Source organism: Xenopus laevis, chromosome 1S (assembly GCF_017654675.1).
Source record: "Xenopus laevis strain J_2021 chromosome 1S, Xenopus_laevis_v10.1, whole genome shotgun sequence".
Taxonomy (NCBI): domain Eukaryota; kingdom Metazoa; phylum Chordata; class Amphibia; order Anura; family Pipidae; genus Xenopus; species Xenopus laevis.
The window spans coordinates 103,085,334-103,157,422 of record NC_054372.1 but is presented as its reverse complement, the minus strand read 5'-3'; the positions used below and the strand labels follow the sequence as shown (position 1 = coordinate 103,157,422).

The following is a 72,089-nucleotide window of genomic DNA, read 5'->3' as shown; positions in this document are numbered from 1 at the left end:
GTCAAGCTTTGCATTTCAGAGAACCTAAAAGCAATCTGAATCTGACACGAATTTTGCATGGCACAAAGTTTTAATACTTTTCAGTAGCTTTTACTGCCAAATTATATGAACTAGCTGGATGAAAAAAATGAAAGTGTGGAGACATTTGCAGCTTTAGTAAAGCTGCATTAAAAAACATGTTAAATGAGGTTGAATGAGAAAAAAAAGTTTTAAAAATGTGGTGTTTTCTTTCCAGTTGATTAATTACTACTTTTTTCAAAGTTGTTAATGCTAACAAAGTTGTTGACTATCAAGTGGAAGGAATATATATCTATTATATACTCCTACTTGCTCTTTTCCCCATTTCAGTGCCAGCTTAGAATGACAAGCCCAATGTAATCATAATAAACCTGCATAAGAAAAAACTTTTTGGAACAAAGTGTTAAGGAACAAAGAAAAGCCATTTGAAATGTTCCACTACAACCCTATACGGCTCATTTAGGGGAAGAGATGATGAAGCATTTGAATTTATTTGGACTCCTTTGAAACCTATGGAAGCTGCCAACTGTATGTCCTGTCGCCTGTCAGCTCTTATCCTGCCTTTCTAATTGGTGTGTGGAAGCTCCTCTTGTACAGGTATGGGATCCAGAAATCCATTATCCAGAAAGCTCCGAATTATGGAAAAGGCCATCTTCCATAGACTCCATTATAATCAAATAATCCAAATTTATAAACATGTATTCCTTGTTCTCTGTAATAATAAAACAGTACCTTGCACCTGACCCAAACTAATATATAATGAATCCTCATTGGAAGCACAACCAGCTTTTTGTGTATATTAAATGTTTACATGATTTTCTAGCAGACTTAAAGGAGAACTAAACTCCTTGCTTATGAAAAAACCCCTACCCTCCATAGTCCCTCCCACCCTGCACAGGTGTTAACATCTGCCTGTAATTACCCCTTGTTTCAGAGTCAATGCAGCAGTGCTCACAGGCACCATCTTCTGATGCTTCGTTAATCTTCGTGTCTTCTTCCGGGGGTTTGGTAATTTTCATCACTTTCGTTGCATGCACAACAGTAGAAGACTGCTCCAACTGTGCATGCACCAATACAGCGATACTTCACAAAGATTACTGAAGAGCTGAAGATGGCACCTGTGAGCTCTGCAATGAGGGGTAATTACAGGCTATTGGGCAGGTGTTAATACCTGTGAGGGGGGAAGCAGGGAGGGGACTATGGAGGGTAAGGGTTTTATTAACAAGGGGGTTTAGTTCTCCTTTAAGGTATGAAGATCCAAATTACGGAAAGATCCATTATTAGGTCCCAAGCATTCTGGATAACAAGTCCCATACCTGTATAAAAACTTGCTCTCCCTTCTGCTCCATCAATTTGCCGCAAGATTACTGTATATCCTTTATTATGTACTTACCTGCAATGGTAAAATTGGTGTTTGTTTCAGAAACACCACTATCGTTTATATAAATAAGATGCTACGTAGTTATGGGTCTAGCCAAGCTGAAAAGGGTGAACATTTACAGGTTACACAGCAGATAAGCTCTGTAGAATACAATGGGTTTAGCCCAGTCTGACCCTGTACTTCCAGGATATCCTTAGTTTGTAACAAGAAAAAAGAAAATAGCACTAAAATAGTCATTATTGACACTGGTCATATATATAAGTGACAGCATTTGCATTAAAAAGTAATTTTGCTATTTTGCAGTTATACAATATCACTCTCAAACTGTGGAGAAAGTATGAGACTTGTTCACGTCAGACACCATCTGTATAAAAGCACTATTTCTGTGGCATGATGCCTTCATATGGTCATGGAAGCATAAGCAGATTAGATGACTAAATATCCTAAATATGTTACAGTAGGGCATACATTATTCCCTCTATACGTGTGTGTCTGTCTGTGTATGTACTGGTTGTGGCTCCTTGTTATTTTATAATATTTTGCATAATGTAGCACATGATGGGTTAAAGGTTACTTTCTGGTGTACTGCTTCCACATGATGTATTTTATATCCATCTCCTAATTGTTCTCATACTTTTTCATTAATTGTCACTTGGTTCTTACTGAGTCTTATTATATAGGAACCTGATATCTCACTAATTGGGTGCCCTTGACACAGCTTGCATGGAGGTGGGCAATGTGATGGGTATAAAGAAAAGCAGATAGGAGTGGAGGTTGGGATTGAGAACTGTGTGGCAATCTCATCCGCACAGACAGTTATTTTATATGCGGGTTTCTGTTCTACGCTATCTAATAATGTAACCTCTTCTTAATAAGGATCAGTGTCATGCATGAACAATCCCCGGGAAAAAAAGACAACTGGGAGCAAAGTAAATCAGAGAAAAACAAGTTATTTATTTGTGGTGTTCAAATTTTCAGATCATTTGTTAGAGTTATATTGATAAATGTATATATTCAGTTAGAATGATGCATGCATTAAGTCAGTTCTAACAACACATATAACAGACATGTGAAATAACAGCACAATAAACAGTTTATGCATTTCACTAAATTCATCAACAGGAAGTCAAGAGGGACTCAATATGGTGAAAGAGCAACAATGGAGAGAATGTAAGGCTCACAATCATTAAAATCCTAATTATATGGCTGCTGGGGAATGATGCATTTTTCTCTTTAATGTGGGAATACAAATTAACTGAAATGTGTGCTCCCTTTATTAACTGACATTCCAACTTACCCTGCATCACTCTAAATCCCTATAAAACAAAATCTAAACATTTTACTGAATGCTGGCTCCAAAGAAAAACAAGAATATTTCCCAGTTGCCTGTGTTCAATCTGCACCTCATTGAAAAACTCAGTCCTAAACCTTGTGGAAGTTAGTCGATGGGTCAGCTGGTGAATGGCCAGTGAATATTTCTTCATGGTATTGTTGATGTGGGAGGGAATTTGTGTGGGAGACACAAAAAGGGAATATCACACTTGGGTGAATCTGAATTAATAAGTACATTGTTGCTGTTCCTTCTGCTGCTGCAAAATCACACACTGTAATTAGGGTTGCCACCTTTTCTGGAAAAAAAAATACCAGCCTTCCTATATATTTATCTTTTTCCCCTATTAATAACATTGGGATCAACCATTATTTTTACTGGACAGGTGGCAACCCTACCCATAGTGCTCATTCAGGAAGCACTTTTTCCCCCGGCTCTACTGATCGCTGAAGCAAGTGCTGGATCACAAATGTTAAGTGATGGCATTTTCAGCAAGGTAAGAAAATGTTGGAAATTATGAGGGATTGAAAGTAGCTGTGTTTTTGAGACAAATATATTGCCTTTATATTTAATACTTAAGTATTTCAGCACAAAAGTCTGGTGGGCCTTGCTCAGTGATTCTTGAAAATATGGGAATGACGCCAATTTTTGGCTTAAGTGAAAGCTATTACATAAAATAGGCTCAGGTTGCTTTCAAACACAGCCATTCCTCTGACATGTAGCGCAATATTTTTCACAAATGGCACTCTTTGTGCTCTCTGATAATAGAACTGTTTAGAGGAACTATTCAAAGCAATATCAGTAATCTATGTTTATTTTAATGGCAGATACAAGTACAAAGAAGGTAACAGTGAGGGAGACACGATGAGAAGGAGAGGAGTGTGTGGGGTAAACAGTTAGGTTTTCGAGAAAGATTGTCACAGGATAGAGAGTCTCCAACAGCTTTTAATTACCACAAGAAGCCGTGTGGCGGGGTGAATTAATGCAGTGAAACATCAGTGCCAAGGGGGCGGGTAATGAAATCTGTCAGATTATACTTATGCATATGTAATATAATTCTCAGTTGTGAATCATTGGGTGGAGTGTTATGAACTTTTAATCATTCATCAGCCCCACTGGGACCACCAGCAAGGCATTAGGAATATATGCCGTACATCTAGAGTATAGGGAGGCACAGGCAAGACAACAATCTCTGGGAAAATTATATATACAAACAAAACAACACACAAAAGGTCTGATGTGTACCTGAGAAAAGATAGATTTGTGTCTTACTAATAGAACAGGGTTAGATGTAGACACGTCTCTTAGAGCAGTGACACTGTAGTGTTTTATCCCTGAATCTTTTGTAGCTTTAGGTGTGGTTCCTGCTGACTATAATATGAAGCATTTTGCAGCAACTTTAGATGATATATTACTATGCAAATTCAAAATACAACAACTACAACTACCGTACACAACGAGTAGCAGATCCTAGATCCTTAACACTTTTGGGCTCTTCAAAACTGAACTACAGTTTCTATGTTCCTGCAAACCCTTTTCACTTGGGAGAGTACAGACCACTGAGCAAATGATTTCTGATTTAGGGATTTACTTTTTTTTAAAATTCATATCAATTCCAGCACCCAGTGGAGTGTGCAATTTCTCTAGCACATTCACATGTACATCTGAAGGCAATTTATCTGCCTCTGTTTATAGAGGAAATTTAAAAAGCCAGTCAGAAATGGTAGAATAACAAATGTGTGCAGAAAAGCAATAATGCTGTTCTACCTTTTTCTCTACTATTCCAGGATCTATATAGAGTAATAGATGTTTGTACAAATAAGTTTCAAGAAAGCTATCTTCTTTTTTTTATAAAACACCCAGATATATAACTCTACTCTTCCTTATTTGGTACTCAACTGTCTCTTTGTAAAATGCACTTCAACAATCGATTTGTGTGTGCTTAATAATATAGACAGTGAGAATGCTTTTATCTTTAAGATACACAGGTAAAGACAGAGCAGTCATGAATTGCAAAGCTAGGGCTATAGGTGATCTGTTTACCAACGCCTAAATCTCCAATTATCCAGCCTATAAATCCCTACCTCTCAGTTCCTTCCCCACCCATTATATGTCTATCTAGCTTAGTTCCTGGGTGTGCTCTCTGTTCTGCTTATCTATTCCTTACACCCATGCCTGTATCCTGATTTCGACTGAACTCTACCTGGACCAACCCCTTTGCCTGTTTGACTTCTCTAAGTTCTGGATCCTGACTGTTCTGCTGTTCTGGTTTTGACATTGCTTGTATCCTGCACTGATTTTGACTCGGCCTGCCTGACTCTCAATTCTTGTAAGTTGCCTCAGTCCTCATCCTACGATTTTGTTCTCTTGCTCGCCCAGAACTTTTGCCCTGGTCCTTTGACTTTAAGACCTGGTGGCATCCAGGTAGCAGAGGGCTCCACCGAGCCAAAGGTGGCTGTTATAGGCAGAAAGATGAGCTGCAACTGGGACCTTGGCAATTGTTGTGGGTTACGGATAGTGACACATAACTTTTAATTGACTTTAATGTAAAACCAAGCCTACAGATAACCCAGCTGATACATGGATGGGATCAATGTAGCCGAAGGTGACCTTTGTGTAAATTACATTAAAAAAAGAAGAGAGACATACTGTACAACTGTGTACTTTTGGGTTGTGGTACACTGGGCATTCTGATTGCTTCAGTGGTCTTGCAGTGGTCTGGCACCAGCAGTGTCTACTACAGGGATAGAGTTGCCAATGATTTTCCTTGTGCTATAGTCCTTAAGGTTTCCAAGAAAGATTGTTCTTTTCAATACACACGTGTAGAGCGGAATCGTCAGATATACAGGTAGAAACAATAGAATTCTACCTGTATCTGACAATCCAGATACAAAAACTGGATACAATTGGATACAAAATAATCCTATTTGGTTTATTTAATGCTTAACTGATTAATTTTCTTTGTAGTCTTAACATCAGGGAACAAAATTATGGAAAGATCACTTATACAGAACACCCCAACTCCTGAGCTTTCTGGATATAATTTACCATACTGTACCTGCACTTACAAAGAGTAGTAGAAAAAAAAAAAAAGATTTGTGTTTCTTATAGAGGATAGCACAGCAAGAAACAGATGCATATTTGTATGAGGCAAGATGCAGCTTGTTCTTATATAGCAAGCTCTGATGTATCAATATCCACACAGCAAGGGGCGAGAAGGGGTTATGCCAACAGATCAACAGGTAAGCACCTAGGAGATATAGTATGGTTAGCCAGGTAGGTAATGTCCATAACTGGCCTAAAATCAGGACTCTGGCCCCTCATTCATTATATATTATTATTCATTATGTATATAGTGCTGACATCATTCACAGCAGTCCCTTCCCCAGTTGAGCTTACAATCTAAGGTCATTTATATACACCATGGTCAGTTTTTTTCAGAAGACTATTAACCAGCCTGTATGATTTTGGAGCATGGAGAAAATCTACCCAGACTTTTCTTTTCTAAAGTTCAAAAAAGATCAAAGATGAACCTAATGACACCAGCAGCAGATTCATAATATTCTAAGTCCCTTCCCCATAAAACTTTTAAATGACAGAGATTTCTGCACTGGGGGATATATACAGAATAACTGCAGCTGAGAAATAGGTGTGTGGAGTATAGAGAGACAGCAGTGTAATCTGAACATGCAGAGAGAAAAATCCATTGTGGCACAATGTATTGCTGTGAATAATTTAGCACTGGTATTTTGTCAATTTTACCTGTAGCCTCTAATAGAAATTTGGGAGCTAACATCCACAAATAGCATTTTTAAAAGTAATGGAAACCATCCTTCCCTTATGATGAATTACCCAAGTGAGAAATAACTGTGCCTCTTTCCCAGACAGAAAGATACAGAGACGATATCTTATTATGCTTTGTCATCTTTGAATGTGAGGGTAATAGCAAATTTTAGTCCCTAGTCAGACATCCATCTACTCTCTGACTGATCCTCAATGACGTTTCTGTTCTCCATTGTCAATACCTAATGAATATTATGGTAATGTCTGCTTCCAAAGTCTGAGAATATGCAATAATCTATTGTAGGAGAACTGACATGGTAGCATGCATGATCGGTGTCCATATTGTCAAGACAATTCTGAACTATAACTCTCATTATAACTTTCACTTTTACAAGATGTAGTTCCAGTACTAAAAGCTAATAAACAAGGTAGTTGTTTCTCCAAGGAATTTTGTTATGGGTAATAAATACTCCAGTTTGGCATTAGATATATTTATTGTTGACAGAACAACACAATACAACAACACAAAAGTGCTCCCACTTTTTGCACTTTGCACCCTGCCTTGCACTTTAAAATTAACCCGTTGTCTTTCTTTTTCTTTATTGGTGGTGATTTGTGTACTGATTTATGATTCTGAGTTAGGATGTTTCGATTTTATACGGGACAGATGGATATAGGAAAACTCACCAAATGACTGAATCTAGCTTCCTGAGTTTTATGTTAGATTTCTGTGTTTGTTTCATCAATCCCATCTCCTTCTTCATTATGTCCTGGTATTCCAAAATAATCTACCTGAGATTATAAATTAAACATCCCTCGCAATACCTTATTCATGGCACAGTGGTATAGCCATTCTTTTGCATTTTAATTTATAATTTATATTCCTCACTAACTTGCATCCCTTCAGTCACAGACTTCCCCTGTTCCACAACCACATTTTCAATATACAGAGCAGAATATATCAGAGCAGATATCTCTATATGCTCTGAATTCTGGTTTAAAAGGTAAAAGTTAAAAGTACAACAGAAAGATTGCTCTTTCACTGTGCCACCAAAGTGCAAGTTTGGAGGTGCCCACTATTATACTGGAATTCTGGGAACAAAACATTGCACTGTTAAGGGTGATGTTTCCAATGATTTCCCCCTAAATCATGGGAGCCCTAATCATCTCTATCTGTTCCTCTCTTAAGGTGGTCATACACATAAAGATCTGCTTGACAAACGCGTGGATCTCTCCCCGATGTGCCCACATTGAGGTGGGCGATATCAGGCTGATCCGATTATGGGCCCAGGGCCCAACGATCTGATCATAATGTATGGAATACGGGCAGATTGCGTTCCAACGGGATTTTTAACCCTGCCCGATCAACATCTGGCCGACTGGCCAACTTTCGGCCACATATCAATCAGGGAAGCCTGTCGGACTCGGTCTGTCGGCCCATTTATGGCCAGCTTTAGTGATCATGCCTCCAGCCATTTTAGTTGGGAAAAATAGAAACGTCAAATGCAAAAAACATAGCAAACATTTACCATTTAAGATTAATGCCTCAAGCTATGTGTTGGTGTGAGTTGGAGGCTCAGCATAATAAAAGGCAAACGGCCATATATTTTTTATGTAGAATCTGGTAACACTTTACTGACAAGCAGTTCTTCACTGTTTCCTTCTTAAAGGATAACTAAACCCATCCAATACAAAAATTCTCTACCTACTACCTTAGGTAGTCCTTCCTCCCTGCATAGTTAGTTACCCCTGAAATTGCCCCGAAGAGTTTGCTCACATATCGATGCAGAGTAAGTGCAGTAGGGCTCATGGACGGCAACTTCCAGATCTCCGGTTTTCTTTCTTCCTTTCGGCAATTTCCGGCACTTTAGGTGCATGCGCAGTTGCTACGATCCAGAAGACTGTTCCAACTGCGCATACAACAATACGTCGCTCACTTACAGAGGATGGCTGAAGAAACGGAAGGTGGCACCCATGAGCTTCCCTGCGCTTACTATGCACCGTTATTTGAGCAAACTCTTAGGAGCAATTTCAGGAGAAACTAACTATGCAGGGGGGAATCAGGGAGGGGGACTACCCAGGGTAGCAGTTAGGGGATTTTCTTATTGGGGGGTTTAGTTCTCCTTTAAGGTAAAGCAATTATCTACCACCTGCCTAAATGAACATCTTACTTGTAACATCCATCAAGGGACACAACAGAAATAATGTGCCCCTTCCTTTGAAGCAAGCTTTGTATTGTATACTGCACATGTACAGTACATGCTTATGAATTAGTTGGTTTCCTCTGCATATGGGAGCCACGGCATAGTGGAAGTGATGTTCCAGAATTCCGGAGTACATCTGTGGGAGAGTCTAAGCACGTCTATGGTCACGGGAGTTTTTTCACAGGGCGATATACACAGCTGCCTGGTAATACACTCTGAAATGCAGTGCTGTTCTAGAAACACTGAATGGTATACTACAAACAGAATGAAAAATATTATTTTGTACAGCAGCAAGACTACAACTAGGTTTGTTGCTACCTAACACATGCACATGCCTCCCCCACCTTTAGTTTGCTTAAAGAGGTGAATTTATTCAGATTCAATGGTGCAGAATTTTCGGACAATAAAACAATTTAATTCATCCCCTGAAGTTAGCAGGAGCGGCTTTTTTGGCCTCACTTGGTAAAGTGTCATCTCAGGAAAGGTTTTCAGCTGCTAAATGGCAACGTGCAGAAGTAAAGCTTGAGCAAAAAAGTAATTCACATAATTTGTGAAAAAGCTTTTGCAACTCTGGGTAGTGTATTCTTTGGAACCAATCTGTTTCCTTTGGGCAAAACACAGAAATACAGATTCTAGACAATCAGTAAGAGCACCATACAAAGAGAAAGGGCAGGATCCATTATACAGATTACAGAAAAAAAGGGCCACATTCACTGGAGCCAAGAAACGACTCAGGGACAACAACGTAACATACGCTCTACCCAGCTAAACTAAGCTAAGGATACAATCTGAGCCACATGAAATAAACAATTGGCTAGACGAAAAAGGCCTAAAATAGGGGTACAACCCTCATGATAGATGCACCGGAGCACATTACCGTATTACAAGATCAGTAAGGGGTACTTATACCACAACCTCACATTCCTATAGCTGCAAGCGGCCCTTGAGGATATCCAGTATGGAGCCAGATCATGACTTTTCTCCTAGGGGATGGTTTTGATTGCCACCTCCACGAATATTAAGGTTAACAACAAGTTGAAAGAGTTAAAGGTTGTATCTCTAGTAAGATGATACCGGGTGGGAATGGGTTATCTTTGGGGTTTCTCTTTAACATGTTTAATTATGTTTTATTATTGTTTGTGATTGCCAACAGTATCTTCACTTCCATGTACTTGTATCTGAAGAGGATGTATGTGATGATGACAGGGACAGGGACAAGGACATCCTCCCATTCCCTTATACCCACCAACTGCCCAACTGCTACCACCAAGAATCACTATGGATGGGAAAGTTAGGCTGACTTCATGGAATGTAAGGGGGACCTAATGATAGCGTAAAAAGAACAATTATACTTAAATTGGACTTAATTCTGCTGCAAGACACTCATCTCACAGACAGCAAAATTATGTCTCTTAAAAAACCATGGATAGCACATCACTACCACTCACTATTTATCATATTCATCTGGCGTAGTCATCCTAATAAGAAAGGGAATCCCATTTATGTTTGAAGCACTGTAATCAGACCCGAAAGGTTGCTTTGTCTGTATTACTACACTGTATTCTAGCTCACTGTCCCATAACTATAGTACGTATTTACAACCCACCTCCCTTCAACTTAGACTTGCTACATCAAATTGCAGCTAAAGTTGCAAGCCCAGACCCTAGACCTATTATAATGGCAGGCAACTTGAATGCAGTACCAGATAATTGCATTGATTGTCACCCACCTGAATAAAGGCAGCCCTCAGGAGGACTTCAAGGGTGGACAGATGCCTTAGGCCTACCATACCTATGGAGATGGAGACACCCCAGAGAATTGCAATACTCTTGCTTTTACCCCAGCTAAATCAGCTATGTCCTGAATTGACCTAATATATTCCATAACTGATCTCCTGACCAAGGTAACAGAGGTTGAATTTCTCCCACGCCCCTACTCAGAACACACACCCATACAGGTCACATTGCAGTTGGGATGACCTAGTTCACAGAGACAGTGGAAATTGGGACGCTGATGGGTCACACTTGCAGAATTGCAGACAGAATTCCCCAATTATCACACAGAATTCTGGCTAACCAATACTACCAAAAGTAGTCCAAGCATGACCTGGGATGCATATAAACACACACACAAACACACACATACACACACATATATATATATATATATATATATATATATCACTAGAGGGGCATATATTTCGATTATCAAAGCATACAGAAAATAAACTAGGCACAACATAGGAAAAGAAGAAACAGAGACCATCCGAACGGAGAAAGCACATACCAACCGCCCTACAACCGACACAAATTCACCTAGAAACAACACAAAGAGACCTCAAGCAGATCTAGCAGGGTTTATTCCAAATCGATCCACATATACAAATATCAGATGTTTATGTCACAACCTGTAAATCAAACTAAGAGCGATTGGACACAGAAAATGCACTCAACACTGTTCAGTGGCCATACCTTTTTGAAGTGTTGACCAAATTTGGCTTTGGTAACAAATTAATTTCTTGGGTAAGACTAATCTATGACTCCCCCCAAGCCCTAGCTTGCCTTAGCAAATGGACACCTATCCACACATTTCTGACTCACTAGAGGTACTAGCCAGGGGTGCCCCCCTCTCTCCCCTGTTATTCGCTATGGCAGTTGAACCCCTAGCAGCTATAATCAGAAGCAATCCCCATATCAAAGAAATACAATTCAGCAATAGGGAGGAAAAGATTTCCCTCTATGCTGATGACACGTTGATCTACCTAACAGACACCAACCACTCCCTAGATCACGTATTAAAGATAGTGAAACAATTTGGGGAATACTCAGGATTATGTGTCAACTGGAATAAATCCAGTATTTTTCCAATCGACCCTAATCCTTGCCCTAGAGCGGATCTGCCCCTGAAATGGGTGACTGAATTGAAATATCTTGGTATGGTAATCTCATTAGATAAGACAAGCTATATAAGATTGAACCTGCAACTCATACTAGCAAATCTTAAGGCCAAAATTCCTACTGGGCAGCACTACTTCTATCTCTAGTCAGCTGAGTAAACCTAATAAAGATGATTTGTTTGTCGAAACGGTTATATGTGTTAGCCAATGCCCCAACTTATATAAGGCATAGGTGGTTCAGTGACATTCACAAACTGCTTCATAATCTACTGTGGCCCACCTCTAAACCAAGATTGGCAAGAGCAATAATGCAAGCTCCATGGAGTAAAAGAGGTTTGGCCCTACCTAATTTCAGGAACTACTATCTAGACGCACAATTAGCCAATCTGCAACAGTGGTGGCACGCCAATGTGGACAATTGAGCCATGACACTGGAAATGCACATTATAGGTTTGGAGGAGTGGCTTCAAACTTTACCATTCACTGGCCCCCGACCAGATAGCTTTGTCCCCGCAATGACCTTATCCACATACAAATGCTGGCAGATTGTGGCAAAAAAGCATATATAAATACAAACCAGTGGTCTCCAGCAATGCCACTTTGGAACAACAGATTGCTGGGGCAGTTTCTCCAGATCCCAGACTCGAGCATCTGGGCCGACAAAGGCATTACAGAGATTCGTCATATCCTTCATGGGAACACCCTCAAAACCTTTGACCAGCTAAAAAGCAATTACAATCTGCCAAATCACTACCTATTTCGGTATTTCCAACTGAAACATGCCTTTTCAGCACAATTTCCAGACCACACTGTACAACTCCGAGAACCTTGGATAGAGAAACTCCTTAAAGTAGAGGGACTATGCCACCTAACCTCTACAGTGGACTAATGGATTTGATACCAGACCCACTTGAAGGAGCCGAATCCCAGTGGACCCAGGACCTTGGAAAGATTGATCAGGACACCTGGTCTGACATACTTAGCCAAGTAAAAGATACCTCAATACCTGCCAAGGATTGACTCATACAAATAAAATTCATACAATTGCATATATTAAACTCCAGAAAGTCTGGCAATTTTTTTTTCCAAATATGATGGACACCTGCATCAGAGGTTGTCTGGAGGTACCTTTTTCCATATGTTCTGGCAATGTAATCAAATACAAAAATACTGGAAGGACAAGAGCACCCAATTAATACATGGTGAAAGATAAAAAAGAATCTTGATGAAGTTGCCCCATATAGGTAATAACACTCCCTACCCCAATTTGCCTCATAATGTTATGTCTGTTTTTCATATTTCAGTAACTGCATACTTATATTATGCAGATGCAATGCATGCATATTTCTTCCAAACAAATTCATAAGGGTGTGGAACCAGGGATCTAAATAGGGATCAGGTAGGGATAATTTCTATGGATTGCAGTGTATCATGGAACCAGTGATTAGGGTCAGATCAGGGTGGAACAATCGGTTATTGCAAATGAAACCAATTATATTTCTGGCTGGGTTTCAACCATAACACAGTAGAATTCATCTATAGTCAAAGTCTTATTAGGCACTGGCTCCCTCTCCTGGCTGAAATCATACACAGATACAACTTGTTCACAGATAAAAACACACATACAAAGACAATAATATTTCACATTCAGATGGAGGGAAAATATGGGGCACCCAGAACTGTCAGCCTGGCAGAGTGCGCAGTTGGGGGACCTATGCCACCGAAAAATTCCTGGGTATGTGACGTTATCTGATGTAACGGCAGTGTAACTGATATCACACGCAAAAGCACAAGTACTCCTGAAGCCAAAGAAACCACACATTGCTCCCGCTTATGTAATTGAAATGTACACGCGCACAGTGGATTTTCACCGAAATCATGGAAAATCATCAGAAGTTGTCAGAAATTGGGGCAATGTGTTGGAATACAGGAGACTGGGGGACAAACCGCTAATTCCGATTACTCCTGAGAAAACTGGGGTGGGGGGGTTGACAATTCTGGGCACCATGTTCATACAGTACGCCTCCATAACAAGGTGTACTCAATAATCTACTTCCCAGATTTTTGTTTCGCCACTGTTAAACTTCATTGCTTTTCTATACTACTTAAACAGGCAATAACTGGTCTTCTGCAGGTCAAAACCACCTAATTAACTTGTGTGCTCTTGCCTTAAAAGGTATAATTAACCCCCTAATACTGTAAAGAACATTATCATAAAGCTTCTGTAGTTCACAAAAAGGGTCAGTACTTTATTGAAGTAAATAAAACGTATGTAATTAATCATATGCCCCTGGGACCATAATGTCTCATTTACAATGGATTAGTTCCAACTAGGATTAAACTGAACAAAGCACAGGTATATTTAAGGGTCAGTATTCCATAGGAACAAAGGAGACATTTTTAAAAGCATTAACTTAATCAAATTAGAATATATCCTATTTGGAAGTATGATAAACATTCCATTACGATACCAGTAAATGTTCATCAGTGTGTGTGTTACAAATATAAAAGCCATTGTTGTAAGTTCCCTGCTATAGTTCCAAAGAAGCACAGTAATGTTACTCCCAATTTCACTCTAACTGGTACAGACAGCTGGGCCTTCTATTCACTGACCTGGGCACCCAGTAGGGGCCAGATCCAAAGTTATTGACCAGCATTCTTTCTGCCAATTCAGATACTCCTTGTGGTTCTGTCTTTAATTTTTCCAGAATTGCTAATCTATCGGTGCACTAGAATACAAAACATTCCTCATTCTGGGTTATTTGGTGGTGGTGTTTTAGATTCTTTGTCATACCCCAAATTTAAAATGTTTCTTCAAGATTTTCCAAAGCATAAGGGAGTCTGACTATTGTTTCTATGCAGACACTGGGCAAGGATGGGGGTGGGTGTGGAAACAAAATGGAAATGATTGACATAAGCCAAGTGAAAGGACAGGCCACATACACGCTGATCTAGATAAACTTGAGTGTGATATTTGGGACAAACATGATTACTTACACAAAAAAGTTTATAGGTGGCAAAATATAACATATGGTTCTAAAAGACCTGAGAGACCATATAGTACTATGAATCATTCAGTGGTGGATTAATCATTTGCAAGTTTTTAGAGGAACAGTCATAAAAAGAAGACACAAATGTAGAAATCAACACAAGAGAAGGATAAGGGAAAGAGGAACTAAGAGATTGTGGAAGATGGGCTTATTGCAAAGATGGCCCTCAAAGAAGATAGAACCAACAGAATGTACAACATGGGATCCAAGTACAGGAAGCAGATAAAGTCGATGGCCCCATTGGAATTAACCTTTCAACACATCAACTGACTCAAGTTCAAAATGAGGTTCTTATAAAGGGATTGTCATTCTTTCCAACTACACAAATCGATAAAACAGAAGTTATTATGAATCTCTTCCTTTTTGCACTTAAGCTGTTACTTAAAATATATGGGGAATGGTCCAAGATTGAAAACAGGTGGTGTGAGACCTAGAGAGCCTTTTACAAGGAAATGAGGGTATATCAATTAAAGATCTGGCATTAAGGCTGTGAGATTTTAAACCATGTTCAATCTTTACACCTCCATTTCAAGTCTGTTCTGCCGTACATATCTTTTTTAAAACAGTATGCCAGAGTATTGAAGAGTTGCAAGAGTCAGCCTTAGATTCTAATAAGCAGGGCCGGATTCCATGGCGCAGCACCCCGAGGCCGCTTTGTTCCGTCCCCGGGCCCACGCCGCACTGTCCTAGTGCCGAAAGGTTACTGGGTGCAACTTCTCCTCAGCGCATGTGTACGTGCGCTGTCAAGCACCGGAGCACTGGGGAACTGGTTGAATGGTCTAAAAGGCTGTAAACTTGTGGATATATTCCTTAGACCGCTTTTGGAAAGTATCCCCTCATATGTAAGGGACACTTCTGATGTCTTACTCAGGTTGAGTGATTTAACTGTTAATAAAGAAGTGAGGGAAACACTATAAAAAGGAGATGTGTGTGTGTGGAGAAAATAGGTGTGCAAGAGAGCGTGTCACAGGATAGAAAGTCTCCAGCAGCTTTTATTTACCACCACATGCCGTGTGCAGAGTGAATTAATGTAGTAATTCATCACATTGCCAAGGGGGCAGGTAACAAAGTCTGTAATATTAGAATCCTGCTTTATACTTCTGCATATATGTAATATAATTCTTAGTTGTGAATCACCGAGAAGAATGTGATGAACATTTAATCTTTCATCAGCACCACAGGGACCACAAGCAAGGCATCGGGAATATATGCTGTACATCTACATCAAAGGAAGAAATGAGCAAGACAACAAACACTGTGAAACTTATAAACAAACAAAACACACAAAAGGTCCATTGTACAACTGAGAAAAGGAGTAAAACTAGCTGTGTTTCCATTGAATAAAACAGGGTTAGAGGTAGACATGTATCTCACAGCAGTGACATTTTGTCCCTGAATCTTTTTGTGGCCCTAGCGGTGCCTTACGCAGTGTGCTTCCTGCTGTCTATAATATGAAGCATTTTGCAGCAATTCTACATAATATATTACAAAATACAATGTGGGCTACACACAAAACAAGTAGCAGAGTTAGAGTAACAGAGCATTGTGTACAAATAAGCTTACAGAAGACTATCTTATTTTTTATAACACACAGTGATACTGCTTTTATCTTCAGATACACAGGTAAAGAAAGTCACGATTGGTGAATCGGGAAGATGCAGCTACATACTTTTGCCATTAAAATAAACAGTATGTGTCTCAGGAATTCATGACTGCTGGCAGCTGTATTTTGACCATGGGTTTGAAAGTCTAGTTAATGTCATTCCATACATTTTTATCAGCTTAAATGTAAAACCAAGCCTACAGATAACCCAGTTGGTACATGGATGGAGTCAATAACTTACCCAGAACTACATGGACCTACTGATACAAATAGCTATCTCTCCAAATAATCCACGGACTGAAATTCAGCTATGTCTGAGTGTTTGTACAATATTGCATTCTGGAAAACTAGTCAGACAAGTGTGTCCAGTTATATACAAAAGGAGTAGACAAACCTTTGAGTCTGTGAGTATAAATAGAGGAGAAGAGGGAGTATATATACAGTATATATATATATATATATATATATATATATATATATATATATATATATACCGGTATATAAATATAACAAGGGAAAGTTGTGCTCACCACTATTTTTAAAACCATTAGGCGGGGGTGCAATGAGGCCGTGACCACAAAATACATATAGTCAAATACAAGAGTCCTCTGCACTCAACCCATTATCAATATATTTAAGACAGCGACATTTTGTGCATACTGCTACTAAAAAATGCCTTACCCTTTAAACAAAACAGGGATTGTTTGTCCATATATTGCAATATATTTAAGCTGGCCAACTACGTCAAAGTCATCCCATATCTGGCCAGTCCTATGCTCAATTTCATCTGATTCATTAAGAATTCTATTGCTTCATTATACATTTTACAAAGGGACTTGGTTTTACCTGCAACTTAACTTGCTGCTTTCAAAGTAAACCTCCATACTTGGCTGCCCTTTTATTAGACACCAGTGGGATCACGTGACTATAGCTGGGAAGGGTGGGAGCTACAACATGGAGCTGGTCACTGCTCCTGTATAAACTATAACAAACAAGGGAAAGTTGTGCTCACCACTATTTTTTAAAACCATTAGGCGGAGCAGTGACCAGCTCCATGTTGTAGCTCCCACCCTTCCCAGCTATAGTCACGTGATCCCACTGGTGTCTAATAAAAGGGCAGCCAAGTATGGAGGTTTACTTTGAAAGCAGCAAGTTAAGTTGCAGGTAAAACCAAGTCCCTTTGTAAAATGTATAATGAAGCAATAGAATTCTTAATGAATCAGATGAAATTGAGCATAGGACTGGCCAGATATGGGATGACTTTGACGTAGTTGGCCAGCTTAAATATATTGCAATAGTGATATTTAAAAGACAAGGAAAGTCTATGAAACATTTAGTCTTCTAATAAAAACCTTAACTTTAAGGCTGTCTATTCCATCCCACACTCCTTTGACTGCAATAATACAATAAAAAAGAAGAAATCGCTGACTTCTTGCAAATAACCCATAAGCCAGCAGGGGCTGAGAAAAACTAAGACTGGGCTTATGGGCATTAGAGCCTATCAGTGTGGAGGCATATGAACAGAAGGGAGCTTTAAGAACAGCAGCAAGAGCAGGATGGGAGCCAAGTATTAAGACCAGAGCAAGAGAGAGAGTGATGTTGCAGGCAATGGATTATCTTGGCGCATACACTGAGGCAGGTCATCAGTTATGTTATTTACGTCTTTCAGTTAAACATGATGGCACTGTTTAAATTTACTACTCAATCCAATACTGGACAGAACCAAGCCAACAGTAAGGAACACATTTTATTGTGTAAGCAATAACAAAAAACATACCAATTAAAACAACAGGAAATTATATAAGTAAGTACTGTATTTTCAATACACAAGTGCACAATACCAGATTTAAGGGGTTCTATAATATCAAGAGCAATTCTTATCACCTTTTGAAACCAATTAACTGGTTGCATTTACTGGTGACCTGTTTAAAACCTAGTGACCTGTTTAAAACCTAGCATTGGTTGCTATAGGTTACTGCTTCTGGGTAGCAACCTTTGTCCCCCTTTTTTTAAACAAATAGGGGGTTAAGATTATAAACTCTACTGGGGCAGGAACTGAAATGTGTCAATGTGTACACAGTACATATGATCAGGCATAGGTTTATTTGAATGCTATGACACACTGTAAACCTAAACCTATCATATTCCTTGCCAACTGAGTAGTAGAAGAAGCTGAGGGAAATATTGGTCACTAAAGGATATCTTGACTTATTTTGTGGTAAGAAACTTCATCAGAAATATTGTAACAAAGTACCACAGTATTCATCGTGGTACTTTAGGAGAATGAAATCTGTTTGGCCAAAAGATATGATGCCTGCTATCACATCAAGGTAGACTCTCCGATTAGGTCCCTAACCATTTTATTAGAGGTGTAAAATGGAAAGTAGTTGGGATATACTGATATATACAGTATATATAAATATATATATATATAGATGCAATTAGGAGCACTCACGGGTGTGGTGATAAAGAGATGTCTTTTATTGGAGTGTTACAAACTACCCCACATCAACGCGTTTCGGTTCTCTCTCTCTATATATATATATAGCCAAGTTTGGGAGTTTTACTTTGAAAGCAGCTAGTAAGTTGCAGGTAAAACTTAGTCCCTTTGTAAAATGTATAATGAAGCAATTGAATTCTTAATGAATCAGATGAAAATTAAGCATAGGACTGGCCAGATATGGGATGACTTTGACGTAGTTGGCCAGCTTAAATATATTGCAATATATGGACAAACAATCCCTGTGTTGTTTAAAGGGTAAGGCATTTTTCAGTAGCAGTATGCACTAAATGTCGCTGTCTTAAATATATTGATAATGGGTTGAGTGCAGAGAACTCTTGTATTTGTCTATATGTATTTTGTGGTCACACCCTCATTGCACCCCCGCCTAATGGTTTTAAAAACTAGTGGTGAGCACAACTTTGCCTTGTTTGTTATATATATATATATATATATATATATATATATATATATATATATATATATATAGATATATAGATATATAGATATATAGATCTTATATATAGAGGACACTGATCAGAATGAGAGCTGCTTGGTCCTGAGGAAGACATATAAGGGTGTATTAATTTACCAAAGCGCAGTGAGCACAGTGCAATCACTATATGTATTTTCTCTATAATGTGCCATTGTTCTCAGAATCCAGGTGTCCTTGTGGACGCCAAAGAGCAATTATATGGATGAAATTGCACATAGGCCTACAGCAACTTCATCTGATTAGCTAAAATGGACAGACTTTGGAAATATTCAGCGTAACAGAGCATGAGTTGCAACGAGATGCAAACAGTTCTGCTGAATATTCTCAAAGCCTGCCAAACATAATCATCTGTGTTCACTGGTGTCATCATGTAAGTGACATCTGCACCAGATTCTTTAGCTGCAAAGTATGTTGACTGTTTTTTGACTCCAGGAACCCTGGAGCCACCGCCTGGTCAGGATGTCACGGGAGCTCCGGATTCCCTTGCATCAATAGGTGCAGCAGCACTCGATTCAGAGTGAAATGCAGGAAGGACTCAGCAGCGCTGAGCACAACTAGAAGTGCAATTTGACCAAAGTACTTTTAATGAAAGTGATTTTAGACAACTGTCTGCAGGGAAACTAACTGTGCTGACCAACTTGCTCATAATAATGACAAATAGCTCTTATGCAACATTCCATTTAAAGGGATATTCTCAGGGCCTGAACTAGTATTGAGCACAGGCCTAGGGGGCAATGGTGCAGGCACATACAGGGGCGATCCTGGCTCCATTGCCACCTGAGGTAGCTTGCTGCAGCCGCCACTTCCCCCTCCCATGCTCATCTTTCTATTACAAAGGGGGGGGGGGTCTGGGGTAAACAATGCTTAGAAAACTGGATTCAGATTGGTTCAAAGGTACCAGGAGCCACATTTTGCTGCCAACTGGTAACTAGTGGCACAGGTACTGGGCCCCAGGGGCACATTCTTCTGCTGCCTTCTCTCACTCTGGTCCTGCACTGACAAGCAAGCAGTGGGTAAGTGGGGACAGTGGCAAACAGAACATGAATTTGGGGGGGGTTGATTGACAGGACCTTTGCCTTGGGCACTGTCATCACAATACAAAAAAAATACTGGTTCTTAAAAACAGTGTGGAATGTTGTGTAAACCAGTCTAGAATTTAGGGGAAAACATTTTTTATATACATTTGAAAATGATTTGAGTTTTCCCCCATCCTCTTTACACATACATTAAGTTTGGAACTAAAAATCTACTTTTACATTTAAATTACAGCCAATTAAAGGGGGGGGGGTGATGTATTGTGTGAAGACAGACATGAAATCTTATAAATGAATGAGAACTTGGACCTAATATTAAGCATGGAAATGAAATTATAAAAACAGATATTACAACAAAAAAAAGATGCCTTTCACATGGGCTTGCAAGGTAGTCAGGAGACAGGGGCCTAGCCCTGGAGTGCTCATTCAGTCCAATGCACTCAGTGTACCTCTGGTTTGATGCAACCACCTGCTGCAATATCCCATACAGACAGAAATAGAGAGACATTATTGCTCCTATATTATGTCTTAATATGCAGTTATTATAATAGTGAGGAAAAAGTACATGGGGTTAAAGTTTATTTTTATTTAATATAAAAACCTTTTCAAAAATGTTCAAAGAAAATAGGTCTGTCTATTCACTTGTTTGGCAAGAACATAAACATGAAATGCAATTCACAAAAACATGGCATTTTATTAAGAGCATAAATATTACTTTTAGATGGTAAAAAAAACTATTTTATATTTTTGCATTACAAAAGTATGCCAAGACAGATTTTTTGAAGACATTTCCAGGGCAACAAATGCTTTACCAAAATATTTGTTTGGACCTATATGCTGAAGTCTTTGTATGTACTTTTTTTTAATAAATACAAGAAATAGGACTATTACTCCAGCTGCCCAAATTGTTGTTGAATGTCCAGTATATCCTCAGGGATCACAATGAACCAACACTGACGACAGACAAAAACAAAGAGCACAAAGTTTAGTTCACATGAACAGATGTGTTTTCAGGTAATAGTTGTTCCAGTGAGCAATTGTGCTAAAGCACGATATCAATGGGAAAACACTGGCTGAAGGTCACGCTGTTGAACTGTTATAAAACAGCATCATATGCCACTGGTCTAATTTTACGGAAAAACAAGTGAAATCCACAGTAATGTAACTAGAGGTGGGCGGGCTGTTGCGCGACGTTCAGCTGGGCCCCCTCCATACGCGTTTTTTGCTAGTAATCATTGGCTCACTTGCTCCCGGGGAGTCCTGAAGGGGTGCGATTTGGCCAGGGCCCGGTAGTTCCGCCACTTGAAATCCAAAAAAAAAAAAGTTTTTAAAAAGGAATACCCTTCAACAATGAATGGGTCTCTTTATAACAATGCAAGGAGTGCAGCGCCTCAGTGATGCTAGTTAAGTAATAGTTGCTATTTATGGGTATAGTTTCCCTTTTACAAAGATATCTCTTTCAGCCTTCAGTGCAATCACAGATGTTTAATACTCCTGCTATACTTTGTTACTGATCAGCATCCATTTCAAAAAGCTCCAGTTGTATTTCCCCAGACCCATAAACAGCATGACAGGCAGTTATCTTTCTCTTGTACTTTCATACTTACTCCTCTAAACAGCACAGCCCTTCACCGGCCTTTCTTTTAACCCTAATTCAGTTTTTTGTCCTCCTCAGCAGAGTGATATGACTTCCTGAGGAAGAAGGCTGGGTTCTTCAGACAGCGGAATGCAAGGAACTGAAAGCCAAGAGTGTACAGGCTGTTCGATATCACAAACATCCACCAAGCATCATGAGGGACGCGATATGTGTAGGGGGTTCGGTGATAGAGAGAAGATCCCATGTGGGCAAACTGGGCCTGTGGAAAATACAGAAATTGTGTGCACAGAGTGCAGTTACGTATAAAACACAAACATGGATTCAAGTCAAAAAGTTGTTGAAAAAATTGACCAAGCATGTAGTGTCAATTTAATATTTCCTTACTTGTGCAATTGCCCCAGCATATATCAAAGTCCAGTCCAACATCCATGAGCATCCAGGATTTAACAAAGCATAGACAGACATACAAAGAAATGGAAGCACGTAGAACATACAGACCAGCATCTAGAAGCATAAAATAATGATCAGTGTGTGTTTGCAGAGATTAACTTTGTGTGTCCATAAGATTTCATAGGCAAAATGCCCTAGCTATTCATTTTAGAAAGGCAAACTCAACATATCAGCTACTCACTCTAAAGCATAAACTTTGCAGAACCAGATGCAGAAACAGTTTCAGTATCTGAAACAAGTTAAGAACAAACACCTATCGACTAGAGGCGGTTTTTATTCCCACTACTTAACACTGATGAAAATACCTATGATCAACGTTTCAGAAGGGGTAGTGTTCAGCCAAGAATCGGTAGGTTTGGACAAGCCAAGGAAAGCTTGGGTGGACTGGGGCCTGGCCTGAGCAGAACAGGTTTATGTTCTAGTAAGCAGGGCCCACTACCCAAGTGGCCAGTCAAAAACGGATAAGAAACCGGACCTGCAGCAGGAGGTTGTCTGCCAGCTAAGTAGAATGAGACCCAATAGGTTTTAAGGGCAGCCCTGACCTTTTATCAGGCCCATACTGGCAATATGTGATTTCTGGTAAATGCCAAAAGGGCTACTGCACTGTTTAATGGGCTGGTGGGGGTATTTTGCACCTCTGTGTACTTGAAAGTTAGGGCCTATTTTGAACCCCAGGCCTGGCCTTTATGCATGCAGACACTTGTAACCCTTATTAATGTTATTGGTGATGTCTTAGACTAATTAGCTTTGGCAATAGATGAGATATTGTAGACCATGCTGAAAAATACTGACCAAGTAACAAATCCATGGTACCCAAACAGCTATGATATATAACATGCGGCCACCTTTCATAACATTCCATCCTTTGGTATACTGACAAACTTAGCTAGCCAACAAAGGTTATGGCCATACATGGGCAGATTTAACCTGCAGTCTTCAGCAGTGTATCGCCCATATATCTATCAGTTTTAAAATTCCAGTTGGCAGGGACTACATCAGTGCGTTGATGTGGGCATCTCCCTACTGGTCTGCATAGATGCCCATTATGAACAGCATGTTGATGCGGTTGTTTTTTCCAACTGGCCTGTACATGTGTCAATTTGGCTACTTACATTCCCTACATTCCTTGTCAAAAAAGTAAATCTTACTGTGTACACTATTAAAAGTTAGTCAATAGAGCAACCGCCAGTGCAAAACTATCTATTCTATTCTATTTACCAGATTTAGGATTACTGTGGCAGTTGCCTGCAGGGAGCTGTCATCTTGTAACTATGTTAAACATCTTTGCAAGACCAAGACTACGCACATGCTCAGTGTGGTCTGGGTGTCTGTTGGGAGGTTAAGCTTAGGGATTGTCATAAATTTTCAAGTCAAATAATTTCTGCCATGAAGTTTCCTAGCAGTCAGAGCAAGTTAAACGAAGGGGGAATTTCACTGCGTACAGTCAGGTTTCTTATAAAAACAGTACACATTTTTAATCAAGTATATTGGAGATACATTTCAAAAATGGTATTTTATTTTTTTGCCTTTACATACCCTTTAAGAAGGCAGGAACACCTTTGATTTATCAAAAATTCCCCAAGTAAAAGTTGTTGAGATCCTATTGAGGTCAATGGGAGCTGTGTTGATTTTATTGGACTGCTTGGACTTTCAGAGGTTTTTATCCACTAGGAATTGTCTGAAAAACTAGAATTTTTAGAGGTTTTTAGAGGTATTCGTATTTTTTAGCACATTGTTCAGCGCTTTTTTTTTTTTGTTTGGATTTTTTATATTTGGATCTATTAATAAGTTCCATGACATTTGTGGTTTTAGGAAATTTGAGTATAGTCATGGTTTTGAAAACCTCTAAAATGAGAATAATGATTTTTAAGCAATATGCACCTGTCATTGACAGCACTTCCCATGCTGTCATCAATTCCCATTCACTGAGAATGGCTGGACCATTTCAAGCAATTTGTCACCTACCTACATAGCTACCAAACACCTGAAACTGTCCTATATGCCATTAACTTAAAGCACCTGGACAAATTCTGCTATTATTGTGATAAAATAAGAATTTCTGCAATAGCTCACTGAAACTCATAGTCCTCTGGCTATCGGCTGCCTGCCATTATGGCTCTAAAACACAGATCACAATCTCATGACCACAAATTAAATGTACAGTACAGATTTGGGACCAGTTATCCAAAATTCTCTGGACCTGGGGCTTTCCGCATAACTGATCTTTCCATGATTTGGATCTTTATACCTTAAGTCTATTAGAAAATTATGTAAACATTTAATAAACCCAATAGGTGGGTTTGCTTCAAATAAAGAATTATTATGTTAGTTTGGATCTTGTACAAGTTACTGTTTTACTATTACAGAGAAAAAGGAAATAATTTTTTGAATTATTTGGACAAAATGGAGTCGATGGTTTCCGGATAACCAATCCCATAGCTGTACCAGTACCTGAACATAAAGAACTAACCTGAACCTTAGGATATGCTACTGGATCTTTCAAGTATGGCTCATACTGGTAGATGTATGTAAAGCAAGAGTCAGAAGGGCAATCCAGGACCAGCTGGGGACACAAGAGAGGAAAATTATTAAAACAGGACAAGAGTTGATACCACTGCTGTCCTCAATATTTACAATTATTACTATACAAGAGTAAAAAACACAGACCTGTGGAAAAGACAATTGTATATTTATATGTACCAGTTAATGGAAAACAGCATATAAAAATTGGCAAGAAAGTTAACAAGACAGCCCATAAGCAGATTTGTACAGTCCAAGTATAACAGAGATAACAAAGTTATCATATTTCATCCAGCCACCTGAATTCAACCAATGCCAATATGCATAAAAGCAAGTCTTGTATAGAAAAAAAATGAGAGTAAACAGAATGTTACATTGATACCAATAAATGTTTAATCTACTGAGAACCCTTCTACCTGGACTGAAGTCTATATTATGTATGCTTGGAGAAAAAAATGACTTGTGTAAGGTCACAAGAAAATGACACTGTGATTCTGACCAAAGAGCTCATTCTCAGAGTCAATTTATTTCACAGTAAGAGCTGCTATTATCAGCAGCCAGTCCTTCACAATTGCATTAGTTTTGGACACAGTTCATTTACTTCTTGATCATGGAGTATGCCTTTGTTTATGCATATATCCTTATCTGTCTTTTAATATATATATATATATATATATATATATATATATATATATATATATATATATATATATATATATATATATATATATATATATATATATAATAACAGATTTCATTATATGAGGCACACCATCCCTTTCATGTTACAATGATAAATAAAAAAATAAAGTGTAGTGTTAACATTCATGTATGCATCCTTCTGTTGTATAAGGTTGCGGAATATGTTGGAGTGTTATAAATAAATAAACATCTGTTCCAGAATCCATCACTACCAACATCGAACAAAGCGAGGGAGGAGTTGAATTATACTGTGAACCTAAAGAGGATTGGGAAATTATCATATCACTGTGGAACCAGGATTCATTGCTTTACTTTTCTCAGGGAAAAAAAACTGCTGGTTGCCACATTCCAGTACAGTATCAACACATTGGGATTGATTTTATTAAGATGAAACAATAACATAAATGTGGATTTTTTTTTACTCAATGTTGAATCAATGTTAATGATATCCATATAAACCGTGGGGTTACACCCTTTTGTCTCTTCAGGAGGCAGGACATTTAAGGCAAGAAATTCCTTTCCTATAATCCCAGCTCTGTGTCCTGCTTCCCTCAGTTGGTGATAAAGAGTAAGAAATGACTGAACATAAGAAACGAAACAGGGCCATAGACGCAGAGATGCACACATCTCTCCCCGATATGACACATTGAAGTGTGCGATATTGGGCTGATCAGAATGGATTCCGATACGGGCGGTTGGACCGCATAGACGCACAGATGTGGCTGCGATCCCCACACTGGGGCCAATAAGCTGTCTACTCAGTCTGTCGGCAGATTTTATCGGCCCGTGTATGGGGCCCTAAGTCTACCACAATTGCTTCCCTGATGCCTGATTCTTGCCTGATATCCAAGATGCTCTAATAGCCCTAGTAGAACAAGCGGACACTTTTGGAGGAGACTAGCCTTGTGCCTTATACATCTCAACTAATTCTTAAGATACACATGCATTCTTACAAGCCCCAGAATAAATCTTAAAAAAAAGGAGACTTTCTAAATGGAAATAGAAAAAAGAAGACAAGCCCCCCCCCCGATTAAAGCAACATTTTCAAGAAAACCTCCAAAGGACACATCAGCACCTATACAGATTATCCATATTGAAGACCATATAATAAGAGCGCTAAAAGAAAGCACCCAGTTTGGATACCAGTCTAGATGAGCAAACCACCACAAGAAATAATGCTTAGAAAACTGGATTCAGATTGGTTCAAAGGTACCAGGAGCCACATTTTGCTGCCAACTGGTAACTAGTGGCACAGGTACTGGGCCCCAGGGGCACATTCTTCTGCTGCCTTCTCTCACTCTGGTCCTGCACTGACAAGCAAGCAGTGGGTAAGTGGGGACAGTGGCAAACAGAACATGAATTTGGGGGGGGTTGATTGACAGGACCTTTGCCTTGGGCACTGTCATCACAATACAAAAAAAATACTGGTTCTTAAAAACAGTGTGGAATGTTGTGTAAACCAGTCTAGAATTTAGGGGAAAACATTTTTTATATACATTTGAAAATGATTTGAGTTTTTCCCCCATCCTCTTTACACATACATTAAGTTTGGAACTAAAAATCTACTTTTACATTTAAATTACAGCCAATTAAAGGGGGGGGGTGATGTATTGTGTGAAGACAGACATGAAATCTTATAAATGAATGAGAACTTGGACCTAATATTAAGCATGGAAATGAAATTATAAAAACAGATATTACAACAAAAAAAAGATGCCTTTCACATGGGCTTGCAAGGTAGTCAGGAGACAGGGGCCTAGCCCTGGAGTGCTCATTCAGTCCAATGCACTCAGTGTACCTCTGGTTTGATGCAACCACCTGCTGCAATATCCCATACAGACAGAAATAGAGAGACATTATTGCTCCTATATTATGTCTTAATATGCAGTTATTATAATAGTGAGGAAAAAGTACATGGGGTTAAAGTTTATTTTTATTTAATATAAAAACCTTTTCAAAAATGTTCAAAGAAAATAGGTCTGTCTATTCACTTGTTTGGCAAGAACATAAACATGAAATGCAATTCACAAAAACATGGCATTTTATTAAGAGCATAAATATTACTTTTAGATGGTAAAAAAAACTATTTTATATTTTTGCATTACAAAAGTATGCCAAGACAGATTTTTTGAAGACATTTCCAGGGCAACAAATGCTTTACCAAAATATTTGTTTGGACCTATATGCTGAAGTCTTTGTATGTACTTTTTTTTAATAAATACAAGAAATAGGACTATTACTCCAGCTGCCCAAATTGTTGTTGAATGTCCAGTATATCCTCAGGGATCACAATGAACCAACACTGACGACAGACAAAAACAAAGAGCACAAAGTTTAGTTCACATGAACAGATGTGTTTTCAGGTAATAGTTGTTCCAGTGAGCAATTGTGCTAAAGCACGATATCAATGGGAAAACACTGGCTGAAGGTCACGCTGTTGAACTGTTATAAAACAGCATCATATGCCACTGGTCTAATTTTACGGAAAAACAAGTGAAATCCACAGTAATGTAACTAGAGGTGGGCGGGCTGTTGCGCGACGTTCAGCTGGGCCCCCTCCATACGCGTTTTTTGCTAGTAATCATTGGCTCACTTGCTCCCGGGGAGTCCTGAAGGGGTGCGATTTGGCCAGGGCCCGGTAGTTCCGCCACTTGAAATCCAAAAAAAAAAAAAGTTTTTAAAAAGGAATACCCTTCAACAATGAATGGGTCTCTTTATAACAATGCAAGGAGTGCAGCGCCTCAGTGATGCTAGTTAAGTAATAGTTGCTATTTATGGGTATAGTTTCCCTTTTACAAAGATATCTCTTTCAGCCTTCAGTGCAATCACAGATGTTTAATACTCCTGCTATACTTTGTTACTGATCAGCATCCATTTCAAAAAGCTCCAGTTGTATTTCCCCAGACCCATAAACAGCATGACAGGCAGTTATCTTTCTCTTGTACTTTCATACTTACTCCTCTAAACAGCACAGCCCTTCACCGGCCTTTCTTTTAACCCTAATTCAGTTTTTTGTCCTCCTCAGCAGAGTGATATGACTTCCTGAGGAAGAAGGCTGGGTTCTTCAGACAGCGGAATGCAAGGAACTGAAAGCCAAGAGTGTACAGGCTGTTCGATATCACAAACATCCACCAAGCATCATGAGGGACGCGATATGTGTAGGGGGTTCGGTGATAGAGAGAAGATCCCATGTGGGCAAACTGGGCCTGTGGAAAATACAGAAATTGTGTGCACAGAGTGCAGTTACGTATAAAACACAAACATGGATTCAAGTCAAAAAGTTGTTGAAAAAATTGACCAAGCATGTAGTGTCAATTTAATATTTCCTTACTTGTGCAATTGCCCCAGCATATATCAAAGTCCAGTCCAACATCCATGAGCATCCAGGATTTAACAAAGCATAGACAGACATACAAAGAAATGGAAGCACGTAGAACATACAGACCAGCATCTAGAAGCATAAAATAATGATCAGTGTGTGTTTGCAGAGATTAACTTTGTGTGTCCATAAGATTTCATAGGCAAAATGCCCTAGCTATTCATTTTAGAAAGGCAAACTCAACATATCAGCTACTCACTCTAAAGCATAAACTTTGCAGAACCAGATGCAGAAACAGTTTCAGTATCTGAAACAAGTTAAGAACAAACACCTATCGACTAGAGGCGGTTTTTATTCCCACTACTTAACACTGATGAAAATACCTATGATCAACGTTTCAGAAGGGGTAGTGTTCAGCCAAGAATCGGTAGGTTTGGACAAGCCAAGGAAAGCTTGGGTGGACTGGGGCCTGGCCTGAGCAGAACAGGTTTATGTTCTAGTAAGCAGGGCCCACTACCCAAGTGGCCAGTCAAAAACGGATAAGAAACCGGACCTGCAGCAGGAGGTTGTCTGCCAGCTAAGTAGAATGAGACCCAATAGGTTTTAAGGGCAGCCCTGACCTTTTATCAGGCCCATACTGGCAATATGTGATTTCTGGTAAATGCCAAAAGGGCTACTGCACTGTTTAATGGGCTGGTGGGGGTATTTTGCACCTCTGTGTACTTGAAAGTTAGGGCCTATTTTGAACCCCAGGCCTGGCCTTTATGCATGCAGACACTTGTAACCCTTATTAATGTTATTGGTGATGTCTTAGACTAATTAGCTTTGGCAATAGATGAGATATTGTAGACCATGCTGAAAAATACTGACCAAGTAACAAATCCATGGTACCCAAACAGCTATGATATATAACATGCGGCCACCTTTCATAACATTCCATCCTTTGGTATACTGACAAACTTAGCTAGCCAACAAAGGTTATGGCCATACATGGGCAGATTTAACCTGCAGTCTTCAGCAGTGTATCGCCCATATATCTATCAGTTTTAAAATTCCAGTTGGCAGGGACTACATCAGTGCGTTGATGTGGGCATCTCCCTACTGGTCTGCATAGATGCCCATTATGAACAGCATGTTGATGCGGTTGTTTTTTCCAACTGGCCTGTACATGTGTCAATTTGGCTACTTACATTCCCTACATTCCTTGTCAAAAAAGTAAATCTTACTGTGTACACTATTAAAAGTTAGTCAATAGAGCAACCGCCAGTGCAAAACTATCTATTCTATTCTATTTACCAGATTTAGGATTACTGTGGCAGTTGCCTGCAGGGAGCTGTCATCTTGTAACTATGTTAAACATCTTTGCAAGACCAAGACTACGCACATGCTCAGTGTGGTCTGGGTGTCTGTTGGGAGGTTAAGCTTAGGGATTGTCATAAATTTTCAAGTCAAATAATTTCTGCCATGAAGTTTCCTAGCAGTCAGAGCAAGTTAAACGAAGGGGGAATTTCACTGCGTACAGTCAGGTTTCTTATAAAAACAGTACACATTTTTAATCAAGTATATTGGAGATACATTTCAAAAATGGTATTTTATTTTTTTGCCTTTACATACCCTTTAAGAAGGCAGGAACACCTTTGATTTATCAAAAATTCCCCAAGTAAAAGTTGTTGAGATCCTATTGAGGTCAATGGGAGCTGTGTTGATTTTATTGGACTGCTTGGACTTTCAGAGGTTTTTATCCACTAGGAATTGTCTGAAAAACTAGAATTTTTAGAGGTTTTTAGAGGTATTCGTATTTTTTAGCACATTGTTCAGCGCTTTTTTTTTTTTGTTTGGATTTTTTATATTTGGATCTATTAATAAGTTCCATGACATTTGTGGTTTTAGGAAATTTGAGTATAGTCATGGTTTTGAAAACCTCTAAAATGAGAATAATGATTTTTAAGCAATATGCACCTGTCATTGACAGCACTTCCCATGCTGTCATCAATTCCCATTCACTGAGAATGGCTGGACCATTTCAAGCAATTTGTCACCTACCTACATAGCTACCAAACACCTGAAACTGTCCTATATGCCATTAACTTAAAGCACCTGGACAAATTCTGCTATTATTGTGATAAAATAAGAATTTCTGCAATAGCTCACTGAAACTCATAGTCCTCTGGCTATCGGCTGCCTGCCATTATGGCTCTAAAACACAGATCACAATCTCATGACCACAAATTAAATGTACAGTACAGATTTGGGACCAGTTATCCAAAATTCTCTGGACCTGGGGCTTTCCGCATAACTGATCTTTCCATGATTTGGATCTTTATACCTTAAGTCTATTAGAAAATTATGTAAACATTTAATAAACCCAATAGGTGGGTTTGCTTCAAATAAAGAATTATTATGTTAGTTTGGATCTTGTACAAGTTACTGTTTTACTATTACAGAGAAAAAGGAAATAATTTTTTGAATTATTTGGACAAAATGGAGTCGATGGTTTCCGGATAACCAATCCCATAGCTGTACCAGTACCTGAACATAAAGAACTAACCTGAACCTTAGGATATGCTACTGGATCTTTCAAGTATGGCTCATACTGGTAGATGTATGTAAAGCAAGAGTCAGAAGGGCAATCCAGGACCAGCTGGGGACACAAGAGAGGAAAATTATTAAAACAGGACAAGAGTTGATACCACTGCTGTCCTCAATATTTACAATTATTACTATACAAGAGTAAAAACACAGACCTGTGGAAAAGACAATTGTATATTTATATGTACCAGTTAATGGAAAACAGCATATAAAAATTGGCAAGAAAGTTAACAAGACAGCCCATAAGCAGATTTGTACAGTCCAAGTATAACAGAGATAACAAAGTTATCATATTTCATCCAGCCACCTGAATTCAACCAATGCCAATATGCATAAAAGCAAGTCTTGTATAGAAAAAAAATGAGAGTAAACAGAATGTTACATTGATACCAATAAATGTTTAATCTACTGAGAACCCTTCTACCTGGACTGAAGTCTATATTATGTATGCTTGGAGAAAAAAATGACTTGTGTAAGGTCACAAGAAAATGACACTGTGATTCTGACCAAAGAGCTCATTCTCAGAGTCAATTTATTTCACAGTAAGAGCTGCTATTATCAGCAGCCAGTCCTTCACAATTGCATTAGTTTTGGACACAGTTCATTTACTTCTTGATCATGGAGTATGCCTTTGTTTATGCATATATCCTTATCTGTCTTTTAATATATATATATATATATATATATATATATATATATATATATATATATATATATATATATATATATATATATATATATATATATAATAACAGATTTCATTATATGAGGCACACCATCCCTTTCATGTTACAATGATAAATAAAAAAATAAAGTGTAGTGTTAACATTCATGTATGCATCCTTCTGTTGTATAAGGTTGCGGAATATGTTGGAGTGTTATAAATAAATAAACATCTGTTCCAGAATCCATCACTACCAACATCGAACAAAGCGAGGGAGGAGTTGAATTATACTGTGAACCTAAAGAGGATTGGGAAATTATCATATCACTGTGGAACCAGGATTCATTGCTTTACTTTTCTCAGGGAAAAAAAACTGCTGGTTGCCACATTCCAGTACAGTATCAACACATTGGGATTGATTTTATTAAGATGAAACAATAACATAAATGTGGATTTTTTTTTACTCAATGTTGAATCAATGTTAATGATATCCATATAAACCGTGGGGTTACACCCTTTTGTCTCTTCAGGAGGCAGGACATTTAAGGCAAGAAATTCCTTTCCTATAATCCCAGCTCTGTGTCCTGCTTCCCTCAGTTGGTGATAAAGAGTAAGAAATGACTGAACATAAGAAACGAAACAGGGCCATAGACGCAGAGATGCACACATCTCTCCCCGATATGACACATTGAAGTGTGCGATATTGGGCTGATCAGAATGGATTCCGATACGGGCGGTTGGACCGCATAGACGCACAGATGTGGCTGCGATCCCCACACTGGGGCCAATAAGCTGTCTACTCAGTCTGTCGGCAGATTTTATCGGCCCGTGTATGGGGCCCTAAGTCTACCACAATTGCTTCCCTGATGCCTGATTCTTGCCTGATATCCAAGATGCTCTAATAGCCCTAGTAGAACAAGCGGACACTTTTGGAGGAGACTAGCCTTGTGCCTTATACATCTCAACTAATTCTTAAGATACACATGCATTCTTACAAGCCCCAGAATAAATCTTAAAAAAAAGGAGACTTTCTAAATGGAAATAGAAAAAAGAAGACAAGCCCCCCCCCCGATTAAAGCAACATTTTCAAGAAAACCTCCAAAGGACACATCAGCACCTATACAGATTATCCATATTGAAGACCATATAATAAGAGCGCTAAAAGAAAGCACCCAGTTTGGATACCAGTCTAGATGAGCAAACCACCACAAGAAATATTAGTCCTCCCAGAACTAAATTCCAAGGAGGGATTCTTTACTTAAACAGTGGAGCCATGTGTTTGATCCCCTGTAGAAAGTAGTTTCTAACATGCTTTCACTTGGATACTCAACCAATAGGTTCCTTAAAGCCTGTACCACATGTCAGGGTTACAGGATATCAGGGCTCCCAGGACCATACATGGAGGTAGATTGCCAATGTACTAGGAGTTGAAAGTTCATACTTTTTCCAACTTAATTTCAGATCAACACACAATGGGTCAGAAATAGCTTATTAACTTGTGTTGCTTCTACCTTGGGGTTCAATCATGGACTCAGGGCTTCATCAGAGATGTTGTCAACATATTCAATTTTATCAAAGGCCAATTTTCAGGGTTTTTTGGAAGGCAACCATATCCTTCTCATGGCTTTCTACAGTCCTTAAAGCTGTTTTAATACATCTACTGCACCCAGTCCCATTGCTGTGCCATGAGTTGGGTGCTTATTGCTAATGAGGTGGGAGTGCATTGTGCTTTATAGTGTTTAAAATTTTCATTACAAGCATTCTCAAGAACCTTCTGATTTAAAACACATATATATACGCTTCCTTCACATTTCAGAAACATTTGCTTTATGGCATTTATTATTGTACATAGTGTGAAAGCTGTGGGGGGGGCAGTATGCAAATCATATACTACAATAGGAAGCAGCTGCCAGAAATTAAAAGTGGAATATGCATTAATAAAAATATATAATATTATTATATATTATATGTATTATACTAACAAGGGATTAAAGCTGCCCATAGATGCAAAGATCCGAACGTAGGAATCCTCCTGTCCGATCTACCAAACAACCGATCTCCGCCGGAAGAAAAATGTCCGGACTCTCCACACACGGTCTGAAAATCGAACGAATCCTCGATTCGTACGATCAGATCTTTGCGTCTATGGCCAGTTTAACTGTGGTGGGTGCACCATTGCTATCAGAATAGCAAAGTTATTATCTCTGTTTTATGCAATGAGTCTAATCATACTACATAACACATGCCTAATTGATTAGCTGAATACACAAAAGGGTAGAATACAATGGACTGAGTTTTCTTATCCTTACCATACCCCTGAAGAGAGTGAAAATGATAGCTCCGAGTAGGTACACAATCAGAGCAATATCCAAGGGCCGCTGAAGGATTCCCTGGCTGTGCACTGCCTCAACCTGTACACATTAAAAAAAAAAAAAAAACAGTCACAGCAGCAGAAGGCAAATAAAGATTGTGCAGTAGGGCTATCAGAAACTTTTTAATGACTCACAGTACCCTTACCTTTTCTGGTGTCATCTTGGGAACAGAATGGTGTCCACGGAATATCCGTAACCCAGCCCATATAGGTAGTGCCACATAGGGGACATTAAGCAAGAAGGCAGGTCGTATTTCAGTCCCATACTTTCCTGAAATATATATATTTCTCATTAACCGGTGCCACACAGGAAAAAAATCTACTGTATTACAAAGCATCAGTTTAGAATTTTTGGGGTGTTCATTTTATATCCAGCACACAAGAGGGATAACAGCTACCTTTTCACATACAACCTATTAAGCTGCTCTCTTCCTGTACACAAATTTGAATAGTAGATAAAAAGTTTATCCTCATGTCCATTATGGGTACAATAGATCCCCTATTAATATGCAATGCAACAAATTCCAATGCATTCCCGACTACACAATATATAGATGTTAAGAAATAATAATATGGAAAGGCAATAACATTATTACAGATATGATGAATAAATACTTTATTAGCCTTAACATTAAAAACCATAAAAAATATAATGAAAAACCATAAAAAATATAAATGCTTGTAAGTGCTCTCTGGTGGTGGGGAGGGGTAGAAACACCCCTTACACATTGGATTTCTTGGATTTGTCAGCCTTGCAAAGTGAGCACACCAATTTAATATTATTATCATGTATTTTTAGTTTGCCAACAAATAAAAAACAAAAAACACCGTAAAATAAATGGGTTTTTACAAAGATCATACAGACTTACATACATAATGACTGTTCAGCTGGCCATAGACGCAAAGATCTCGTCGTACGAATCGAGGATTTGTACGATTTTCGGACCGTGTGTGTGGAGAGTCCCGACATTTTTCGTCCGGCAGAGATCGGTCGTTTGGTCAATCGGAGAGGTTAAAGGATTTCTGTCGGCTGCCGATAATATCTCTGCATGTATTGCAGATCATATGATTTTCAGTGGGAGACTGTCACTAGCTTTGGTCGGACATAACTTTCGTACAATTGCTGTCAGGGGCAGAACATCAGCTGATCTGTTCTTTAACTTTTATTTGGTCGGAATGGTAAGACTTTGATCGAAATGGTTAGTGGCAGGTCGGGAGATGGGAAAGTCTGATCGTATGTTGATTCGTATGATCGGATCTTTGCGTCTGTGGCCAGCTTTAACCAATACAATGCCCTGTCCAAAAGAGCGTACAATGTTTTGGAACACAGTTATATTTATTTCCAACTTGGTATTAAATTCCCAAATTGCCAGACCAAATTTGCCCATATGTTTGCTTCATGCTAAAAAGGGAGCTCAAATACATTAGCAGAATAGGGGCTATAGAGCTCTTTGCCTTACCAATCACATTTCCAAGGAGGAAAATCAGCATACTCATGCACAGAGATCCTAGCCAGAAAAGACCCACTGCTCTGTAATTTTTCCTACAGAGGGGAAGAAAGGGAACCTGCGTTAGCACTGAATTCTGCAATAATCATGACACAACTCTTCAAAATCTACAGCAAAATCGTAGTATCAAGCCCCATGCATATTTACCAGAGCTTACAGTTTGGGTAGAGGAAAATTCCACAGCTCAGCGTGGCCACAGTAGACAACTAGATTTTTACCTTTTGAAAAACTGGGAGTTCCCCTCATAAATGATATATATTATCTGTAAAAGCAGTGTGATATATGACACTGCTATTTACTGCAAATAATGAGTAAACAATAATAATATAAAAATATTATATATATATATATATATATATATAGAATCCATCCAAAGGTGACGGCACTCACAGGAAAAGAAATTACAATAGTTCAATAAGGTGAAACCAAAAAGGTTTATTGCGATCCAACGTTTCGGTTCCTTCTTGGAACCTTCGTCAGGGAAAGAAAACAGAACACAAACAAATCAGTGCAGGGTTTATTTGTGTTCTGTTTTCTTTCCCTGACGAAGGTTCCAAGAAGGAACCGAAACGTTGGATCGCAATAAACCTTTTTGGTTTCACCTTATTGAACTATTGTAATTTCTTTTCCTGTGAGTGCCGTCACCTTTGGATGGATTCTATCGCTTGTATTTAGGCTGGCACCCAGGTTGTTATTTATCTTATGGTGTGCGCTCCACGAACGGACTATATATATATATATATATATATATATATATATATATATATATATATATATATAATATTATATAAATATAAAGTTTGTTTTTTTCCTCACAAAGCTGTAATTATAGTGCAGGGTCATGACAGTTTTGTGAAATTAATTGGTCTGAATCAGCCAAATAAATAAAGCTTGTTAGGAAATTTGGGCCACATAGACTATTTAATCTGTAGCAAGGGTGATAATTGATATATGGGAGCAAAATAGCTAAAGAATTTCAGTGTGGTGGTTCAAACTTTTCTTACCCTCTGGCAATGGCTGCCAACATAAAAAGGTACAGTAGGTAATGCACAGTGCCATCCCACAGACAGATGAGGAGTCCATGTGCAGTACGGAGATATGGCTCCCCCTACAGGAAAAACATAAAAGAAACACAACAGATACAAACTATGGCAGATATGAGAGAGAGTTTTGTAACATTCATAAACAGAACCAAAAAGTTTTTATGCCGTTGCAGGGCTTATGGAAGCTCTTCCACAAACTGTATTGAATTGCAGTTTGAATGGTAAGCCCTACTTCTTTGTGTGTGTTAACCAATAAAATAGGCTAGGGCAAATACATACCTGGGTTTCCTGTGTTAAAAATAATATGCTAAATGTAGTTTCTTTTAAATAGATGACTAGAACGAATTTCCCTTAAGGTAATACTGACAGAATTTTGATTAGCTGTATGCAGTGCCTTACAGAGGACCTAGGGATGAAATATTATATATAATCAGCTAGGTACATTTAAGAAGAGTATGAGGGGTAGGAACAGCACAATTTGCCAAGACGTGGGATTCAAATATCAGCTACAGTTTTCCTGTAACTGGCTCTTACCTCTTTCATATAAAACTCCATAAACCCACTGATATAACCATCTTCTTCCAGCCATATTATCAGGTCAATGACACTTGTGAAGGAGAAAACAGCAAAAACTGGAAGAGTTGGAAACAAGAATCATTTAAGTTAAAGACATACTATGGAACATTTTTTTTAAATTCATTTTGTATGTGGACATTCTTGGAAAGCAAATTGAAAAATGCTTTACTGGAATATTGCAATCAATACATGATCCCAAAAGCAATTAGTAAGCCTCTATAAGTATGTAGGCACTTGCTGGGCAGCACTTTAGCTTACAGTGTATGGTAGCAGATACAGAGTGTTCTTAACTAGAAGCAGATACATAGTTCACTGGATTAATTTTGCAATAAAGCCTTTGATTAAGAACCCTTACTAATTGAGGACAACATATTTAGTGAGTGTGAGGGTCAGCCTCAAGCCAGAATAAGTACAAGTGGGTTCTTACCATAGAATAAAGGATCCTTAGGAGGACTTCCTTGGAGAAGGAGAAATAACAGAACCAGCAAAGCAAGGAGGACAAATGCACCAATACCAGCTATAGAGATGGGGCTGAAAGCAATAAACAAAAGGACACACTGTTAGTAAGTAATATAGAGGCAAGTGTCTTTCATATTCTAAGTAGAATGATTGGGGATATCATCCCACTAGCTGAGTGTGGTACTGTTTGAATGAACAGAATACCACTCAGGTTTCAGAGTAACAGTTGAGAGCACAATCCTGTAAGTTTATATCTTGGGGTCCCAGTAAGACTAAGTTTAGTGTCTATTTTAAACGTTAAGTTTTGTGTCCCCCTTGTATCCTAGGATGCTAGATTTTGCAATTTGTTGTGGATTGTCTGTAGTGTGTAAAAATAGGACTGAATAGTTTCACCATCATTAAACAGCATTGCCTTTTTATATTCTAGTGAAAGGCAATAATTTGTCCTCTACAGGTCAGAGCCACCTAATTAACGTGTGTGTTCTTGCCTAAAATGGTATAATTAACCCCCTAATGCTGTAAGGACCATTATCCAAAACCTTGAGATAATTAAAAAAAGGGGGGTCAGGACTTTGAGTTAAACAGTTATTCTAATTGTAGCAATATTTGTGGGACAGGACCCTACTAGGACATTAGCAACAACATATTTCATTTGTTACTCGAACTACAAAGAGCCAGTAGCAGTGACATTTACAATGGATTCATTTCTAGATAGGATTAAAATGAGTGGGAAAATCCATTTTTGTGGAAGTTTGTTTTAGCTATAAGAACAGTAAGAACACTAAGGTTATTTACTAGGGTTATTTACTAAAATCTGAAAATTTGTCATTATTTTGGTAAAACCACTTCGAACCATCCACCTTTTTACCTTATTTATAAATGAATCAAATAGAACTAATCTGGTGCAGGAAAAGACTTTAAGGTCGTGAAAAAATCTGAATCGTATGAATTTTTCGGATTTGACACCTAAAAACCATGATTTTTTTCCGATAATCATTCGAAACCCAGCGCAGATCATGATCTCTTCCAATTGTAAAAGGGATATCATCCACTGATTTATACATGACCACGGCAGGTTTGAGAAGTAGTACTTTTGTATTTGGATTTTTAGCAGTTTCGGGGTTTATTACATTTTTAAAAATGTTACTTTTTTTCCCCCCACCAAAAACTGGTGTTTATCCCTTTAAAACTCTGACCAGAAAAAAATCGGACTTAAATAACCCATTAGTATTATAAGGTATACAAGGTATTCTATTCACAAGTATAGTTCACAAAGTATATAAATGTATCATTTATTTTGCCCAAGAAATCAAAATAAAGATAGAGGCCTACTGTTGGATGAATGTCTCATTTAGCTTGAAATGAGACATTCATTGAAGGAGTGTCTGAAACGTAGCGTAATGCCCAAAATATAATGCAATAAAGGCATTTTTAATTCAAAGAAATGGAGTAATATTTATCAAATAGTGAAGAGATCGCCACAGTCCTCTAGAGTGAAATTCCGCCACTCTCCATTAATTTCTATGGGATTTTGAAAGGCGTATTTATCAAAGGATGAACTTTCACTTTCACCCATAGCTAAAAGCTCAGCCATAAAGCAGGACAGAACAGCTGCTTACAATGGTAATCCAATAGGATCTGTGCCACTGGGATAGAATGCTCTGTTATACAGATAGCTACGGGTGGGCAGAATGCAGCCAATTATTTCAGTAATATTATGATCTGCTTTGCTGTACAAGGACTTTTGTGTAATGGGAAAATAATGCTAGGAGGGACCAGGGCTTCAGGGTGGCAGAGCAGAGTAAAAGTACTAGAAATGCACCGATGCAGGCAGCGCTCATCCACCCCTCCTAGTCAAGTGCCCCCCCCCCCTTTGCCCTATACCTGAGCCACAGGCATGCTGCCAAATCTACATGCTACCTGCCCTTTACTACTTGCTAAGCTCTAACTCTACGAGTGATGGGAGTAGTATTTTATATCATAGCCCAGGGACGGTGGGAGACAGCCTGTTTTCTACTGGAAATATTGTAACTACTGATTGTCTGCATGGCTGTAAACTCAAACACACTCTGCGACTCTCTCGCTACCGCACATTCACGTCCGCAGTCAGTTTTAGTTACCGAGTACTTACTCTGATGCAACAGAAAGGGAGTTCACCACATAGGAGACTGGCAAAGCGGTGAGAGAGAGCAGGAATGGCCCTGCCGGCTCCGGGAGACCCATGATATACAATAACTGCAGGCCCTTATTGCTGTGGAGCTCACTAGGAAGTGAACAAGTCTGTAGTACCCAGCAAGCAGGTTAAACTCCTTCACAGGTGAAGGGGATTGGTTGCTGGTGGAGGGGGGTGAACTGACAACTGAGCTGAAGCGCTTTGATTTCTCCCTGTACAAAGTTCACTTAACTTTCTTATACTGCTAATCTGCCTAAAATTGTGACACAGTTTACTTGCGGATAATGGGACTGGGACTCTGTTAACCTCTGCAAACATCAGTGCTGCAATGTTTACTGCAAGAGTGTTTGCTCAGACAATGTATGAATCGACAAGTTTCCCTTTTACCACAGTTCCTATACATTTCAATGGTAATGTTGTGTATGCTATATATTTCATACACATCTTTTTTTGAAAGTGGTTGTTCACCTTTAAGCTAAATTTTAGTATGATGTAGAGAGTGATGTTCTGACACAATTTGCAATTTTTATTCAGCAGCTCTCCATTTGTGGTTTCTGCAGTCTGGTTGCTAGGGTCCAAATTACCCTAGCAACCATGCATTGATTTGAGGATCTGAGGAGAGGGCCTGAATAGAAAGAATAAATAGTTGCATGAATATTAAATTAATAGCCTTACAGAGCTGATAGGATCTGTGCCACTGGGAGAGAATGCCCTATTGTACAGATAGCTAGAATCTCAGCCATAAAGCAGGACAGAACTGCTGCTTACAATGGGAATTGGATAGGGATTTTTTTATTAAAAATATGAACAATAACAATAAACAAAATCAAAATGTCATAACAAACAAATCAAAACATACAACAGATACATATTCAAAAATCCATAGTTTTTTCCCATGAAAAATCTACCCCCCTCCACAATTTATTGTTTTCTTTATTGATATTTATTTCTTTCAATTTTATCAGGTATAATTCTTTCAAAATCTTTTTGGTTGTCAAATCTATAGATCCTTCTTCTCTCCCAAAAGTTTTACCACATCTCCTCATCCATAAGAAATATCGAACAACTGAGAAAATAACAAACAGGGTCTCTTTATCCAGAGGATGGTCATTAGTTACAATTCCATAGGCTCTTTCCCCGTAAGTGTTTCTACAGAAATTATTGATTCCCAAAGTTGTTAAAACTTGATCATAAAGGGCTTTTGAGACTGAACATTCTAATAAGAAATGATCTACTGTTTCTTCTTTTCCACAGTCCCAGGGGCATAAACTATTTACTGTACTTAGATAACTTAAATTTCCCCTTACAAATAACTTCCCCTGTAGGGCCAACCATGCGTTATCAAACATTTTTTCTGGGAGTCTTTTTCCATTCAAAAACTTAATGCATTCCCCCATGACTTTTACAGGGCAATCTTTTGGACTCAAAGAGACAACAAAAAAGGAGCTTAGCACTTGTTCATACAACTGTTTTCTTGATAAGTTTTCAATATCATTGAAACCTAAACCCCACTTTTTCAACAATTTTAAACCTAACGCAATATGTTGCGGAAAACCTCCCCCCCTGATCCGGACCCCCTTCACTCTACCGCCCTCCACCCAGTCTCTGATAAAAGGCGAAACCCAGGATCTGACACAGTTTTCCCACAGAGAACACGTCCTTTGACCCAGATTCCCAAAATTGAATTTAAGAAAAATGGTGCCAAAGAAGGCAATTGGACAAACCATCCCTAGACCTCCCTCTTTCTTCTGTAGGAATGTTACCCCTCTTTTTACCGGGTTCAGCCTACTCCCCCAGAGCATCTGGAAAAACAAACTGTAAACCCGAGCATAGAGAGATTCTGGCAAGGGAAACACATAAGCAACAAAAAGAAACAATGGGATCAAAAAGGTCTTGATCAGATTAACCCTTTCTCTATAGGTCAGCTTCCAAGATCTCCAACGCTGAACTTTTGCCAAACCAACATCCACTTTCTCTTCCCAATTTAATCTGCTATTATCATCCCTTCCAAATTTTACTCCCAAGATTTTAACCTGCTCTGGGGCCACTGGGAAATTTCCGGCCTGAAAATCCGGTTCCCCTCCTAGAGTCCAAAAAGCTTCCGACTTTTCATGATTAACTGAGGATCCAGAGGCCCTTGAGTAGCTTCTGATACAATCAGTGATCACCTCAACCTCCGCCTGCTTAGAAATGACCACTGACACATCATCCGCGTAGGCTACAAACCTGAGTGGCTGCCCGCCAGGCACACAGACCCCCTCCATGCCCTTCTCCTCCAGCATCCTCAGGAAGGGATCCAGAGCAAATACATAGAGAAGAGGACTCAGAGGGCAGCCCTGCCGCACCCCGGCCCCAACATCAAAGGTTTCACCTTGCCAGCCATTAATCAGTGGGAAGCTTTTTGCCCCTTCATACAAAATCCTTAACCAACTAATGAATTTGCCTGGGATGCCGTATTTAGACAAAACAGCCCATAGATAGTCATGGTTAACCTTATCAAAAGCTTTAGTTTGATCCAAAGACAACAGGTATTTTCCCCACCCATGAGCTTTGCATGACTCCAAGGCTTCCCTTAAAGTAAGGAGGGCCCCAAAGATGCTCCGCCCCTTCACCGTGCAGAACTGACAGGACGATAATAAAGTGCCAGAAAACAAAATCAAACGTGAAAAAAGAATCCGCGCCAGAATCTTTCTGTCAGAATTGAGAAGGGCAATCGGCCTCCAGTTCTCAACCTTCTCATCATCCTTCCCCTTTGACAGCAAAATTAAAGAAGAACACCTCATTGACTCAGGCATACCCCTCTCCAAACATTCATTAAAGATCTTAACTAACACCGGGACTAACAGCGATTTAAAGGTCTTATAAAACTCTGCTGTTAGCCCATCAGGCCCTGGAGCTTTCTTGTTGTGCATTTTATCAATCGCACCCGCCACCTCTTCCTCCTCAATATTTGCTGTCAATGGGGAAAAGTCCAAATTTACTGTATCAGGTCCTGGGGTCGCCTTTAAAAAGTTTTCAGTCCTTTCCCTCTCCAAAGTTTTACTTCTGAACAGATCAGCATAGTACGACCTTACAACCCCGAGGATACCCTCCCTGGATTTCTGTATAACTCCCTCGGAGTCAATAAGGCCAGTCACCTGCTTTTTCTTAAAGGTCTCTCTACAATTCTGAAAAGGATCAGGGGAGTTTTTTGCCCCAAAATCTCTCTCCAGAATCATAGAGTCCTTGCGACTGTACTGATGCTGTCTAATCAGATATTTCAACCGGGCAATTTTTTCCCCCACCACCCCGGCCGAAATTAAGGTTTCCAACTTCTTCCTCAGAGACTGGTATGTTTTAGATCTTAAACCCTCCCGTTTAACAGATAGTTTTGTGAAGAAAGTTCGGATTTCTTTTTTTGCTTCCTCCCACCAGTGTACCACAGAATCAAAGAAAAAGAATTTTGACCACAAGGCTTCAAAAAACACCTTAAAAGAGCCATCCTCTGCTGCTTCTTTAAGAGACCCAATTCCCAGCCTCCACAGTCCTTTGCCTCTCTTGGGAAGATCTGATGTTCCCACTGTAAAGGATAACATTAAATGATCTGAGAAATCTACTGATGATTCCTTCACATCAGAGAAGACCTCCCCTTCCTTTACAAATATCATATCAATACGACTACTTCTATTGGAGCAAAAGTATGTATGTACTGCTTTCCTCCCTCCCCAAGTAGCCACATCAATATAACCCGCCTGCTTAATTATACCTAACAAGAAAGCACCTTCATATTTGTTATATCTCCCAGTTCTATCTCCTGGATTTAAGGTCTGGTTAAAATCACCAGCCCAAATGACTTGGCAAGAAACACACAAGTATTGTTTTATTTCTTCTAACAGATCTTTTCTTTCTATCACTGCATGAGGGGCATAAATATTTATAAGTCTGTAACTTTCTCCTTTTATATTTACATCTAGTAAAATACATCTACCCACTTTAAGCTCTAAAAATCTCTTAACCTTAATGTCTGAGAATCCCTTAAAAAGAATTCCCACCCCCCCTGCTGTTTCCTCTGCTATGGACCAAAATGATGGACCCAACTGCCAGTCCCTTTTTGCATTAAAAATCTCTATCTTATTGGTTAGTCTTGTTTCTTGCAAAAAATAAATGTCATTTTCTTCTTTCTCCAAGTTACTAAACACTTCCCGTCTTTTTTTAACATTTTTAATACTACACACATTTATAGTACTAAATTTAATTATTTGTTCAGGCATCTTGGAGAGTTAGTTGTTCTCACAGGATTGTGTTCTGCATGTCTTTTATACTGGGGTTTCCCCATGCCCCCCAACGACTCCCCCTCCACCAGGAGATCCTCCTCATCAATGGACTCCCACTCTTCCTCACTATCTATCCTTCCTTTCCTTTTCTTCCCTTGCTCCTCCACAATTCCTTTTTCCACATTTGATGGACCCTCAGATTCTAATACAGAATCTTTCTTTCTTTTGCCCAAACCACTGCTGGGGGGTACCACATTCTTTTTAATTGACCTTTCCTTGACTCTCTTTTTTACCTCCTTTTTGTTCCCTTCATCCCTTTTTTCTCTTCACCAATCCTTCTCAATTCCTCTTCCTCCTCTGCCAAATCCCCCCATGACTTTCCTGAGGGCAATTCAAATCTGTTTGAAGTTTTGATTTCACTTTCTAAGATCATTTTACCTGCTTTTTTTCCTGCCTTTTTTCCTGCCACCTTCCAGTCATCCCCCCTTCCCTGCACTGATGTAACAGTACTTTCTGCCTTTTGGTTTTCTTTACTTTGACAGGGGGCAACCTCATTGTTCCCTTCCTCCTCCCGCCTTTCTTCTGTTACATCTTCCTGAAATATTTCCTCCTCTATTCTTGGGCAAAGTTTAACAATATTGTGCCAGGCATTAGGACAATCACGGTGTGTATGACCCAGTTCCGCACACAGGTTACACCTCACATTCTCGCAGTCTTTGTTGACATGCCCCTGGGCCCCACACAATGTGCACATCTTTATTGTACAGTCTCCCGCCAAATGCCTCCTTGATCCACACTTATAACATTGACGGGGCTGCCCTGGATAAAAGCAAACACCCCTTTCTCTGCCTATAAAAAATGAATTTGGGAGATGCTGTGTCATGTTGTTTTGCACATTTAGCCTCACTTGAGCCTTCCAACCCACCACCCAAAATCCTTCCTCATTATATACAGGTTTTAAAGGCGTCAAAACATTGCATTGTCTCTTTAACCAGACTAACACATCAGCAGGAGGGACAGACTCATTCTTAAAAAAGATTGTTACTGTTTTTACTTCTGGTTTTGAGACTGGACTCGCCCTGAAGCCTTCCCATGCTGAGGATGTCTTTTTATCTTGATATAAATTCCAAAATCTGTCTAAACCTTGAGACAACTTGAAACTTATTTCAAAATCAATATCCGACACATTTACAAAAGCAAAAACATCTGCAGGAGTAAATCCCATTGATTGTTTGATTAAGTTTTTACACACATAGCGGCTACCTGGTGATTTCTCCTTTTCTCCCTCCCATTTGATTTTAACCACATTTCTCCTTTTGAAAGTGAGCCCATCATGAAATGATTCCTCCTGCCTTGCAAAAAATTTCCTTTTCTCCCAGAAAGACCTACTATCCTGTTTACCTTGTTCAGGATCAACTCCATTTTGAGCAAATTGTTGTGTTTTTTCCTCAGGTAAAGCACTAGTTGCTTCATTCTCAGCAGCTTGTGTCTCCCCCTCCCCCTCCACCTCATTTACATTCCCTTCAGAGACTGCACATTCCTTGTTGTTAAACAAAACATTTTCATTCCTTTCTTTTCCATTTGTTTCAGACAAATTATTTGCACCATTATCATCTGATTCCCCCCCACCTTCATTCAGCACAAAATCCAAATAAGAGGATTCAAAGGTCTTTTTCCCTCCACTGGACATTTGTTTAAACCGTTCCTTGTTTTTATACACCTCCTCCCATGGTTTAATCACTAATAACAAAGCCTCCATATTTTCCACCACCTCCTCCAGTTCTTTATTCATTTCTGCCAGTTTCCTGATGCCTTGAGCTCTGAAATGTCCCTTAGCAGATTTAACATTTGAAAGTTCCCTCTCAATGTTTTTTTCCAAAGTATTTCTCCTGTTACTTAACAGTTCCATAGCTCTGAGTGATTCAATGATGTGTGAGGTGTTAACAGTGTGTCCACTACTAGTCACATTAGAAGAGTCATTAGCCAGTGCTCCACTCACCCGTGCCCCAGTCCTGGTCTCCTCTGTGCCATCCAGCGCCCCCTCTGCCACTGCCACAGCAAGCTGGCCACACAGCGCCTCAAGCCTTGCCATATGTTTAGCAGGACTATCCTTCACGCTTGCCTCCCTGCTAGTCACTTCCTCCACAGTGTTTGTCTCAGTGTTGTTGGTGTAACAATGTGCTGGAGCTGCAGTTCTCAGAGTCTCACCTGAAGCCTCACTGCTGCTGCTTGCGGACGCCATCTTGTCCTTTTCCTCAGCACTAGCACCGGAGCTCCCTCCTTCTGTCTGGGCCTCAGATACTTCACTGTCGCCCACCTCTGCGTTACTGAGGGAACACTCCAAACGGGTACTTGCACCACATCTGCGCACTTCTGAAACACTTTGGGGGCTGCTGGAATCCACTGCTTTCTCCATGGGCATTTCACATGGGGAGCTTGCACCAGGCAAATCCTCCATATTGGCTTTTTGTTCAGACACTTCTGCTGACTGTGTTACTTCCATCAATTCTTCACTGTTTTCTTCATTACACACCACTTCACATGAAGTTTTCTTGCTTTTGCAAAAGACTTTCTTTATGGTTTCTTTTGGGACTTTTTTCCCAACACCTAAAGTCTTTGTTCCACTTTTAACACGAGCTGACATCCTTCTCTCCATTTCCAAGTTGTAGGTAAATAATAAAGTCCAAAAGAAAGTGTAAACTGCACCCCCAGACCCTTGCTGGGCCTGGGGTAAGCTCTGTAACTCAGGAGCTCCTCACACGCACGTCCTTCCTGATTGGGGATCAGATAGGATCTGTGCCACTGGGACGGAATGCTCTGTTGAACAGATAACTAGAATCTCAGTCGTAAAGTAGGGCGGGACTTCAGCTTATAAACTACAACTCCCATCACTCCTAGAGTTAGAGTTTAGCAAGAAGTAAATTCAAAAACACACGAACAAAAAAGAAAAGAAAAACCAATTGCTTACAGTTTCAGAATATGAATGTCTACATCTTAGGAAAAGTTAATTTAGAGTGAGACACCCCTTTAAGACTTAGGGGCAGATGTGAATTTGAGGGAATTTTCTAAGTAAAAAATTCGAAATTTTAAGTAATTTTTTGGATACTTCGAATAGGATACTACGACTTCGGATTTACTTCGATTCGAAGTAAAAATCGTTCTAATATTCGACCATTTGATAATCAAAGTACTGTCTCTTTTAAAAAACTTCGACTTCAATAATTTGCCAAATTAAACCTGCCAAAATGCTATGTTAGCCTATGGGGACCTTCTACAACATTTTTCTAAGTCTCTACACATCGAATAAAAATCCTTTAAAATTGTTTAAATCATTTTTATTCGAGCGCAGGATTGCCAAATTTGTTGAAAAAACTTCGAATTCGATATTCGAATTCGAAGTTTTTTAATTCGATGGTCGGATTTCGAAGTTTTTTGTACTTTGAAATTCGACCCTTGATAAATCTGCCCCTTATTGTGATTTAAAAACACGATTTGCCAACATGAAAATTCCAAAAGTATTGCAGAATAAGTAAAGAGAAGTACAGATTAATGTGAGTACTCTTGGTGCAGCAGACACAGTTAGCAACTTTTCCCACTTACTGGACACTAGTGCATACTCACAAAGTCACCCACACGGTAATGTGCCCATTTTTATGCATAGAAACAGATATAGGGCAATAACACATGGGACATGACCAAAAATACATTCACATTGGTGATGACAGGAATGTATGTATCCAAACCAGCTAAATAATTTAACCATGCAAAAATGTTTCCTTCTGTAATGCCCGCATGGAACCTAGGATCTGAACACTAGTACATAGGAATGCCTTTTAGGGCATATGCCATGTGTGAAATATTGCAAAGAACAATTGTTTGAAATGTCTTTAAAGCATTTACAGTGCAAAATGGAGTAGCAAGACTGGCATCTTAATTCCATATGCAGTTTTAACACCCCATAGGCTGGCACTTGAATGCAGAAAATAATTAGCATCTCATTTATAGGTTCTTAATGACACACATACAGTAGAAGGATAACCACATGGCAACACTAGTCATTAACATACCTCCCAACATTTTGGAAATAATGAGACTTGATGGTGCACACCGTTAACCATGCTAACATCTGGGTGCCCGCAAGAAAAATGTATAGAATATGCAGGAAATTACGGCACTCACAGGATCTTTTTAGGTAGAAACAAAAAATATTTATTTAACGCAACGTTCGTAACATTGAGCCAAATAAATATTTTTTGTTTCAAATATATATATATATATATGTAGACAAACACTCGCACTCTGATCCAGTCTTGGAGATATACTGTGGGTACTGGGTCAAAGCTTCAGCATACAATCATTGGATAAGGACCCGCACTCCAATGTTTTGTGAGAAAAAAGTTTTTATTTTAACTTGTGCATCCTAATATATATATAGATCTATCTATCTATCTAGCCAAGTTGCCAGGGTTAGGATTGGGTGTGGTTTTCTAAGTGGATAGACAAGAGGGCCAGAACCGACCAATATTTAAACATCATTAAAATAAATCAGTAACAAAATAAAATAAATCTGCTTTCTTGTTGCAAGGCATTAGAGACCTCTGCAACCAAACAGCATTTTCAATTTCAGCTTACTGGGTTGTAGCATTAACAAGCAAATTATTTAAAAACAATAACTTTCTCGAGCCGCACCCAACCCTAGCCTGCCCCATCCCAACCTCTATTTATAGACCCACGCCCGCCCCGTAGTGATGTCACAAAAGGGACGGGGGTGAGTATAAATGTAGCCACCGGAAGCCAGCAATGCGACCCAAAGATTTTGTGCAGGAGCCGGCCCGAACCTGCCGACCACCAGGTCCCACGGGTTTTGGCCTGGAACGTGCATCACTAAACATTATATATATTATATATAAAAGCTAATTCAAACAATTTTGTATAATATTATATATTATATACTATTCATCTTCCATCACCAATATCACATGATTCTGCATCCATGTGTTTTATAATCAGCCAGTGACCCATTGACCCCATATGGAGTCTGTGCGGGTGCATCTGATGAGTTGTGCCTGGACTCTGCCCCTTTGCGTATTACACTTTCCTGCAGACACAGGACTCTTGCCCTGACCTAGAATTGCCAACTTGTCTTTTTTTCCCTTGAGGACAGTCCTTAGACATACGTGTTGACAGTGCTTTCAACTCCTTTACACAGCCTTTGTTTTGGGGAGGGGAATACAGCAGTGAAAAAAACAGGAGATTTTTAACAAAGCCTTAATAAATTAAGCCTTGCTTTTTAACTATGTTGCTCACCCATTGATAAATAGGCCTCATTATGTTTAAGTTAACATGGTCTCCCCTATTCACTGGCATAACAAACAGACACAGGGCTCCCATGAAAAAAAAAAAAGATCTTCACAGGGGCCTGGTGTGCACAAGCTGCTTCTGTCCGCACCAAATCTACCCCCCATGTGGTTGTGCACAAATATTTAAATTAGCAGCTGCCTGATCATTGAAGCTCTAGGCAAAACAATAAAGCCATTGGTTTTTATATTATATGTTACACTGGGAAAACTGCACCAGAGAGTAGGAAGGAATGGGTCAGGACTGTAACATAATATAATAAATTACTACTGAGCCCAGACATGTAGAACACTGTGCACATCTTATTTCCCATTATAATAATATATTTATACTGTATAATAACAGACATGATGCCGGAAAGTGAAAGGATGCAAAAGTGCAATTCATTCAATATGTAAAGTAGTGAGGCAGCCCCCTCTATGCTCAGCTGTAGCGCAAATAATAAAGGACCCAGGGCTGGGTGCCCCAGGCAACCCATGCGTACGTGAGCATAAGCACGCAGATGAGCAAATGCATGTGTGCAATGAGCGCAAACAGGCACACATCTGTACGCGTTGACAATGGAAATCAGGAAATGGGTCAGGACTGTAAGTAATATAATAAATTACTACTGAGCCCAGACATGTAGTACACTATGCACATCTTATTTCCCATTATTATAATATATATATATATATATATATATATATATATATATATATATATATATATATATATATATATATACTGTATAATAACAGACATGATGCCATTTGTGGTTTGTGAGTTATTGGTTTTTTGATTCAGCAGCTCTCCAAGTTCGCTGCATCTTGTTGCTAGGATCCAAATTACCCTAGCAACCATGCAACATACTAAAAGTTAAATAAAAAATTAACAACCCCTTTAAGCCAGACGACTGCCCACAATATGTTTTATATGCAGCAATCTATGTTCAGGACTGCCTACAAAAAAAAAAAACATTGGTAAAAAAAACAAACAAATAAAACATTGGTGACCAGGGGTTTAAGTAAAAAAAATATTGTTGAACAAGGTCCCTACTAAAATGACATTGGTGGCCAGGGCATCTAATAAAAGAAGACATAGCTGGCCAAGGGCCCTACTAAAATGACATTGTGGCCAGGGGTTTAAAGGAGAACTAAACCCTAAATATGAATATGACTGAAATGCTGTATTATATAATGACCTTATTGTACCAGCCTTAAGTTTCAGCTTCTCAATAGCAGCAATGATCCAGGATTTCAAACTTGTTACAGGGGGGTCACCATTTTGGAAAGTGTCTGTGACATTCACATGCTCAGTGGGCTCTGAGCAGCTGTTGAGAAGCTAAACTTAGGGATTGTCGCAAATGATCAAGCAGAAAATAAGGTTGCAAAGGTTTCTGTGCTGTCATGTAGGATTTATCTATATTAATTACTAACCAGCCTTATTGTGACATTTATATTAATATTTATATAATATTTGTACTGTTTATTGTGAGTCAGTCCCTAAGCTCAGTAACGGACAGCTATACAGAGCATGTGCAGTGAATCAGCACAAAAGAAGATGGGGAGCTACTGGGGCATCTTTGGAGGCACATATCTTTACTGCTAAAGGGCTTTGGTATAGAAGCCCAACATATAATGTACAACATTTCTAGACTACTTCTTTTATTAAGCTTTAGTTCTCCGTTAAGGAAAAAAAGATCATTGGTGTTCAGTGCAGCGTCGGACTGGAGGGCCTGAGGCCCACCGAGGCTGCTGCCTCAGGGCCCTCCACCCCAGACAGGAAGTACTCTCTGGACATCCTCCCCAAGCCGCAACCGGGCCCCCTCTGAATTAAACATGGAAGCAGATCAGAGATATGGGCCCATAATAGGTTAAGGGGACCCAACTAATCCAGGAAGAAGATCATGGCTAGCCCCCCCCTTAAAACAGAATTCCATCATGACAACTGTCCACCCTTGTCGGTTGCCCTCACTGCCCCTAAGACAGTTCCTTTTCTGAATGTGAAGATGTTTCTAAGAAATAAAGGGTTTGATAACATGTATGATGAGAAACCAACAACCATGATGACCCCGTCCTTTCCAAGGTGGATTCTTCCCTCAAACAGTATCCAAATGTATAAACAAAAAAAGCAAATGTCCAAGTTCCACCAATAACAATTGGCACGTAACAGTCAGATTTGCCACATAATGACACCACAACAGTCCAAAAATCCAGCTGGCACAGGCATTAGGGTATATAGCCAGCACTCCCTGGGACCTGCTTTTCATAAACATGACATGGGTTTTTATGAGGAGTGTTCTGATCAAATAAGATGCTCAGATCAGCACAAACTTGCTGCCTTATTCTGATACATTCATCTGTCTCAAGCTGGGATAAATAAATTATACATGCAATACCATAGGCATTATTATTCACTCATCTTGTTTCTAACAGTTTTTATTTTGTTGGCAAAATTCTTAGCTTTCATTTTTCTTTAAACATAGAGTTTGTCCATGTAGTAGTGGTGCCCAAGGTTATAATAATTGGCCTGGAGTCCTGCCCAACTGCCCTCCTGAGGTTTGTGGTGTGCACGTCAACCACAAACCCCACCTCACCCAGCATGCTCTCCCCACGGTTCTTGATCTCCCCACTGATGTCCGATCGATAATCCACACATTGAACCCAACCATGATTGTGCACAAGGGACATGCTGCCTGCCACACAGGGCTGAAACTCGGCCTGCTAAGAAACAAATGCCGAGAATCAGCTCCTACACTGCAATTTGCCTCTTACTTTGCCTGTTTACAGATCATGTCCAAAGTCTGGGACACTTCTTGAAATTCCAGCTAGAAGGGTTTAACTGTGTTAAATTGAAATGTTGTCACTGTAGCCCAGTGAGTACCTTATTGCTGTATATGTTTTGTTCTGGAAACTTTATTATAACTAAAAAAAATCTAAGTTTTTTAAAGGAGATAAAGAAGTTTTTTAAAGAAAGATACGATGACTAGCGGTATCGAAATGTTAGGTACCCCCAAGTGATTGTAATCATTTAACACATACCCCCGGCTGATGCTCCTGACGGCAGAAAACTGCACTGGCCCAGGGCACCTGCAAGTGAGTTATCTTCTTCCTGCTTCTGTCTTCTCGCAGCTTGTGCATGGGCAGTACAGTGAAAGGTGGAATTGTAAACAAAAAAAAAAAAATCTACTGTGCATGTGGCAGTCACAGGATTTCAAAGAAAGAAGACAGGATCGCTCGCAGGAGAACAAGTAAGTTTGCTATTGGAGGGTCTGCCATCAGGGCCGCCATCAGAAATCACAAGACCCTGTTACAACATTTTCTGACCCTCCTTCACAGTACAAAGGCCACACAGACATGGGTTCCCCACCTACCTAAAGATCATTGGAGGCCAGGGCCCCTACGTAACTTAAGATCATTGGTGGATATGACAGGGGCCCTACTAAAAGTTGAAGACATTGGTGGCCAAGGGTTTAAGAAAAAAGAGCATGTGTGTTCAGTGGATCTTCATGCTAGACAAAACAGGTTAAGCTCACTTGCAACCTCCAATTTTTTTTTTTTTTGAGGCATTTATTTATAAATTGTTCTCTTTAGGGAATGTCTCAATCCCACTTTAAAAATCCATATCTTTATACTGTATATAAACCGCTAATTGCCTCCTCAAAACCATAAACATGCTCACCCTTTAAACCTGATGACGCAGTTCGTATCAAAGATATGTAGTCATAGGCACCTATGACTACATATCTTTGATACGAAACTAGTCAGGACTGCAATGTTTTTAATTTTCTGAAATAAACTTTAATGATTTTACCCTACGAGTGGACTTCAGATTGCTTGCCAGTTTTGTTCAGTGGAACTTAAATTTAAAGTTCATCAGGCAGTCTCCTTCCTCCTTTGGCGGCTTCTTTGTCCTATTCTGGTGGCTTCTTCATCTTGGTCTTCTCCGGCAGCAGCAGCAGTACATTATCCTTCATCCTACTCCAATGACTGTTCGTGCCTTTCTGCATGCACTGCAGCAGGCTACAGGCAGTCATTAAGTTTCCCCTGTGTGTACTGAAGTTCCGCAAGGCATTCAACATGTTCCTTATCTGGTCTTCATTGAGCTCCATTAATGAGCAGCTACCTGGCAGGCTCCTTGGGCTGTTGAACAGTGAGGGTGACTTAAGTTGCTCTAAATTTTGATATGCACCAAACATTTCTTTTAAAATGATTCAAAAGCAAACATTGCTAGGAAAAGGGTCATGCCAAGCTGCACTGAAAAACAGGTATGGGATTCATTATCTGGAAACCCGTTATCCAGAAAGCTCCGAATTATGGAAAGGACGTCTCTAGACTATAGACTACTTTTTTTTCCAAATTTTTAGAAATTAATTCCCTTTTCTCTATAATGGTAAAACAGTAGCATGTACTTGATCCAAACAGAGAAATAATTAATCCTTATTGAATGCAAAACCAGCCTTTTGGGTTTATTTAATGTTTACATTATTTTCTAGTAGACTTTAAGTATGAAGATCCAAATTATGGAAAGATTCGTTATCCGGAAAGCCCCAGGTCCTGAGCATTCTGGCTAACAGGTTCCACACCTGTACTTTTGATTAGGTATGAGCGAATTATTCCTCCTTGTTTTGCCACTGAAATGACGCCCATAGACTTGTATGGCGTTGTGCATCAAAAAAAAAAAAAAAAGATGCGCTTCAAAAAACATTTTGGTGCGCATGAACATTTTTTTTGACACCCATAGACTTTAATGGGCGTCTGCGACATTTCGTCGGCAGCAGATATTTGGCAAAATAAAACGGGTCTAATTCGCCCATCCTTACTTTTAATCTATTGCTACTACCACATAATTTTTTTCCCCTCAAAGTTACATAAACCTACACCAAAAGATCCTGATTTGGTGACCCAGTTTGGCCACCCATATGCTAGGCCAAATAGGGCTCACCCAATCGTTCAGTTACATGGCTAATAATAAGATCATAGCAGGGCCTATGGAGATCAGTCAGAAGAGGGCAGCATTATGTTCCATTTAGCTACGAGTCAGTTAATAATTAAGTCAGCTATAACTTAAATGTGACTTATGATTTGTATCTATTTATTGTTAAAAAGTAATTTTTAGAGTACACATCATATACTCCCCAAGCAAGCTGGAATTTGGTGTAAACTAGAATAGATAGATAGAATGTACATCAGTGGTGCTAGATCATAATAGTTTTGTGGCAAACATGTTATATTGCACTTCTTTGAAGCATCCGCAATCAGGCACCATATATTGTAGAAAGATTTTTTTTAATTACATCTAATATTTTTGTGGTTTAGACATGTTTCTAAATAAAAAAAAAAATAGAATTATATGTATCATATCAACATGCATACACAAAATGGCCAGTTTTGCATTTGTTGTATCAAATACGATAAAGAAAATCCCCATTGCTGTCAAAGAACTCCCTGCCTTTACGTACAACTTTCATTTTGTTTTCAGTTCCATTTCTTGATAATTCCTCAAGATCCACGTCACTAAGCAACTGTCCATCCCATTCATCATCAAGCTCCATCGGCTTATGATCTGCCAAGTGTTGCTCCTCTGCTTGGTTGCCTTCCTCTGAGGTCAGACAAACATCATACATGGGAGATTTGGGTGTTTGTACTTGTGCCTTCTTGGTGAAAACTTGGAGATTTGCCTTCTTTTTATGTACCACTTCATTCCCTGATCTAAGTGCTAAGCTTTTAGGGTTTCCAGAGCCAGGCACGGAGTGTAGAGAAGGAACAAGTTTGGCATTTTGTGTGTTACTCAGCAGTTTATTATTTTGCCCACTTGGAATGAGTGCTTGGGCTGGGTTGACAGCATCTGGAAGGAGAGTGTGGGTGGGCTGTGACAGGTGCTTTGTTGATTGCGGATTTGTTTGCATTAAAACATTTGAAACCTTTAAATCCTGTTTTGCTTTCCGTCTCTCAGGTGGAGAAAATGTTGATTTAAGAATTCTTCTTATGACTTCAGTACTGACGTTAAACCCTTCAGCCAGCCTGGGCACAGTCCACTCTTCAGGGAACTCTTGCTTCAAATACCTAAAATAAACAGCAAAAACATGTACCACATACCCAGTGCTGAAATGTATATAATGTATACAACTGTAATAATGTATATAACTGTCCTTGCGATAAGGACAAAAGAATTTTCTCTTTACTAGACAAAATAACAAAAACCATTTATGATTCAAAAATTAAAACAGGCAAACGTTCAGAAGAAGCCCTTTTCATTGAGCACATTTTACAGAAAACTGCCCCTTACGCACTGAAAAATACTGATGCCCAAAAGCTACTAGAACTGAAACCCAAGGGGTTCCATGCAATTTCGTAAAATGCAATTTAAAATGTGAGTTAAATATGCCTAGTGTAGCAGTGATCTAAGTTTTATTCCATGAGTTGCACTTTAAGTACAAAACGTATCACAGGACATGTTTATTAAAGAGCACATATCCAAAACAACAATAAATGTTCATTCAAAAGGGTGATGTCAGGCCACCAGTTTGTTGCCAATACTACATTGCCTCTGGTGTGGGTGACAAAGCCCTGTAAAATACCTCTGCATTATAGAATATGGGGTTCACTGTGTTCACAACAATCATGTAATCACACACAAATGCAGAAGGTGCAATTTTGTGTAATTGGGAAGTTCTATGTTATTTCTCTTTTGCGGGCAACAAAATCCCCTCTCTAACATTGCCAAAGAGCATGACCCTTTACAAAAAGATACATTATACCTGATCTGTTCTATGGCATTCCATGAGAGTCTTCTGTCTGGTGGACCACGAGGTTCCATTTGCCTTTTCATTCGCTGGAAAAGAATTGTCTTCTGCTGATTTTTAAGTTTACTGAGGAAGTAGGGAAAAACAACATACATTAGTCAGCAAGTACAGTTATTCCAAAGGCCCAATACTCTAAAACGCTAAAACCACTGGGCTACTTATTGCAAAATTTATGAAAGGGCTGTTAAATGCAAACCCTAGATGTTCTTGCAAGACATAATCATTTCAAATAATGTGGTCTATGAACATGTATATTGGTAATAACATGGGGAAAAAAACAGCCCTCTATAGTCTGACACTGAACAGCCTGCCCCTCTGGAGATTGGGGATTGGATAGGTGGGTGGGATTTAAAAAGCAATGTAAAAGGTTAATCACAGTTTGTTAGGCTCTCCCCAGTATCTCTATCCTGCTTACACACAACTCAATGCCGCAGCATTAGTTTCTATCAACCCCCGTCCCAGTGATTAACCCTTTCCGTCTTTTTTAATGAGTTACACGGTGAGAGTTATGGTTGTGGAGATAGAATGTGTAACAGTGAGTAATGGAACGGAATCCCCAGTCATTAGACGTTTAGTTCTCCTCAGAAATAAATCTCCCACCAACCGAGCAGCTCTGTGTGCGCCGCTCTTATGTCAATTTAAAGCCTTTTTTATACAAATTACCGGGTGATATCGCTCGGCTCCTCTTCATCCCACTCCAGATCAGTCTCCAACGCAGATTCCCCAGAGGTTTTGGAAACAAACACTTTCCTCGTACCTGTCAATCTCTGACTGTAGCATGAAAGCAAAGAGCTGCCAACTCCTCCAAAGCGACACAGAGCAATAGATAAAGCCGCCATTATTATCTCACACCTCTACTGAAGTGTCTAAATATGGAATAAATATCACCAGGAAAGAACATGTGCTTGTTTATGTTCCAGCTCCACCTCTGCACTGTAGTCTGCAGGCAGAAACTGACTGACACCCTGCCCATCCAACCAGAATGCCTGAGGTGGTGCTTTGTGACTGACTTCCACCTATAGAAACGCCCCTCCTCCTTTCTTTTGCTGGCAGTGCCGTGTAAGACACACCCCCTAACACAAAGTCGTCCTGTAAGGCAGAGAAAGAAGTTTGTTGTAACCCTTTCACTGCTAGGAAGTAACTGTACACTGCAACACTGACTATACAGCGTGACTGCTTGGTCTGCCCTTACAAAACATGGCCACAAGCTTTTGATTCATCCTGTGTTTGACGAAGCCAAATTGTAGGCATGTGCGCGTTCTACACCAGTGTCACTTGAAGTAAAGCAGTGAGGAATGAGTTAACAGTACTAGCGCAAGGCACCATGGGGAGAAAGGGTGTGGAAGTCGCTTCCTCTAGCAAGGTTATCCCTCACTGCCCCGCCCACAGCAATCAGACAGAGAAGCACAGGCACAAGTAACAGAGATCAACTTGCAGCAGATAAGCATTAGGTAATGACTGGGGAAAACTGTTACTATTTGCTCTTAAATTGGGAAGATTTTAATATTAGTCAGTCCCATTCAGCTGTCCATGGGTAATAGCGGTCACATTTCCTGCTTCCTGTTTTATCCTAATCCATCCCTCTCAGCTTCCTGTTTCTCCAGAACTACAATTCCCATCAATCCCAACAGAATCCAGGTCCTTATTCATCCCGCAGTCATTTCCCGTCTCTCTGACCTAAAGCTACAAAACAGAAAGTTACGTTACTCTTATTTTGGCGGTATTATTCCCTACATTCAGCCACTGCTTTAACTCTTTTCTGTCATATCTGAAGTAAGAGGAAAAGCGATGTTGCATTATTGATAAGAATTTCTGCAGGGGTGTGCTACAAGAAAACTTGAATGCACCTGAAGAGTATTGTGGAACTGCAAGTCACAATAACAAACTTAGTTAAAATAGCCACATTTTCTATAGCTATATATACACAGAGAGCCAGAGAAAACAATTGCACATACATCCTTGTTGTGAATTATTGCCAATGAGAAGCCCTTCTGCTTTACCTGACTGTATCCCCATACAAATTATACACTGTATGTGCCCCGTACATTCCATATGTGACACTAAGCAGACCCCTACAGTCCACTACTGCCGCTGCTTGCTTTTCTTTAATACAAAGAAGAGGGAAAGGATATATTATTGTAACTTTGTTTTTATTACAATTAACAGGTCCTCTTTTACTTTTTGCTGTGGCAATATGAGTTTGGAAGCTGCACTTATTGTGGAAGCTGCAAATTTTGCTGCAGAGAAGCACAAACAACAGAGAAGAAAGGACCCAGAGAAAACCCCGTATATTAACCACCCATTAGGTTTGTACTAGTGGTCAATACTTTATCCTTGTGTCCTTTCCAGTCATATTTATGATACTGTTAAATATAGGCTTCTTATGCATTCATACTCTGACCTTATATTTCAGGTGTCGCAAGAATACTGTCTCACGAGGCTGAAATAACAGATACAGCAGTGCTCCAGGTAGTTCTTTTATTCAGGATAGAGTCAAATACATAATAAGGAGGGCATTCTCAACAGAAATACAAAAGAATTCAGGTATAGGATCCGTTATCTGGAAACCCATTATCCAGACAGCTCCGAATTATTGGAAACCCATCTCCCATAGAATCTGTTGTCTCCAAATAATCCACATTTTAAAAATGATTTCTTTATTCTTTATAATAATAACAGTACCTTGTACTTTATCCAAAATAAGATGTAATTAACCCTTATTGGATAGCATACCCTATTGGATTTAATAAATGTTTACATGATTTTCTAGTAGACTTAAGGTATGAAGATCCAAATTACAGAAAGATCCATTATCCAGAAAACCGCAGGTTCCAAGCAATCTGGATAATAGGTCCCATACCTGTACTGCTTATGTAGGACATAGCTTGGTAGTTTGGCTGTGTTGAAGTGTAACTGAGCCATGTAACGTAAAAATAGCCGTCCTTGCTAAATATCTGGAGGGCCATGACCTCTCATTTTTAATGGAAGATTTAAAGATCCAGTGTGCCCATGCAACACAACGGTGGTCCACTTATTTGACAGTTCACATAACTAACGCCCAAGCTTTTTTATGTACAAATCTTGATTTTTAGGCAGCTCTGCTTCACGACACTGTAGAAGACACTAACACTACTTTTGCAGAAATTGAGTTGCATTTTGGACAAGATGTACGTAACATAGTAGAGGAAGTGACAGATGATAAGACTCTACCAAAGATGGAAAGAAAGAAGCAGCAAATTGCACACGCACCTCACTGCAGCCACAAAGCCAAGCTAGTGAAACTAGCAGACAAGTTATACAACCTGCGAGACTTGAAACGCTGCACACCAGAAGGTAATATTCTGTCTTAGCTGTTGCATGGTATAAAGTACAGCAATTGATACCACCTTTATTAAAGCTCCAGTTATACAAAGTTCCCAAAGTCAAACAATTTGCAGACAAATGCACATTGTGACGTGGCCATGGAAAAGACAGAAAGCTCACTAGATATCGAGATGTGGATTGACCAAAATGCAGTTCTGTGTAAAACAATTGTATGTTGCTGCCAGGTCCGGACTGGCAATCTGTGGGTTCTGTAAAATGCCAGAGGAGCTGCTGTAAGTTGCCATCGACTATTTATTGGGCTGGTGGGGGGCTGCTCGGGCCTCTGTGTACTTGGAATGCCAGGGCCTATTGTGAATCCCAGTCCGGACCTGGTTGCTGCTCAACTAAATAATGACTTAATATTGCATTACGTGGCCATAGTGTCATTGTGGGCACAAAGTCACACACTAATGAGCAAGCCGGGAGGCTCAGTCATTATGCGTATATGTCTGATCGAACAAGTCCCCGCACTAGAAGCTATTGGCCATTCTATAACAAACTAAAAATAAACTTGGGAGGTGAAGCACCCCTTTAAGATATGGTGATCCAACTTACAGAAAGATCCCTTATTCAGAAATCCCAGGTCCCAATTATTCAGAGTAATAAATCCCATAATTGTACTTATATGTGTAGGGAAGAGTCTGTGTACTTAGAAAGACAGTGGTAGTAACTATCAGACCTTTGCTCTTTTGAATGATGTATTAAAAATGTCTTCTACTTTGTAGGCTGGTCAGAAGAGAGAGTCCAAGAATATTTCCAATGGGCATCTGAAGTGGTGAGAGGACTACGAGGTACAAATTCCATTCTGGAGGCAAAACTAGACCACTTGTTTATAGATCAAGGCATTGCAGTCTAATCCACGTTATATCTCCAGTTTGGAAATGATGGACTTGTTAAACTTTAAACACACTGCTACACTGACGTTGGCTGGCAGCTGGAAGACTATGAGGCATCCATCCTTAATTTAAAGATTTAATTTCTACTAATTATATATTTTTTAAAGTGCAAATGTAACCACTCTTGTATTGTACATTTTGATTTTGGGGACATTTAATTGATTGCAGAGCTGTTTACCTGGACATTTACAGTGTTTTGTATGCTAGGAAATCTTACTTCTGATTGGGAAATTATTTTTTCTCGTTTGGTTAAAACCTGTATACTGATTACATAGTAGATATTACATTTTATGTTACATTTTTCAAAATGCAAGGTGATGGAATTAAACTTCTCTTCTGTTTTACTCATTTTTAAAGATCACTTTATTGGTTTGCTAGTTGGGTTATAAAACAAATTTAGGTTAATAATTTAAACATTTTCTGTGCAGCTGGTTCTGCATTTAAAGCAAAACTTAATTCAGAGGTTCCACAATTAAATCAGTAGCTTTACAGGTGAAGGCAGTCACCCAACCACAACTGCTATAGTTATTTTGCATAAAATAATCATTTCTTTTTCAAAGTCCACTCCCACCGCTGCACCGATCTCCCTGTCCACCATATTTAGTTATGTCACTTCCATCTATGATAAGAAGGTCAATATATGCAACAAATATGCAGCAATGCCCACTGGTTCCCCCTTTTATTTGCTTTAGCCATAGAAATGACATGTAAGTGGCCAACTGAAATGCTTAAGCTGAAGTCATTGCTGTGTGCTATTAAAAGGATGTTATACCCAAATTTCTTTCAAAACATGCTGTAAGGGGGAACTTGGACAGACCTAAAATCATTGTTGCCCCTGATAAATATGCACCGGAGGCATTGTTCTATTCATGCTTCATGGTAAATAAAACACCCTGATGCTAGCTGCTGCTTGGATTCCTTTATACTTTTGGTAGATTTACACCAGCTGGGCTGGTTTTCAACCTTCTTGCAGCTTTTCAAGAGAGAAATCAAATTACAGTTGTGGGATAATTCTCTTGTTGTAAATGTGCAGAAAATCAAGAAGAAAAAATATGAGAAGCCATAGTACAGCTCTTTGTTTGTGATGTACAGGTTTTAAGATTAGGCTGCAGATGCCATGTGTTTAATATTGTGCCCCCAAGGCTGTTAATCACTTGATTCACTTAGGTTTGAGGCACCAGAGTGATTTCATACCTCACTGAGGCAACTTTGGGCGACTACTGAAAATGCATCGCTGCGTGTGCATTAGCGCAGGCGATTTTGCCCTGTAGCCTATGGGGAAAAGACGCTGATGCAGTTCGGGGAGATAGTCGCGCAAAAGACGTGTCTGTCCTTACCCTTAGACAATATTCGACAACCAGGGATAGATATATTCAATTTCAATATAACGGTTCCCCTCCTAAAGACACATATATGAGATACTATACTGGGTCTGGCAGAACTAAGTGCCTTGCCTACAAAGCCAATAAACAATTGGTAGTTGCAGGTTAACATTGTATATTAAGGGGTAGGATCTTCACAAGTGGCACCCTTCCCAGTTTGCACCCAACACCACCTATCTGGTTAGCACACAATGTGCGTCATACATTTAGATTGTAGAACTACAAAACCCAGGCATTCTTGGCAAAGAGACAGGTTTTGCATAATGTTTAACAAAATCATAAATCATTAAAAACCCAATAACTGCTTGAAAATAATATGACCTGATGATGTTATGATTAATACACTGTATAACAATCCAATACATTTTATTATGGCCTAATACATTGGTACTGTAAATGGTTCCATATACCTAACACCAAACAGTTTGTCACATGACCTGTCGTGATGACCTCACAATACAGCAAAGAGCTGTTGTTGAGGAAATCCAGTTTTCTGTCCCTGTGTAGTCACATGCCAAAGAAGTATATATAAACGTCACAGCTGCATTTGTGTCAGTCTACATTAAGACTTGTGACTGGCAGAGGTGAGTGTATTTTAGAGCAATTTTAAATAGATCTTTACCTGTATTTATTGGTTAGTAAGTGTGATTTATAGAGACTTTTTGCAAAAAATATAAAATATAATACATTAGCATTTCATTTGTTAATATTTGATGTGATATACAATAACATGATACTATCACAATACACAGGGTATATGAGGTACTGAATCCACTGTATTGGGATTTGCCAAATATATCTATAATTTCTCTATGTGATAAAGTTGAAGACAATTGAAGCCGTGAAGCCTTTTAGTGGCACCAAACATAGAAGCCTCATACAGCACACAACAGCATACAGCTGCTGAATCAAAAAAAAAAACAGTGCTGGTATATTCCTTTGTACATAAGTAATATTATAAATGTTGAAATCATTTTCAGATGAAGCAAGCCTTGTTTTTTTGGGGATTTTAGTTAAGTTTAAATATAAAAATTAGGATTGGATTCATTCTGATCCGTTATCCAGAAACCCGTTATTCAGAAAGCTCTGAATTAAGGAAAGGCTGTCTCATATAGACTCCAAATTTTGAAAATGATTTCCCTTTTCTCTGTAATAATAAGTAGCTTGTACTTGATCCCATATAACATAGAAGTAATTCTTATTGGAGGCAAAACCATCTTATTGGGGTTATTTAATGTTTACATGCTTTTTTAGTAGACATAAGGTATGATGATTACAGAAAGATCCATTATCCAGAAAACCCCAGGCCCTGAGCATTCTGGATAACAGGTCCCATTCCAGTATTCAGAAAATCTATGGTAGAATATTCAGTATATAAAAATAGATTGATTTAGTGTTTTTCTAGCATTTATCAGTATATATAAGGAATATAGGCCTTTGCCTCTTCTTTGGTTGGTTTTGCAAAATCATTCAATGTTGCGCCTAATTCATACTGATGTTACATCTTTCTATTACCCAAACTTATTTCTGCAGAAAGGCTTTTTGGAATATTCAATCATTATATAAAAATAATATATAGAAAATCAGTGACACACAAGTATGAACATTATTTATATGATAGTATAATCAGTTTATTCATACTTTGCAGCCAACTTTGTCATTATAGGGCATATTTATCAAGGGTCGAATTTAAAAATCTTCGAAATTCGAATTCAAAAACACCAAGTCGAAGTTTTTTTTTGGTCGAATAGGTCAGTTTTCGATCGAATAGGTCCATATTTGGCCAAATTCAAATTTTACGATTCGAAGTAATATCGCATTCGATCGAATTCAATTTTTCCCCAAAAAACTTCAATTTTTCAAAGTCCACCAATTGAGTCAAATAGGTTCTAGGAGGTCCCACATAGGTTAAAACAGCAATTCGGCAGGTTTCAGATGGAGAATGGTTGAAGTTGAATTTTTAAAGAGACAGTACATGATAAATTTCAATATTCAACGTTTTTTTCAAATTTGAATCGAATTTGGACTGTTCCCTAGTCGACGTACACAGAACATCGATCGAAATTTTAATTTTTTTCATTCGAAAATTCACCTCAACCTTTGATAAATCTGCCCCATATTCAGATTTGGTGCCTGGCAGAGATGAGGAGAGAGTGGGAAATAATACCATTTAGAACCAAAATTCTTTATACTCGAATAATATTTTTAGGTGTAGGTATATAGAGATCCAGCAAACCATTGGGTATAGTTGCTATGCTTCATTACACTAGCAAGCAAAGGAATGAATAACTTTTGTAGGACTTTTTCTCACATTAATATAATTAACTCATTGAAACATCTATTTTTCTCCCTTTAGGCTTAGGTTATACCATGGCTTCTACTGGAAACATTTCTTTTTTTAGGCGAATTCTTAATCCTTTAACAAAAACATGTATCATGCAAATATTCAATTGTCTTCCAAACCATAATAAAAACAGAAAAGAGACCAGCACAGACAAATCTGAAGTAATTGTACAAGTTTGCAGCAAAGAAGAAGAGATCAATAAAGACTCAACCACCTGTATAAAAGAGGAAGAGAGACATGAACCCTCTGTTACCGACTCCATCTGCACAAAGGATGAACAGATAGCTAGACCTGACTCCACTATCCCCAAAAAGAGAAAGAAGCGGGGTAAAAAGAAAAACAACAGGAACAATGACTGGATCCCTGAACTTAATCTGAAGCAGCAACATAAAAAGAAGCTGCAAAGTACTGAAGTGCTGGATGATGCAATAATTGATGCAGCTCAGAACCTGCTAAAAAAGCAGTTTAATTGTGAGGGACTTCAGAGCAGCCTATTTTCCCAAATGCAGTTTTATCCTGTTTATGGCCCATCTGTACAGATTCATCATGACAGGAAGAATTGGTTGACAAGCTGCTTAAAATCACATAACGTGGAGATTGCAGACAGTTCTGGAAAACGTTACCTTACTGATACACTAAAGAAACAAATAAGAGAATGTTATGGAGGAGCAGTGACATGTGATCCTGTAAAAATGACAGAAATACTTGATGTTGATCAACAACCAAACCGTTATGAGTGTGGTGTATATGCTATTGCCAACGCATATGAGTTCCTTGCCAACGGAAACCCCACCTGCAAGTACGATAATAAGGAAATGAGAAAACACCTCAGTGATTGTTTTGAGAGAAGAGAAATAACTGCATTCCCTAAAATAGATAGCTTGCCATGGAACACTGTCTATCATAAAAGGAGAGGAAAGATGAGGAATGTACAGTGAAGACTAGTGATGGGCAAAAAAATTAGCGGGAAAAAACCATAAGATTGGGACATTTCAGATGGAATACCGAAAGAGAACTTTCAGCTGGAAATTGGATAGAGCTTCATAGAGGAATTAACTAATGTTATGGGGCTCAATAGAAGAATGTAAAAATCTAAAATAAACTCTAATAAAAATCTAAGTGTGTAATTTTGTTTCTATTCAATATGAATGTAATTTGGACATGATCCATTATTTTGAACATGATAGAGAGTAATGGCGTGATTCTAAAATGCTAAAATGCTTAAGGTGCAGTCCCCAGTAGAGATGCCACCACCCAATTGCTGCCTTAGGCGAGAGCCTTTGTGGTCTGCCCACAAATCAGGGCCTGAGAATGGCTTCTCACTTTTGTTACTGGGAGGTAGGTGTCTGGGCTGTGTGTCTTAATCAATCCATTTGGTAAAAAAGCCTACAGTGTCCAGTGTATGAAATATATACATGAAATACCAAATTCATGCAAACTGTCACTTTTTTTAAAAAAAAAAAAAAAATTGAACAAAGGTACTATATATCCAGATTGTTGAGCCTTCTTTCCCTTGTAAAGCAACAGTCCACTCTTAAGATGGCCATAGATGCAAAGATCCGATCGTCCGAATCCTTGAATGATCAGACTTCCCCATCTCTCCACCTGCCACTAACCATTCAGATCAAATAAAGTAGAAAAGAACAGATCAGCTGATGTTCAGCCCCTGACAGCAATCGTACGAAAGTCATGTCTGACCAAAGCTAGTGACAGTCTCCCACTGAAAACCGTACGATCGGCAATACACGCAGAGATATTATCGGCAGCCGACAGAAATCTTTTAACCTGTCCGATCGACAAAAAGTCCAATCCCTGCCGGACGAAAAATGTCGGGACTCTCCACACACGGTCCAAAAATCGTACGAATCCTCGATTCGTACGATCAGATCTTTGCGTCTATGTCCAGCTTTACTTTATGGCTGAGATTCTTCTGTTAACAGAGCAATCTCACACATGTAAAGGATTCTATGCTGTCTAGCAGCAGTCCTGTCCTGATTTGTGATGGAGATTGTATCTACACAACGAAAAAAAGAATGAAGATTTCCTTCCTAATATTCCCAATTCCAGTAATACAACTAATGATGCATGGTTCAAGAGGAAATTCAAAAGAGACTAGAACATGTAATGATAAAACTTTATAATACTTTTAGCTCTGTGATTGCCAGGCTTCTTTACTTCATTTTTCAGGATTCATCGATGTCTGGTATAGTGACAAGAGACTGGCGTATTGCTAATGTGGTGTCTCTATTCAAAAAGGTTCCCGTTCTCAGCCTTACAACTATAGGCTGGTTAGTTTGACATCAGTGGTAGGAAAGCTTTTCAAAAGAGTATTAAGGGAGAAAATACTGGACTTTATCTCCAATCATAATACTAAGGGGCGAAAATTCGCCAGCATGGTGCCATTTCAGAACTCTGCCGATTCCCTAACAGGCGCAGTCGTCACTTTGCTAGTGAAGGAGATAGACGCTAGCATTGCTTCTCACTCTAACGCCAGGTTGAATTTTTGCTCTGGCGAACAGACGTAACTCCACAAATTCACTAAGATGCGGATTTTACTGAACGTTACCTCTTGCGCCAGACTTGCCTTCGCCACCTCAGACCAGGCGAAGTGCAATGGAGTGGATAGGACTTCCACAATTTTTTGTTGAAAAATATACTAAGTCCCAAAAAACGCTGGCGTCTTCCTTTTTTTTGGGTAACCGGGTTCCCCTACATTTCCTAACATATGGCAAATAAATTATACACTGGGCTCATGTGTAGGGCAGTATAACAATTCTAATTTATTTTATTAAGGTTCCCTGGGCTTGTGTTATGTATTTGCTGCCATTCAACTTTCACTTCCCACCATATGCAAATTAGCCAACGCTAGCGAAGTAACACTAGTGCAAATTTGCCAGCGTTCACATTTTTGGGGATTAGCGTTTTCCAGGCGAATTTACGCCTGGCGAAGTGTTGCAAAGTGTTGCAAAGTGTTGCAAAGTGGGCGAATTGGTCGCTAGTGAATTTGCGCCGCTTATGGAATTTGCCCCTAAGAGTTTATGCCAGCATGGTTTTATGCGCAACAAATCTTGCCAGATTAATTTAATAGCCGTTTACTCTGGGATGGCAGTGTATGTCATCTACTTAGACTTTTCTAAAGCATTTAATACAGTACCACACAGAAGGTTATATTAAGTAATATTGGCCTGGAAGATAGTATTTGTACAGGTATGGGCCCAGTTATTCAGAAACCCATTATCCAGAAAGTACGTTTGTCTCCCATAAACTCCATTTTATCCAAATAATCCAAATTTTTAAAAATGATTTCCTCTTTTTCTGTAACAATAGAATACTACCTCCAAACTAAGATATTATTAATCTTTATTTGAGACAAAACCAGCCTATTTGATTTATTTAATATTTAAATGATTTTCTAGTAGTCTTAAGATTATGGAAAGATCCATTATCCGGAAAGCCCCAGGTCCCGAGCATTCTGGATAACAGATTCCATACCTGAACTTGGAATACGAATACGAGAATCTGAGCAACTAACAAGCATCAGAAAGATTGTTGAGACAATTTGCAACTGGTTTTCATTTTTTATCATTTGTGGTTTTTGAGTTATTTGGCTTTTTATTCAGCAGCTCTGCAATGTGCTAGTTCAGCCAACTGGTTGCTAGGGTCCAAATTACTCTAACAACCATGGATTGATGTAAATAAGTGACTAGAGAGGCCCAAAATAGAAAGAGAAGTAATAAAAAGTAGCAATAACAATAAGGGGCATTTTTATCAAGGGTCGAATTTCGAATTGAAAAAACTTCGAAATTAGAATTGAAAAAGACCAACCAAAATGAAATCGAAGGTTTTTTTGGGTCGAATAGGTTCGTATTCGGCGGAATTCAAACTTAACGATCGAATTCGATTCAAAGTTTTTCCCCAAAAAAACTTAGATTTTTCAAAGTCCACCAATTGACTCCAAATAGGTTCTAGGAGGTCCCCCATAGACTAAAACAGCAATTCAGCAGGTTTTAGATGGCAAATGGTCTAGGTTGAAATTTTAAAGAGACAGTACATGATAAACTTCGATATTTGAATTTTCGAATTTTTTTCAAATTCAAATCGAATTTGGACTATTTTGAAGTACACAAAAATAGCTATAAATTCGTATTTTTTTCATTCGAAAATTCACCTCACCCCGTGATAAATCTGCCACTTAATGTGTAGCCTTACAGAGCATTTCTTTCTCAATGGGGTCAGTGACCACCATTTGAATGTTGGAACGAGTCAGAAAAAGGTTAATTATTTAAAAACTATAGAAAATAAATAATGAAAGTTGAGAAGTTGCCTAGAATTGGCTATTCTATAACATACTGAAATTTAATTTAAAGTGGAACCACCCCTTTAATATATACAGTATAAAATAACTAAGATTATTGCTTTACCCCTCCAAATTATATAACTGTGCATAAAGTAAATAGCCTGTGGATGCTGTTCCCTCGCTGGCAGTTAAACATGAGATTACAGCATCAGTTTTGAAATATTTTTGTTGATTACAATCTTTTTTTATTAATTTAACTTTTTACATTTCCTACCAGGCTGTGTGCACTTCTTCACTGTGATTTAAACAGTACATCAAGGGGGCAACAAATAAACATCTGTATTGCTAATATCTTATTTCAGCCAAGAACAAAACAATTAAAGCCATGTGAAATATTGGTGGAAAGGAAAACGTAATAACCAATATAACACATACCTCAAAAAGTACTTTAATGTACAACTGACACTGGCACATGCAGATATAGGGGCAAATTCACTAAGCGACGAAAATGCGATAGCGACGCTTTCGCAGCACTTCGTCAGGCGAAGTTTCGACAGGGTGCCGCTAATTCACTAAAATCCAAAATTGCGCTCAGGGAGCCGAAAGGTAGCAAAGTTGTGCTAGAGTTAATTCGTCAAGCAAAGCGAAGTTACGCTAGCGATGCCTAATTTGCATACGGGGCCGAGTTAAAGTACAATGGACGTATATGTAGCAGCAAATACATTACATTACACAAGCCTGGGAAAGCTTCATAAAATAAAATAGAGTTGTTATTTTGCCCTATACATGTGCCCACTGTATAGTTTAGGTGCCATATGTTAGGAAATGTAGGGGTGAATGAGGGTACCCCCAAAAAAATGTACAATATTTTTCAGCCTATCACTTAAAAAAGTAAAAGACGCCAGCGTTTTTTGGGACTTGGAAAAAATGTCAACTTTTTTGAAGCAAGTCCTATCTACTCTATTGCACTTTGCCTGGTCTGAGGTGGTGAAGGCAAGTCTGGCGCAAGAGGTAACGTTCAGTAAAATGCGCAAGTTAGTGAATTAACGTAGTTACGTCCCTTTGCAATAGCACAACTTTGCCTGGCGTAAGGGTGCGAAGTAGCACTAGAGTAAGACCACTTTGCTAGTGAATTTACGCCAGCGCCCGTTAGTAAATCGGCAAAGTAACGAAATGAAGTCACGGTGGCGAATTTGCACTAACATTAGCTGCTTCTCGCTTTAGTGAATTTGCCCCATAGTGCTTTCTCATTACCAATAGCAAGGAACCAATACTATATAATAAGATTTTAGGTGATACAGGTATGGGACCTATTATCCAGAATGCTCAGGACCTGAGGTTTTCCGGTTAATGGATATTTCCGTAATTTGGATTTTCATACCTTAAGTCTATTAGGCAAAAAGACCTGGTCGTCCACGAAAGACAACAGAGGCGGAGTCATTTCCCTGGTGAAGAGAAACCTCTTCACAACAGCCAAACAAGTGATCAACACTCTCCAGGGGGTCAGCATATCAATATCCAAGTCTACCATAAAGAGAAGACTGTAATGAAAGTAAATACAGAGGGTGCACTGCAAGCTGCAAGCCACTCATAAACATCAAGAATAGAAGGGCTAGATCAGAGTTCGCTAAAAAACATCTAAAAAAGCCAGCACAGTTCTGGAAAAACATTCTTTGGACAGATGAAACCAAGATCAACCTCTAACAGAATGGTGGCAAAAGAAAGGTATTGAGAAGGTGTGGTACAGCTCATGATCCAGAGCATACCACATATCTATAAAACATGGAGGAAGCAGTGTGATGGCTTGGACGTGCATGGCTGCCAGTGGCACTGGGACACTAGTGTTTATCCATGATGTGACACAGAACAGAAGCAGCTGAATGAATTCTGAGTTGTTCAGAGACACTGTCTGCTCAAATCCAGCTAAATGCAGTCAAATTGATTGGGAGGCGATTCATAATACAGATGGACAATGACCCAAAACATAAAGCCAAAGCAACCCAGGAGTTTATTAAAGCAAAAAAGTATGAAAATCAAATAAAATATTTTCAAAATAACAAAAAAAAAAAGCAAAAAAGTGGAATATTCTTGAATGGCCAAGTCAGTCACCTGATCTGAACCCAATTGAGCATGCATTTCACTTGTTGAAGACTAAACGTCAGACAGAAAGGCCCACAACTGAAAGCCGCTGCAGTAAAGGCCTGGCAGAGCATTAAAAAGGAGGAAACCCAGAATCTGGTGATGTCCATGAGTTCAAGACTTCAGCCTGTCATTGCCAGCAAAGGGTTTTCAACCAAGTATTAGAAATGAACATTTTATTTTCAGTTTTTTAATTTGTCCAATTACTTTTGAGCCCCTTAAATGTAGTGATTGTGTTAAAAAAAAAGGCTTTAGTTCCTCACATTTTTATGCAATCTTTTTGTTCAACCCACTGACTTAAAGCTGAAAGTCTGAGTTGATTCATTTAAAATTCATTGTGGTAATGTACAGAACCAAAATTGGAAAAAAAAGTTGTCTGTCCAAATATTTATGGACCTAACTGTATAGTTGCACGACTGCCTGCAGTGGTCAGATGTAAGCACATGGAGTGTGGGCATTAGTTGCATAAAGATGGAGTAGATGTTTGCTCAAACACCAACCAATAAAAATAAATGAATGTCAAAGTAAGAATATGCCCATTATTTTTCTTTGAAATGCATCAGCAGTAGTATGGTATATCTTACTTGTATCAATGTCATGGACTTTGTTAGTAACAATATTTACATCTGGTTTCTTAGAAGTCAATCTAACTGTAGGTGAAATAGGTACCATATTGATCATTTTAATTTTTAGGAGGGTGTGAAACTACATTTTGGGGAACATATTTAACATTATAATCCTAGGTACAAAATACACTGTCCCCTTTCCATATCTCACCCCTCTAACAGATTACACAGAAAAGAAGAAATCTCATTTTAGATGCCTTAGTTATACACTATGGAACCATTATGGAACTTTCAGGTTATAACTCACTGAAAGTATTAAAGGGGTTGTTCACCTATGGGTTAACTTTTAGTATGATGTAGAGAGTGATATTCTGAGACAATTTGCAATCAGGTTCCATTTTTTATTTGTGTTTTTTTAGTTATTTAGCTTTTCTTTTT

At 39.0% G+C, this 72,089-nt stretch overlaps 3 protein-coding genes across 8 annotated transcripts; 1 reads left to right on the top strand and 2 right to left on the bottom strand.

Annotated features, from left to right (window-relative positions):
- Positions 1–24,818: 24,818 nt before the first annotated feature.
- On the bottom strand, positions 24,819–46,700 carry LOC108703680 (transmembrane 6 superfamily member 2). Of its 3 annotated transcripts, none has more exons than XM_041580051.1 (11): positions 40,225–40,728; positions 38,062–38,165; positions 37,593–37,690; positions 37,020–37,123; positions 35,968–36,050; positions 34,654–34,778; positions 34,446–34,547; positions 31,432–31,524; positions 28,896–29,015; positions 28,522–28,770; positions 24,819–24,905 (listed from the first exon to the last, which is right to left on the bottom strand). In XM_041580051.1, the coding sequence occupies exons 1-10, from the start codon at positions 40,314–40,316 to the stop codon at positions 28,564–28,566; spliced, it is 1,128 nt and encodes a 375-aa protein (XP_041435985.1). In that variant the 5' UTR covers positions 40,317–40,728; the 3' UTR covers positions 24,819–24,905; positions 28,522–28,563. The 3 variants fall into 3 exon arrangements, with proteins under 3 accessions (XP_041435985.1, XP_041435984.1, XP_041435986.1); XM_041580050.1 differs by lacking the exon at positions 24,819–24,905 and adding an exon at positions 27,148–28,214 and having other exon boundaries at positions 40,225–40,725; XM_041580052.1 differs by lacking the exons at positions 24,819–24,905; positions 40,225–40,728 and adding exons at positions 27,149–28,214; positions 46,519–46,700.
- Positions 46,701–54,354: 7,654 nt separating this feature from the next.
- LOC121399408 (neugrin-like) lies at positions 54,355–57,757 on the bottom strand. Its single transcript, XM_041580045.1, has 3 exons — positions 57,328–57,757; positions 56,620–56,730; positions 54,355–55,924 (listed from the first exon to the last, which is right to left on the bottom strand). The coding sequence occupies exons 1-3, from the start codon at positions 57,501–57,503 to the stop codon at positions 55,264–55,266; spliced, it is 948 nt and encodes a 315-aa protein (XP_041435979.1). The 5' UTR covers positions 57,504–57,757; the 3' UTR covers positions 54,355–55,263.
- Positions 57,758–57,856: 99 nt separating this feature from the next.
- Positions 57,857–61,267, top strand: LOC108703681 (guanosine-3',5'-bis(diphosphate) 3'-pyrophosphohydrolase MESH1-like). 4 transcript variants are annotated; one of them, XM_041580047.1, is made up of 5 exons: positions 57,857–58,080; positions 58,831–58,970; positions 59,078–59,133; positions 59,757–59,997; positions 60,753–61,267. In XM_041580047.1, exons 1-5 carry the CDS (start codon positions 57,989–57,991, stop codon positions 60,881–60,883), a joined length of 660 nt encoding a protein of 219 aa, XP_041435981.1. In that variant the 5' UTR covers positions 57,857–57,988; the 3' UTR covers positions 60,884–61,267. The 4 variants fall into 4 exon arrangements, with proteins under 4 accessions (XP_041435981.1, XP_041435982.1, XP_041435980.1 ...); XM_041580048.1 differs by having other exon boundaries at positions 57,974–58,115; XM_041580046.1 differs by lacking the exon at positions 57,857–58,080 and adding an exon at positions 58,180–58,361.
- Positions 61,268–72,089: the final 10,822 nt, after the last annotated feature.

Excerpts from the sequence above, each read along its gene's own strand:
- LOC108703680 (XM_041580051.1), bottom strand. The coding sequence starts at position 40,316 with ATGGGTCTCCCGGAGCCGGCAGGGCCATTCCTGCTCTCTCTCACCGCT. Across the intron at positions 37,124-37,592 it reads TGGAGTTTTATATGAAAGAG|GGGGAGCCATATCTCCGTAC; the intron begins GTAAGAGCCAGT and ends TTTTTCCTGTAG. Across the intron at positions 36,051-37,019 it reads TTGGCAGCCATTGCCAGAGG|GAAAAATTACAGAGCAGTGG; the intron begins GTAAGAAAAGTT and ends TCCCCTCTGTAG.
- LOC108703681 (XM_041580046.1), top strand. The coding sequence starts at position 58,195 with ATGGGTAATAGCGGTCACATTTCCTGCTTCCTGTTTTATCCTAATCCA. Across the intron at positions 58,362-58,830 it reads CTAAAGCTACAAAACAGAAA|GTCCTCTTTTACTTTTTGCT; the intron begins GTTACGTTACTC and ends TACAATTAACAG. Across the intron at positions 58,971-59,077 it reads GTATATTAACCACCCATTAG|GTGTCGCAAGAATACTGTCT; the intron begins GTTTGTACTAGT and ends CTTATATTTCAG.
- LOC121399408 (XM_041580045.1), bottom strand. The coding sequence starts at position 57,503 with ATGGCGGCTTTATCTATTGCTCTGTGTCGCTTTGGAGGAGTTGGCAGC. Across the intron at positions 56,731-57,327 it reads GAGCCGAGCGATATCACCCG|TAAACTTAAAAATCAGCAGA; the intron begins GTAATTTGTATA and ends CTACTTCCTCAG. Across the intron at positions 55,925-56,619 it reads AATGCCATAGAACAGATCAG|GTATTTGAAGCAAGAGTTCC; the intron begins GTATAATGTATC and ends TGTTTATTTTAG.